At 40.2% G+C, this 72089-nt stretch overlaps 2 protein-coding genes and 1 non-coding gene across 3 annotated transcripts; 2 read left to right on the top strand and 1 right to left on the bottom strand.

Moving 5' to 3' along the window:
* Positions 1 to 12754: 12754 nt before the first annotated feature.
* Positions 12755 to 12860, bottom strand: LOC141637340 (small nucleolar RNA R71). The gene has a single exon (XR_012541725.1). It is a non-coding gene; the product is annotated as a small nucleolar RNA R71 (small nucleolar RNA).
* A 22460-nt stretch (positions 12861 to 35320) lies between these two features.
* Positions 35321 to 37327, top strand: LOC141637327 (uncharacterized). Its single transcript, XM_074446882.1, has 3 exons — positions 35321 to 35648; positions 36198 to 36532; positions 36728 to 37327. Exons 1-3 carry the CDS (start codon positions 35420 to 35422, stop codon positions 37190 to 37192), a joined length of 1029 nt encoding a protein of 342 aa, XP_074302983.1. The 5' UTR covers positions 35321 to 35419; the 3' UTR covers positions 37193 to 37327.
* Positions 37328 to 38103: 776 nt separating this feature from the next.
* Positions 38104 to 40983, top strand: LOC141637279 (uncharacterized). The gene is made up of 3 exons (XM_074446839.1): positions 38104 to 38452; positions 38684 to 39045; positions 40408 to 40983. The coding sequence occupies exons 1-3, from the start codon at positions 38224 to 38226 to the stop codon at positions 40873 to 40875; spliced, it is 1059 nt and encodes a 352-aa protein (XP_074302940.1). The 5' UTR covers positions 38104 to 38223; the 3' UTR covers positions 40876 to 40983.
* Positions 40984 to 72089: the final 31106 nt, after the last annotated feature.

The raw sequence follows: 72089 nt of genomic DNA, 5'->3' as shown, positions 1-72089 counted from the left end.
AACAACGACTTCATCGCAGGTAGTAAGGTTCTTTGGGTCGAGGGAATAGTAACATTGGCGAGGGATCGGTTCCTGGGATGATGGAAAGATCCGGGTGAAGAGCTCCTGTTTGACCCCCTTTATGGCCATGTAGTCCTTGAAGGCTCGAATGTGATTGAGCGGGTCCTCCACTCCCCTGAATTTGGGTACATCAGTCATGGTAAAGTTGTCGGGTAGTTGATCCCCAACGGGTTCGAATCTCCGATTGTTTTCGAGGTGGATGTTGTTACCACGAGCTAGGAGTTGTTCCTCCAAAAGTTTGAGCCTTTTCTCAGTCTCAGTCAAAGGTGGAGTGTTGTGTTCTCCAGATTCCTTGTTTTCCAGGGTGTCGATACGGGTCTCGACACGGTCCAGGGTGACCTTATAAGCGGTGAGCAGGCTGGCTAGCTGAGCAGTTGTGAGATCTCCGTTGTCATTGTTGTTGGACGAAGTTAAAGATGCGGCCATGGTTCTGAGGCAGAAAAACGACTCACATTACATCTCAATCCGACACAGTTTAACGACTAAACGCAGACAACACAAGGGACGGAAAAACAGATCGGACTCAACGAGACGAGGACGATCATGTGTGGTCCCTCGGTGCTGACTCGATTTATGATGTGACGATGTTGACCGAACTTTGACTCGCGTCGAACGTAGTGGCGTGATGCCGTTGGACGAGTCTCGTGGTGAGACGACTCACAAGTAAAGACCCATAAGTACGCTTGCTTTGACCCGACATACACGAGGCGGAATTGGAATGGTGGAATGAAGTTTTCGAAAATGGAGATTTTCAAAAAGATTTGTTTGTCGCTTTATGGATGGCTTCTGAAGAACAGGGATCTCCGAAAGTCGGTCAGTTGAAGAGTTGTCTTAAGTTCGTTTTCAAAAGACGGTTTGAGTTTAAGTCGGCTCGGAAAACAATGTACTGTTTCTAAGACGGTTTTTGAAATTCAAAATTATATGTTTTGAAAATCGAGTTTTAAAATGTTTGAGAAGGTCTCGGGGATTGTGTATGGTCCTCGGGATTTGAAAATGTCTCGAAAAAGGGGTGGGTGCCTTTCTCGGGATTTGAAAGAGCCATTGTGTCGGCACGAGACAGGTTAAAATCCGTGTCTTGACGCGGCGATTATAACGGCGTAAAAAGGTGTTTTGAAATGGGTGAAAAGAACCGGGTTTGAAAATCGTCATTACGACGGCCTAGAAAGGCGTGTTTGAAATGATTATAGAAAATCGGGTTTCAAAATCGTTATTACGACGGCCTAGAAAGGCATGTTTGAAATGGTTGTAAAAAACCGGGTTTGAAAATCGTGATTACGACGGCCTAGAAAGGCGGGTATGAAATGGTTGTAGAAAACTGGGTTTGAAAATCGTTATTACTACGGCCTAGAAAGGCGTGTTGGTTTGAAATGGTTGTAGAAAACCAGGTTTGAAAATTGTCATTACGACGGCCTAGAAAGGCGTGATGGTTTGAAATGCAACGGTCGGCGGAAGACCGAGGTTTGAAATGGCCATTATAACGGCGAAAAAGGGTGTTTTTGAAATCACACGTGGACTTATGATCTCATAACACATAAGCACTCGCAGTTTCATTATATTATGCATAATGCTGACACGGGTTTTGGTTTAAAAGGGTGGGTTACACACCAAGCAATCATTCCTCGATTTTCGAGAGGGATACCAATCCAAACAAAATGTATAAGGAGGGTGCTCTAGCCTCGTGATCGAAGGTGATGAAAGCTCTTTGACGAAACAGAAATGTGTAACGTCAACGGCGTGCTTGACTCAATCGGGATTTGAAATACGGGGATGAAAAAACTCACGCCGATGAGACGAGCCAATTGAACGAATAGGGTTAAGTTGTGGGCCCGGACAAGGAACCCAACCATGACCGTAATATCAATTGGTGCATTTCAACCAAGACCTCGTTCGAGTCTCGCCATCTAGGGATCACAAAACACAAGTGTCCTAGTTATCCCCAGCGGAATCGCCAATCTGTGGACATGGCTCACCTGCGACGCCGGGCCGATCTGCGGGACGCGGCAGCGGTCTATTTGAAAGCGACGCTCGGTGGCGTAAAAATGCTTTCGACCGGATCGTTTTAGATTGGTCGGTTTCGTCTCGGCAAGGGTCTCGAAACGATGCAAGAGATGTTCGGAGTCGCCGCCAAGCATTTGTGGGATGCTTGGAATCCGTTCGAATCCACTTTATACCTAGGTCAACCAAGGCAAAAGCGGTGTTTGACGTAGGTACTAAAGATAAGGAATCGTCCCTCTTTAGCTTCCTATCTCTAGAATGACTCTCGTACGCCCTGTGATACGGTCGTTTTGTACCAAAAATAAATACCTAAGTTACTACTAACAGAAGTCAGCGGTAAGTAGGGTCGATCTCCACAGGGAGGCTAAATTGCTATCTATCTGTTTAATTAGGTCTGTCAGGGTGTCACAGAAATGGGAGTTTTGATTTTTTTACTAAAACTATTAAGACATTAAAAGAGAGGAATTAAGAAGGAAGTAAGTTCTAAACAATAAAGAAGGAGACTAGGGTGTCAGGTCATCAATGTAAGCCAGATAAAGATAGCTAAGGTCACAGATAGGTCAATATACTGGTCTAAGGGGCTACGAATATCTCTTTTCGGTCTCAATTCACCCTAAAACACTATTAGCTTGACTTTCGCCCTCACTAAAGTATCATATTATTCACTACAGGTCTCACCCCTTCCAACCTTTCGGTCCAGGTCAAGGTTTACCGGATTAACTAGTTAAATTGCGTCGACTCAATCAACTAATGAAAGTTATATGTAGTGATTGCAACATAAACATGATAATATGACGGATCTGCGATCTAATTAATCTAAATCATCGTTTCATGACTCCCCTAACCCTAGCAAAAGGATTAGCTACGCATAATGATGAAACAAATAACAAGAATAAACAAGCAATTAATTAAAAGAGGCATAATAGAGAAGGTATAACAAGAATTGAATTTGCATAAATTAAATACGAGAGTAAGTGAGATTAAGAACAAACTAATTATGAATAAGAATAAGGGAAGAGAAATACAATTGATCCGAGAAATAGAGAAAAAATGAAGAAGCGTCGTTCCTCTGCCTCCACCAAGTCCAGGGAATGAATTATATGCTATTAGGTCTAAACTACTCTTCTTTATACTAAGTAGTATCATTATTATTAACTAAATATAAGATAAGCATCAGATATAATCTAATTGTACTCGACAATATCCTTCTTGCTGTAGCTAGTACTCGATCGAGTGATTTATCTACTCGATCGAGTAATTCTGTTTATTTCCCTGCTTTGCGCACTGAACTTCAAACGGCTGCCATTTCTTCGTTTCTTGGTCAAACAGGGCGATTCCGGTGGCATTGGAAAGCTAAGAGGACAAACTTTCATCTCCAATTGGAATCACCTGAATATCTGTTGTAAAACTAGAGATATAGCTCTCCAAAGTAGGCACTAGCAATTTAAAGTTCTTCCTTTGCTCGCCTAGCTATCTTTCTTCTTTGCGCATCTCCAAATAGCTACATTCCCGCTCCAAATTCACTCTTCCTCCAAATGCATGCTAAACGGACGGTAAATGGCTTGATTTCACTACTTTCTGGTCCATTCCTGCAACTAAGACAAAATAAACCAAAGTAGCATATTCGGGGCATTTCGTAGCAATAAACTACGATATTAGCATAGAAATACGTGCATAAATAGGCCAAAAAGACTATATAAAATGCACGTATCAAATATCCCCAAACCAAACCTTTACTCGTCCTCGAGTGAACTAAATGCAAACTAATGGAACGGAGAAGATAACTCAGAGCTAGCTACAAATGCCCACTTAAGCCAGTTTAATGCAAGCAAACTAACACTTATAGCTAAACAGTCAAATGCAAACGAGTTATAGGATGTTTATAATAAAGCTGAACCGTCGACCTTGCAAGACCTTTAATAATGGACTCTCACGGGTCACTCTTCTCTCATGAAGCAAAGGGTGAACATATATGTGTAAGAGAGGAAGAAAAATAGTCGCTCACCTAAACTACGACCCACATAAACATGCATGCAACTAATATGATAGACAACTCTAGCTACCGTAGATACATTCCAACCGAACAAGGTCCTGTCACAGCCGAGGGCTTACAAAACAAATATGGTAAAGTGAGGCAATGGGTAGGAAAATGCAAAACAATTATGGGAATGTGGAGGTATAGGTGATCAAGCTAGTACCTAAACAGAACCATATGAGACATATCCGTTTCCAACTCAATTATGAACTAAATACAATGCCCTTCATTTGGCATAAAATCTCACCAACCAAACTGAACTAACTCCTCAAAAGATATAGATAAAGCATAGGAGTGAAACCGACTAACAAACAACATCTTTTTTTTTTCTTTTTCTTTCTTTTTCTATTTCTATTTTTTCGGTTTCTCTTTCTTCTTTTTTTTTCGAAAACTTTTTTCATTTTTCACGTTTTTTTTTCTTCTTTTCACATCTTTTTTCATCAACCTTTCCTCAATTCATCCTCTTTTTTCTTTTCTACCAACTCCAAATCAACAGAATACGCGCCAAAATGTGATACAATAAACAGTATACCGCAGAACAATCTAAACTAGCTTGACAAGGCAGACTAAATTTGGGATGTAGTTAAGGGTCAACAGGCAAATTTGGCTAATGTGGAGTTTATGGGTAAAAATGAAAGAAAGGGAAAATGTAAGCACCTCCCTACATGTGACACCAACCACTAACCCGAATGTATGCAGGCAAAAAGCAATTGAATTTCATATACGTGCAAATTGATGATACATGATATGCAAGGAGTATACTACTCACAATCCTACATGAAACTGGTCATAAATGACACCAGTTTATAAGGCGCTAAATCTTAGAAATTATAAGTAGGTTGCCAAAATTTCAGGTCAAGTCTGTTCGTTCAGCTAAATTAAACATTAACTCGTAGATATGCAAAAAGACAAAGCTAAAAGATAACAGTTCAAAGCAAGGCTTAAGCAAAAAGACAATTGCAGTGCAATTTCATCATTGAAATCTACCGTTCCGACTCGACCTATATGCTAAAAATAAACGTGAATTTTTTTGAATTTTTGAAATTTCCTAATTTTTTTTTGAGATTTTTAATAAGAATGAACAACAATGCAAACTGAAAATTAAACGTGAAACAAAAATGCAAAAAAAACAACAAAATGCAGACACAGATATGGATGCATAACCTTCCCAAACCAAACCGTACAATGCCCTCATTGTACCAAAACATGGAAAGGAAACGCAAACTAAAAGAGAAAGAGAGTAAATGCGGAAAACTTACAAGATACGCGAATAAAGGGACCTCCCCAAACCAGCCAGCAACGTGGGAGGTCACTAATAGCTCCGAAACATCGTCACAAGAAGCTAAGTCAAGCAATGGGCGTCCAAAACAGCTCCATCGAGAGGAATAGTGGTCGATCGAGTAGCATTTTTTTTTTTTTACTCGATCGAGTAGAAAGTTACTCGATCGAGTAACTCGTCTTGCTGCAGCTTAAAGGTCGAGTAGAATTCCTACAAAGACGCAATAAAAACACGCATACTGATAAAGTCTATGGTGTAAAAACCATTTATTACAACTAAAATTAAATAAAAAGCAAAATAAAATCGCCGGGTTGCCTCCCGGGTAGCGCTAGCTTCAGACAGGTCCCAGCTCGACCTTCTTTTTCTCATCCAACACCACAAATCATTGGCCCACTACTAAGCCTCTGACTGGATGCGGTAGCTTCAGCAATCGTCAAGCAGACATCCGGCCTCCATAGCTTGGCAATGTAAGAACAACAGCTTCTCATGGCGTCCGGGTCCCAAACTATTGTCTCATCACGCAGCTTCTTCCTAGACAGTGTAGCTTTATCAACACCTCCTCCTGGGTCGTCTATCCAGGCAATTCCGGATTCCAGACTCGGAGCACCCATCTCGCCTCTCGGGTCTGTGAACTTGTCAAGACCTGTAATAAGAGAAACAAAACAATGTCCCTCCAATTCGCTCCCAGAATGGGGCGGAGGTGTCATAACAGCAGCAACAATATGTGACACAGAAGGACTATCAGACGGTATATCAAAGGACTCTTCATGAGGGACATCATCACATGGCGTGATGTGCATGGGTTCCCTAGGGTCATCAGACTTAGTAAAAACCAAGTCCTCCCCTCCGACCTGAAAGGTAAGTGTCCCAACCCCGACATCGATAATTGCGCCAGCAGTGCACAAAAATGGTCTTCCCAAAATAACGGGAATGTTACGGTCCTCGGGTATATTTAAGACAATAAAATCTACGGGAATAAAGAAATTACCGATCCTAACAGGTACATCATGTAAAGCTCCATTGACCCGAACATAAGAATGGTCAGCTAGCTGAACAGTCGTTCTAGCCCGTGTAAACTTAGTCAAACCCAAATTCAAGGCAAGAGATAAAGGTAAAACGCTAATACTAGCTCCTAGGTCACATAAAGCATTATCAATCGAATGGGTCCCTATTGAACATGGTATAGAAAAACGACTGGGTCGACAATTTGGGCGGGGTCCCATTTCAAGAAGTGCGCTGCACTCTTGATCATAGAAACATTCATTACCGTCTTAACATTACTAACATCCCTCTTAGACCAATCAATTTGATCAAGAAATTCAGAATAAGAGGGTACCTGAGCAATCATTGCATTGTAATGATCAGCGACATTAAGATCTCGGATACGGTCCAGGAAATTACAGTCACGATATGGTAGCGACGATTTTGAAAAAGGAACTCGAACAGAATAGGATTTAACCGTATGTTCCTTTGTATCGTTTCTCGGAATAAGCGTTGGTGACAATTTCACGCTTCCCGAGGCTTCAGGGATCGATCGAGGCGTGTCACTACTCGATCGAGTAGTTTCCTCATGATAAGTAGTCAATCGAATGTCAATGGGAACTCGATCGACTACTGTTTGATTGTTGTTACTCGATCGAACAGGTTCAGGTAGTCGATCGAGATGATCCTCTTCAAATGTGTTCGATCGACTCAACGAAGTAGGTCGAACGAATGAAAAATCCTCCAAATAATTCGATCGAACAGTGGTAGGCACTCGATCGAATTTATCGCTTCAGTCGGCGTGCACATCGATCTTGTGAGCTGCGTGAATGGTACCAAAGTGAGGCTCGAGTTATCAACAGTAGCGGTAATAGGCGACTCGGGCACTATATGAGAGGGAATGATATCGGTATTCATAGCACACACCGTCTCATATTCCTCTTGGATTTGCTCATATTGATCTTGGGCTTGCTCAACAGCTAGTTGATGCACCCAAGCCTGTAGCTTCTGTATACGGATGGCAAATTCCTCACCGAAATTATGATCTTTGTTGATCTTTGTAGTGCAAGTTCCCTTATCATTGACTTAACTTCTTCAGCCTTATCATTCCTAGCAAGTAGGGGAATTGGCTGCTGTGAGGAAGAATAACAAGGCAGTGGGTAGCCTTGTTGCAGCAACAGTTGTGGTCTAGGCCTCGGTGGAGGAGCAGCATCATAGTAATTACCACAACCCCAAGATTCTTTCCTCTCCCAATTAGTAGATCTTTCAGTTTGAGCTTCAAACTGAGCAATAAGTCGGGAGACGGACGTCATCTTGGCAAAAGAATCGAAGGTACTCAAGCCTTCCCTTCGACAATCTCTTCCTAAAATCTGTCTAATAGACCTGTAAGGCCTATCAAAACAGCGCTGAAGAAAAAGATTAGAACGGCCTCAAGGTACTCAGTCTTCCCTTGAGGCGAAAAACAGACTAAATTAAAACAGATAAAAAAACGTCGCCTCCCCGGCAACGGCGCCAAAATTTGATACGGTCGTTTTGTACCAAAAATAAATACCTAAGTTACTACTAACAGAAGTCAGCGGTAAGTAGGGTCGATCTCCACAGGGAGGCTAAATTGCTATCTATCTGTTTAATTCGGTCTGTCAGGGTGTCACAGAAATGGGGGTTTTGATTGTTTTACTAAAACTATTAAGAGATTAAAAAAGAGGGATTAAGAAGGAAGTAAGTTCTAAACAATAAAGAAGGAGACTAGGGTGTCAGGTCATCAATGTAAGCCAGATAAAGATAGCTAAGGTCACAGATAGGTCAATATACTGGTCTAAGGGGCTATGAATATCTCCTTTCGGTCTCAATTCGCCCTAAAACACTATTAGCTTGACTTTCGCCCTCACTAAAGTATCCTATTGTTCACTAAAGGTCTCACCCCTTTCAACCTTTCGGTCCAGGTCAAGGTTTACCGGATTAACTAGTTAAATTGCGTCGACTCAATCAACTAATTAAAGTTATATGTAGTGATTGCAACATAAACATGATAATATGACGGATCTGCGATCTAATTAATCTAAATCATCGTTTCATGACTCCCCTAACCCTAGCAAAAGGATTAGCAACGCATATTGATGAAACAAATAACAAGAATAAACAAGCAATTAATTAAAAGAGGCATAATAGAGAAGGTATAACAAGAATTGAATTTGCATAAATTAAATACGAGAGTAAGTGAGATTAAGAACAAACTAATTATGAATAAGAATAAGGGAAGAGAAATACAATTGATCCGAGAAATGGAGAAAAAATGAAGAAGCGTCGTTCCTCTGCCTCCACCAAGTCCAGGGAATGAATTATATGCTATTAGGTCTAAACTACTCTTCTTTATACTAAGTAGTATCATTATTATTAACTAAATATAAGATAAGCATAATATATAATCTAATTGTACTCGACAATATCCTTCTCGATGTAGCTAGTACTCGATCGAGTGATTTATCTACTCGATCGAGTACTTCTGTTTATTTCCCTGCTTTGCGCACTGAACTTCAAACGGCTGCCATTTCTTCGTTACTTGGTCAAACAGGGCGATTCCGGTGGCATTGGAAAGCTAAGAGGACAAACTTTCATATCCAATGGGAATCACCTGAATATCTATTGTAGAACTCGAGATATGGCTCTCCAAAGTAGGCACTAGCAATTTAAAGTTCTTCCTTTGCTCGCCTAGCTATCTTTCTTCTTTGCGCATCTCCAATAGCTACATTCCCGCTCCAAATTCACTCTTCCTCCAAATGCATGCTAAACGGACGGTAAATGGCTTTATTTCACAACTTTCTGGTCCATTCCTGCAATTAATACAAAATAAACCAATGTAGCATATTCAGGGCATTTCGTAGCAATAAACTACGATATTAGCATAGAAATACGTACATAAATAGGCCAAAAAGACTATATAAAATGCACGTATCACCCTGGGTAAGGTCGTACACTATCCAAAGTTTCAGAGTAAGAGGTGAAGGTACGTATTGGGAAGCCCTTTAATCGGACACCCAATCCCGCCCGCGGTAGCGGCCTCTACTGATCGATCTTGGTTGGTTAAATGCAAAAGTTGATAAAATGGGTAAATGCATGAATGCGCATCCACGAGTTTGAACCTAACATGTGAGCTTTCTATGCCAGTTGTTTAATCCAAGTATCAAGTATTTGATGTCGAGTTGGATTTAATGTTGATTTGCATGCAAGACGGAAATTAAACATCCATTTACCGAGTTAGATTTATGTTGCATAACGTGATATGTTTGTCTTAGTAAGGCGTTTTTCAAATATGATGTAAAATGGGCAGATTTATCATCTGAGCCGTCCTGTTTTCGGGTTAACCGAAGTCGGGATCGTCCTAGATGCTGGAAGGAAACAGACCCTACATCAGGCAGCCTATATAGGCGCGAGCCATCAGGCGATGCAAGCAGGTCTGCCCTTGTTTGAGAATGGAAAAAGGAGTGGCCTGTTTAGGCGCGGGTCAACAGACGATTGAAGGACATCTTCTGACCATTGAAAAAGTTCGTAAAGTGTATTGAAAAGAGGGTGTTTGAACCCGTCTTGAGGTCGTTTTAGACCGCTTTTGTATTGATGTGAAGAACGAGACATGAATAATCATCATTGTTTTGACAATATTCGACGTCGGGTTCGGTTTTGCAAGCTTGACATGAATAGTTTTGAAAATGATTATGAACTAATTGTTTTAAGTTCATTTGATTGTAATTAGTCAATATTTATCATCGTACTCTAGTTGAAATCCGAAATGGTATGTAGAACCAAGGATGATTTTGTATTTATGACTAATACATTTGTTTTGAAAATGTAATGAAATAAAATAAAAGGCTTTAAAATACCTTTTAAAATGTAATTAACCAAATATTATCACCGAAACACGGATTAAAACGTCATGGTATTAGGAACCAAGGGTGAAAAATGTTTCATGGTTAAAAGTTTTCTATAAAAGAAAGGATTTGAAATATTTGAAATGGTAAAAACCGATTACAAATAGGAAATGAAAACAAAAGGGGAAGAAGAGACCAAACACGTTTGGATTTAGGCTAAGAGGGGCTTTAGGCGCGAGCCTGGTTCCTATACAAGCAGCCCCTGCCTCAACCAAAAATCACGTTTTGGCTCATTTATCCCTTGTTTGGACCATGTTATGCATGTTTTAGCATGTTATAGTCATGAAACATGATACGTGCATTTTGTAGAGTCTTTTAGCCTATTTTAGCACGTATTTCTATGTACTTTCGTACTGTTTATATTGCATTTTGCCCCCGAATTGGCTACTTTGGTTCGTTTTGTCCATTTTGTAGAAATGAACGCGAAAGTAGTGGAATCGTACCATTTTCGTCCTTTTTGCATGCATTTTGAGGAGACGGGATTTTCCAGAGTGAGATCTTGCATTGGGATGCGTGAAGGAACGGTCTACCAGGCAGTCGGTCACGGGTTTGAGCTGATTTGAAGGAAGAATACTCGATCGAGCTGTTTTATCACTCGATCGAGTGGTTTCTATAGCTGATAATGGTCGATCGAGTAATATTTTACTCGATCAAGAAGTGCTGGAAATTGAGGTTGCTCGATCGAGTAACAATTCTACTCGATCGAGTAGATTATCTGGAGAAATGCTCCATCGAGTGGTTTCAGACTACTCGATCGACTGATTTTGGCTGTCGTGGGTTATAATTAGACCGTGAACTTGTTTTAGTTTTTGGACTTAGTAGTTTTTCTATTTAAACACACGTTAACTAGGTCATTAGCTATCTAATCTATTCTATCTAAGTTTTTATCTATTATTCATCTTTCACACTCAAGACTGCGTTACTTTTCCTCTTCCACTGTAACTTTTGCTTTCGAATTTTCTCGCTCGGATTTGTTTGTTCTTTACGCCGGATTCTTGCGATTGTAATCTCTTTCTCCCTTTTAATATTAATCTTTCTTTTATTCATCTTAATTACTTGTTCTGCTTCCTTTTAATTTCTGCCCTAATTACTTTTTATGCAATTTAATTATTGTTTTATCATGTTGAATGTTGGTTTATTCTTTGTTATTAGTATTGACAGTATTAATAGCATGAGTAGTTAATCTGTTTCATGTTAGGATTAGGGGATCTACGGTAGAAATGTGACGATGTAGTAAATAGGTTAGGTGGATTATTTATGAGACTCTGTCACTTTAGTAATATAACTGTATTTACCGATTTAGTTGAGTGCACGCTTCTGATTCACCTTTTTAATCTGGTTAAATTTAATCCTGGATCGGGAGATTGGACTAAATAGACCTGCTATGAACAGTAGACTACCCTGACGAGGACGGAAGTTAAGTTAGTGGGAGTCTAGGGTACAAAGTGGACCGGAAGGACCTCTCCATATCTGTCTCGCAGTAATTTATCTAAGTTGTTTACAGTTGAGTCACTGGACTACCGTAGTGAGCCGAAATCCTGACATGTCCCTTCTCTATTGATAGTTTATTTCTATTTTCTGCCTTAATTGCTCTTTCTTTATTTCTCTTCCTTTAAAACCTTAATTAGTTTAGAAATAAAATAACCAACCCCCCCCCCCCCAATTTGTGACCAAATAGACGGACCTTTACAGATATCTTGCCTCCCTGACGAGATCGACCTGACTTCCCTAGCTATATAGTTAGTTTAGTTAGTTATTTTTGATTGGTATACGACAGCCCTGTCAAATTTTGGCGCCGTTGCCGGGAAGGCAATTGCCCTATCTGTCTTTGTTTCATTTATTTTATCCGTCTCAGGGAATTTTTATTCCTTGAGGCAGTTCTTATTTATTTTCTTTCAGTGTTGTGTATGCCCAAGTCAGACAGGTTTGAGTTAGTTTCAGCTGATTCTGAGCCAGAGAGACTGTTCAAGCATAGACTCCGTCTGCAAAGAGAATCACGAAAGGAAGACTTGAGTACTTTCAAACCAAAACTTCAGCATTCCCTTTTTACAGAAAATCCATCTTTTCAAGAAGACACTTTCAGTTCTGTAAATCAACCAGTAAAGATGTCGAATATTGCTAGTCATTCGGAGCCTAAAGCATCATCAATTCCAAAGGGTTTCAATCTCCAGACTGAGGATGGGAATACATTTGACATCCGTCAGTCTTATATCAATCTGGTGGAGAGAAATCTCTTTAGAGGTGTGGCAGGTGAAGACCCGAGGAAGCATATGGAGGTCTTTACGGACTATTGTTCTACTATCCCCGCCACAAAGGGGGTAACTCAAGACAAGATTAAGGAGGTTCTATTTCCTTTTTCTTTGACTGACTCAGCCAGGGAGTGGCTGACTGACTTGGACCGTACGGCCGTGGGGGTCACAGACTGGGAGACCCTTGCTCTTGCTTTTTATAAGAGAGATTTCCCTCCGCAGCGCACTAATCAGCTGAGGGCCAAGATTACCAGTTTCAAGCAAGCACCTGATGAAACTTTCTATGAAGCTTGGTCCCGTTTCAAGAGGTTGGTGAGGTCTATTCCTCACCATGGTTTTGATCCGTGGTTCCTGTCCAATCAGTTCTACAATGGGTTATACGATGATCACAGAGCCATACTTGATGCATCATCCAACGGAAGATTTCAAAAGAACACCGACGATGATAGGGGATGGCTCTTATTGAAGAGATGGCGACCCACTGTGCTGAGTATGGAAACCCAAGGGATGGTATTAGAACAGTTCATGCAGTCGATAAGCAAGTTGTGGCTCAGCTAAAAGCCATGAATGCCAGGTTTGATAACTTGGAGTTGCATTCTGCTAGGGAGCCTCAGACGGTCCATTTGCTTACTAGAGGGGAGACCGTCACATGTGAGAGGTGTGGGAGCAACGACGGTCACACTGTTGTTGGCTGTGTTACGGAGAAAGAACAGGTCCTTGCTTTTCAACAATACAGGCAAGGAGGGGGTTCCTATTATAACAACCAAGGGGCTGTCCATCCCAATTTGAGGTGGAAAAGTCAAAATGTGCTCAATCCTACCCCTCCTCTGCAGCAGCAGCCATATGTCCCTCCTCATAAGGCTCAAAAAGGCTTTCAGAAGCCTCCTTCCTTTCCTACACCTAATCAAGGTGCATCATCTTCTGGTGGGGTAAGTGAGCTAGGTGAGTTGAAGACGATGTTGCAGTCTTTGACAAAGCGATGGCGGTGAGTGATCAACAAAAAGATGCATCTATCAACGCACTTGAAACTCAAGTTGCCCAGTTAGCCGCGAACCAGTCCACAAGGAAACCGGGACATTTACCGTCACAAGCCGATAAGAATCCACATGAGTCGGTGAATTTAATCAATTTGAGGAGCAGTTATTCATATGAAGGATCGAAATCAAACCCGGGGAAGGTAATCACTGCTGATGAACAGTGTTCTGTCGAAGAAAAAGAGCTGACGACAAAGAAAGTACTCGATCGACTAATTTCTGGGGGTCGATCGAGTGAAAGTGCTGAAGAAAGCACTCGATCGAGTAAAATTTCTACTCGATCGAGTGAACAGGAAAAAGATTTTACTCGATCGAATAAAATTTTTGGTCGATCGAGTGATTTAGTTGAAGAACCTGCTCGATCGAATGGTATTTTTGGTCGATCGAGTAGTGCTGATAAAGAACAACTCGATCGAGAGCCTGCTAGTGCTCGATCGAGTGAAACATCGCCTGAAAGACCTCGTTCGAGAGGAAAGAAGCGTTTGAAGGATTTAGAGCTTGATCCGGCTGATTCATTGGAAGAGAGGATTAGAGGGCTCGATATACCCATCATGGTGCCCTTCCCGAGGCGTCTGCAGAGTACTAAGGCTAATCAACAATTCGGCAAATTTGCCGAACTTCTGAAAAGCTTGCAAGTCACTGTGCCATTCGCCGAATCTGGCGACATGACGGTACCCTCTTACCTTAAATTTATGAAAGAAATTTTGTCACGTAAGAGGCACATTAATGACCATGAGACGGTAGCTTTGACCGAGGTAGGGACGGTCGTAGTTCAAAATAAGTTACCTCCCAAACAGTCAGACCCGGGTAGTTTTTCGATTCCGTGTCATATTGGTACCCACTTAATTGATAACGCGTTATGCGATCTTGGCGCTAGCGTGAGTGTCTTACCGCTGTCTCTGGCTAAGATACTTGGTTTGACAAAGTATAATTGCACAAATACGACTATTCGGATGGTAGACGTAGCATATCACGGCCACTAGGTGTCATAGAAGACATACTTGTTAAGATCGGGAGATTCTTTATTCCCGTTGACTTCGTTGTACTTGACATCCCCGAAGATGCCCACACCCCTATTATTTTAGGGAGACCATTTTTATTTACTGCCCGTGCAGTGATAGACGTCGGGGGAAAGACTTTGACTTTCCATGTTGGGGACGAGGAATTGATATTCCATCAGTCTAAGTTCCGAAGGGCTCCCATGCAAGCTCAGCCTTGCAATGCCCTCTCTTTTATTGACCCTCCTATTGACACTCCAAACGAGAATTTGGAATATTGTGCTGCTATTGTGACCTCTCCGCCTCAGGTTGAGAGCAAAAAGGAGGAAAGTTCGTCTGTTTTCCTTGCTGCAGGTACAGATGAAAATAATGTAGGAGCTGCAAAAGGGTATTGTGCAATTAATGTCAGTCAAAGTGGGAGTGACGATATTAAAGCCGGTGAGAAAGGAGTAAGGATGAGAAAATTTCGCGCGTATGTGGACGTCAACTATTCTCCTTCTAACGATTCAAGTTCAAGCTCGTGGAAATTGAAGAGGACGATTAATGTTGCTGAGATAACGTGCTCCAGTCAGAAGCCCTCCGAAGGGCTGCTGATTTGCTTCGAGAAGTGAGCGGGGAAATGCCCCGTGTAACAAATTGTACAAACAATTTTTAAATTTTTCCGTTGAATTTTATTTATTGCTTTTAATTAGGACAATTAGAATTTAGACATTTTTAGTGTAGATTAGAGACTATAGACTGTTACTTTCTGTTTTTGGTATTTTGGAATATTTTTGCGAGTATTTTTATGCAGGTTTGGGGAATTATACGAAAATTCAAAGGAATAATAGCAAATTCAAGAGCCTACACGAGGAAAAGAGCTCAATCGAGTACTTTTTGTACTCGATCGAGTGGATTCTGTTCGATCGAATGATCCCATTTTACTCGATCGACTAAAGCTGAAAAGGGGAGTTCTCGATCGAGTAACGTTTTACTCGATCGAGTAGATGAAAACATGAAGTTCTCGATCGAGCAGTTCTAAACCACTCGATCGAGTAAAATATGAATTTATACGCATGGAGTTTCTTTAACTTCCTTCTTTTTCTTGTTCATTCATTACTCCTTCATATTTTTCGTCTCCCTTCCTTATTTACGATCAAAAAAACACCCAAAACCTCCATTTTTCTTGCCCATTTGCCAAATCCACCACCTACATTTTGTTTATTGCAAATTAATCATCATTAGCCCTCTCTTTTCCCTTTGATTTACACTATTTTACACGGTCTATTAAGGGTATTAGGGTTTGCGATTTTTTTTCGATCAAAAAATCGCCTTTGTTGCTTGTTGATTGTCAAGTAATTGCTATTTGTAGTCCTAATCATCAAGTAAGTAATTCCTACACTTATTTGCATTTTAATTTCATTAATTTGGCTTTTTAGGAAGTCAATTAGGAATTAGGGCTTCGATTTCCCGTTTTGGGTCGAAATTTTCGACTATAATCTTGATTCAATGCTTCATTTGTCTTACTTGATGCTTAATTCCCATGCCTCGTTGATATTTACTTGTTTAATTCGAATTTTGCGAGAAATTTGCGATTAGGGCTAATTACAGTCGAAATTTTCATTTAAATGGTTTTGCTTTCTTTGCCATTTGCTTAATTTCCCTCAATTGTTGCTTAATTTGCTGCATTTATCCTCTGCTACCCTTCCCCTATCGTTGTTTACTTGTTACCATTCGAATTTTTGAGGTAATTTGGGAATTTTTGTGCCGTAGTCGATTTTTTTCGACTGTTTAGGGGAATTTTCATGCTGATTTCACGATTTTTTTCATGCTGTTAAACTGCTGTCTCTTATCAAATTCCCCTGCCCAATTTGTATAGGATGGATTCTAGCTCTATGCCTTCTACGAGCTCCGCTTCCAGTCCATCCTTGTCTCTGTCTAAGACGGTAGTCCATGCTGTTACTACCGTCTCCGCACCTGCCAGTACCTCTGTTTTTCTGGTTTGTCTTTGTGGTAATGTGTTTTCTTTGCTAGCCAGCCTGTTTTAGCCGCCACCTCGATCCAGCCACTACTACTACTAGCTAGCACTGCTGCTAGCCTTTCTTCCTCGGTGGCGGTCACAAAACCGCAACCACGGCCTCTATTTCGATCACGGTGAGCACACATGGCGGACTCACCCGCGATCGAATCGCTACGGGCGCTCTAGTTCCTCGTACTGTCAGTGGACGGTCTTATACTTCAGGTTCTAGAGGTCGTGGCCGGGGTCGCGGTCGTGCTCGTGCTACGCCAGCTCCTAGTACTCCTGCTACTCCTTCTGGCACGGTCATTGTTCGAGGGGATGACTCTCTTGACTCACACCCTCGGTTCCCTCAGGTAATTTTTGTAAATGGTATTCATCGTGAGCGATTTTATAACTTAGTTGAATGTGAGTTTCTCCCTACCCGATTCTTAGACCGTCCGGCACTTCAGAGGCTCGGCTTCTACGAGCCAGTTTGTGAGCTTTTACGGGGCACGGGGATGGCTGGACTCATCACTATGAGCGGCCACACTTTTAGGGAGCTGAGCCTTGAGTTCTTCAGCTCCTTCACTTTCTCCTCAGGGGCACACGACGCTATCCCTACTAGTCTTTCTGTGTCCTTCCGGTTGTATAACCGGACCTTTTCTATGACACTTGAGGAGTTTGGTACCCGACTCGGCCTTTCCTTTACGGGCACCACTGTTGCCCCTAGGAAGGTCATTAGTCTTCTTTGGCGGGCTTTGGCACAGACCCCTTTTCACGAGCGAAAGCTCGCTCGGGTCCACCTACCTCCCGCCCGTTACTTTCTTAGACTGATGGGGAGCACTATTTTTGGCCGCAAGGAGCCAAACAACATCAACAATAACGAGCTCTCCATCTTAGGCGGTTACCTGAACATCGACGGCGAGGGTCCCTTTACCCTCAACATCGCTTATTTGACCGCCAGGTACTTCCAGGCTCAGGGAGAGAAGCTCATGGGCGCTATTGTCTGCGGTGGCATAGCCACCTTTCTTGCCCGTTCTCTCCTCACCGTCTTGCCTCGTGACTTACCTTACATAGACGGTGATAGCTATTTAAGCCTAGCTGCCATGCACTCTCAGACTTGGCTGACCACAGACTACCGGACATGGAAGATAGATGGTTCCTTGTCCGTCGACCTTCCTTGTGACACCCTGCCTCGTCTAGCCCCTTTGCCCACCGTTGCACGGGGCGCCCGACCACCACCTCTACCTCAGTACCACCTCCAGGTCCGCCCACCTACTACTTTACCCGCCGCTAAGAAGCGGCGTAGACTTGAGACCGGAGAGGGATCCGCACCTTCCACGGGTGGCCAAACTTCCACGGCCACACCTACCTCGATCCCTACTCCTACTCCTACTCCCACGCCTGCTGACTGGACACAGACACAGCCGGTCCTACCGGCTAATTTTGTACCTCCTCCACCCTTTGAGGCGTCCTCGGTCATGGACCAAGGGCGCCGTGACGGTTTTTTAATTGAGATCGAAGAGATACAGGCTCGTATGGAGCGGGACATAGCTTTGACTTTGTTCCCTCTATACGAGTATCACATGCGGCGACACCGTCCGATCCCAGAGGGTTGGCCACACCCTTCCTTTTACCGGTACCCAGCTGAGGGGTACCCGGAGTCTGCTAGTGAGGAGGAGGAGGACGAGGACCCGGCGGCGGCGGCGGAGAGAGCTCGAGCTGAGCAGAGGAGGAGGAGAGAGCAGGAGGTAGATCCGGACTTCACGGTGACGGTGGAGGACGTGCGTGAGAGTGACGAGGAGGCTGACGAGTAGCTGCTGGTCTACTCACTTCCCCAGTTTTTTGGCTGGTTTGCGAAAGTTCGTGTTTTGTATGTTTATTCTCGCTCTTTTATTTATTTTGTCTCCTTTTTATTTTATTATTTTTCATCCTTTATTGGTTGTATATTCCCGTTCCCCTGTATATATCTGCTGGTGTATGCTGGAGGACAACGAGGGCGTTGTCCGTTTTTTGTTTTGCATTCATGTTTCTATTTTTCAGCTTGCATTTGTATTTATTTCATTAAAAATAAAAAAAATAAAAAAAATTAGAAAATTTTCAAAAATTCAAAAATATTCACGTTTATTTTTGCATATAGGTTGAGTCGGAAAGGTTGACTTCCGTGATGAAACTGCACGATAACTTGTCATTTTACTTGAGCCTTGCACTTCCGTTGATGGTTATTAGCTTTGTCATACGCATAATCTACGAGTTTATGTTCAAATATAGCTGACTGTTTAGACTTGACCTGATAAATTGGCAACCTACTTTACAATTTCTGAGGTTTAGAGCCCATAACTGGTGACATTCATGACCAGTTCATTAGGAATTGAGAGTAGTACTCCTTGCATAGCATGTTCATCATTTTTGCACTTTTATGACATTCGATTTCTTGTCAAATGCACACATTCGGGTTTGTGGTCGGTGTCACATGCAGGGAGGTGCTTGCAAATTTTCCCCTTTTCTTATATTTTTCACCCATTTAACTCCACTTAAGCCAAAACTTGCCTTTTTGACCCACTAGCTACATCCCAAACTGAGCCTGCCTAGTCAAGCTAGTTTAGTATGTCTTTTGTGGTATGGTTTTCCGTCTGCAGTTTGGCCCGTATCATTTGATTGGAGTTGGTGAAAATAAAGGAAGGAAAAAAAGAAAAGAAAAAAAAAAGAATTGAAAAAAAAAAGAGAAAAAACGTGAAAAGAAAAAAAAAAAGAAAAAGAAAAAACATGGAAAAAGTGTGTGATTCACGTGAAATAAAAAGAGAAAAGAAAAAAAAAGAGTTGAAAAAAAATATTTGATTTGTTTCAGTTGATTCGTTTAGACGGTATTAAAAAAGGGAAGTTTGTGACTGTCTAGCTCCTCCGTTCTTATTCCATATTTTTGAGGAGATTGTGTATGTGATTAGTGAGTTGTGTGCTAAATGAAGGGCACTTGTACTTTATTTTTCAGTCAGTTGAGATTCAGACGGTCTTATATGGTCCTGTTTAGGAACTAGCTTGACGCTTTTACCTCCACATTACCATAACTTGTTTTGCCTTTTCTCACCTGAACCTCACTATTCCCATGTCATTTGTAAGCCCTCGGTTGTGACGGACATTAATGGTTGGAGTGTGTGCATTAGTACTTGAATCGTCTTTCATTTTTGTTGCATGCATGCTATGTAGGTCGCAGTTAGGTGAGTGACTGTTCCTCTTTCTCTCTTTTACTTATAATATTCACCCTTTGCTTCATGAGAGAAGAGTGACCACGTGAAAGTCCGATTTTGTTGGTCTTGCAAGGTCGATAGGTTGGCTATATTTATGAACAGCTTATAACTCGTTTGCCTATTGACTGCTTAGCTATGACTGTTAATTTTTGTTGCATTAAATTGGTTCAAGTAGACAAATTAAGCTAGCTCTGAGTTTTCATTTCCGCTCCATTAGTTGCATTTTAGTTTACTCGATGACGAGTAAAGGTTCGGTTTGGGGAGATTTGATACGTGCATTTTGTATAGTCTTTTTAGCCTATCTTAGCACGTATTTCTATGTACTTTCGTACTGTTTATATTGCATTTTGCCCTCAAATTGGTTACTTTGGTTCATTTTGTCCGTTTTGTAAAAATGAACGCGAAAGTAGTGGAATCGTACCATTTTCGTCCTTTTTGCATGCATTTTGAGGAGACGGAATTTTCCAGAGTGAGATCTTGCATTGGGATGCGTGAAGGAACGATCTACGAGGCAGTCGGTCACGGGTTTGAGCTGATTTGAAGGAAGAATACTCGATCGAGCTGTTTTATCACTCGATCGAGTGGTTTCTATAGCTGAGAATGGTCGATCGAGTAATATTTTACTCGATCAAGAAGTGCTGGAAATTGAGGTTGCTCGATCGAGTAACAATTCTACTCGATCGAGTAGATTATCTGGAGAAATGCTCGATCGAGTGGTTTCAGACTACTCGATCGAGTGATTTTGGCTATCCTGGGCTTTAATTAGCCCCTGAACTTGTTTTAGTTTTTGGACTTAGTTGTTTTTCTATTTAAACACACGTTAACTAGGTCATTAGCTATCTAATCTATTCTATCTAAGTTTTTATCTATTATTCATCTTTCACTCTCAAGACTGCTTTACTTTTCCTCTTCCACTGTAACATTTGCTTTCGGATTTTCTCGATCGGATTTGTTTAGTCTTTACGCCAGATTCTTGCGATTGTAATCTCTTTCTCCCTTTTAATATTAATCTTTCTTTTATTCATCTTAATTACTTGTTTTGCTCCCTTTTAATTTCTTCCCTAATTACTTTTTATGCAATTTATTTATTGTTTTATCATGTTGAATGTTGGTTTATTCTTTGTTATTAGTATTGACAGTATTAATAGCATGAGTAGCTAATCTGTTTCATGTTAGGATTAGGGGATCTACGGAAGAAATGTGACGATGTAGTAAATATGTTAGGTGAATTATTTATGAGACTCTGTCACCATAGCAATATAACTGTATTTACCGACTTAGTTGAGTGCACGCTTCTGAGTCACCTTTTTAATCTGGTTAAATTTAATCCTGGATCGGAAGATTGGACTAAATAGACCTGCTATGAACAGTAGACTACCCTGACGAGGACGGAAGTTAAGTTAGTGGGAGTCTAGGGTAGAAAGTGGACCGGAAGGACCTTTCCATATCCGTCTCGCAGTAATTTATCTAAGTTGTTTACAGTTGAGTCACTGGACTACCGTAGTGAACCGAAATCCTGACATGTCCCTTCTCTATTGATAGTTTATTTCTATTTTCTGCCTTAATTGCTCTTTCTTTATTTCTCTTCCTTTAAAACCTTAGTTAGTTTAGAAATCAAATTACACCCCCCCCCCCCCCCCCATTTGTGACCAAATAGACGGACCTTTACAGATATCTTGCCTCCCTGAGGAGATCGACCTGACTTCCCTAGCTATATAGTTAGTTTAGTTAGTTATTTTTGATAAGTATACGACAGCCCTGTCAAAACAAATGAAAAACATGATGGAAGAGGATTTTTACACCCTCATATTTACATGCTAGGCTTGAGATGAGAAATCGACGAAAGTGTATCAACTTGTTTGGTCAGAAAACTCGGTTTGAAAACCGTTTTAGCAATGTAAAAGGGTGTTTTAAGTTTAGTGATGGTGGAGTTGGTCGAGATGGTCGGTCAAGTGATTTAATGCACGATGACGGTACGAAACAATGTGTAAAGCTTGTGTTTTCGATCGGTAGATCGGAAACACGTGTCGGTTTGTGACTTGAGAAGTCGAGTCTAGAATTTTAAGAGAGAGATGAGGGGGCGGACACTCGCGTAACTCTCAAATGGTGGAATTTGAAGGGTATTTATAGAAAAATGGGTGCTTTTGTGCGTTTTGAGCGACGTGGCCGCCAGGGCTGCTTGAAGAAGCGCGAGCCATTTCGCGGGTCTTCGAGGTGTCATGTCACTATTACGCAATTGAAATCATGATTTGTTCTATCCTGTGTTTTGGATGAACTTGATTTGTACTTGACCATTAAGGATTCCGGGAAACCTTAACATGGAAGTCTTTGAAAAGTTTATTTTTTGTGTTTGACTCGGTTTTACTCGCTGTTGGAGTCAGGATTTGAATTTTTGAGTCGATTTTTGGTCCGGTGTCGGTTTGGACTCTAATTAGTGTCATTGCGACCCCGTCGTCATGCATTAAACACTCCAGGTACTTTTGAAAAGTTTTGAAATGTTTTATTTTCGAAATCGTTTTAAGTTTTACGACGTTTAGTTGTACAAAACTGTCGATCAAACGCTGCGATTCCTAAGCATGTTGTAGCCCGATAATCATCGGGTGTTTGTGGGAGACTCGACAGATACTGGTTATCTACAATACCTTTCGAATTGAAAAGAGAAAAATGCATTGCTTATCAACCTTAACTTCAGAGCTCTTGTTTAACCACTTTAACCTGTATGGATTAAGGTGCTCTTGGGTGGGTAAACTCAGCTTGCTGACCATAGTGGTGGAAGCTACATTGGTACAACTACCTCCATCAATGATGAGATTACACACCCTTCCTTGGACAGTGCATCTACTCCTGAAGATTAGGGATCTTTGATCAGCTTCTAGGGGAGCTGGTTGAGAGTGCATGACCGTCCATAGGTCCAAACGGTGGCCTATGTCAGGGTGGGCTAAAATCTGTCCTTCGTCTATCCACTCCAAAGTCTCTACTTCCTCTAGGACCAATGTCTCATATTCCTCATAATCAACTAACCCATTCCTTTCCCACTCTTCAATTTCCATAGTTGTGAGAGCCTTGTTAAAAGGACAGTCCTTCTTGAAATGGCCAAAACCTTGGCAATAAAAACATTTAATCTTGTCATTGGATAGAGGTGGGTTAGCCTTAGGTTACATGGGTGCCTTGTTGGAATAAGTGTCCTCCGACAAAAATGCGATAACAACTGTCGATCATGATGATCACATGTTTAAATCTCGTTTTAAGAATACATGTGGGATGTAATATTTTACAGTCAAATGGTCCACACATATCGGTAATGATTGGCTGACTAGAGTTTGACATTATTGTAAATGCGGCGGTGGTGATCAGTTGATCCCCTTAGGTCATACCTAAAGGGTGACACTCTTAATTGATTATTAAATTAATCGTATGTCGATACGGGTTAATTAAATTGCTTAAAATTGACGGACGATTTTGTGAGTATTATTGACGTGTCTTATTGTAATTCGATTAAATAAGATACGGTCTAAGTAATCAAATTATTTTATTACTTAGATAAAATTATTGTTTACGAAACAATTGAAACTGAATGAATAATTTATTATAAAGACAAGACGTTGTGATTTATAATTGATAAACCATTTTGGTACAAGTAATTATGAATTACTAAGTCGATTTTGTACATGATATATTTTTTATTAATACGTTGATTTTTAATATGTTAAAAATACATTACAATTACACATGACTATTAACATGTGACAATTGACAAATGACAAATATAAAATGGACCTCCCATTTTATATAAGTACCGAAAATGGAGGGAGTATTAGGTTTAAATTGTGTTAGTTATTTTTAAGTGGAAAACATGATGATTGCAACCTAATGTATCCATGCATCCTATTCTTTCTTGGGTAGAATAACAAGCTCATGCATTGGCTCTACTCTCTCTATGCCAACCGGTTTTGGAGGTGTAAAAGGCAAATGGTTTTTCTCTTAATCATTCACTACTTCACAATATAATTTCTAGTGTAAGAAATTATCAATATTCTCTCTACATCTTATGAAAAATTAGAGAAATAAAATCTCCAAAATCTTCCTCTCTTGGCCGAAATTACAAGAGACCAAAACAAATATTTTGGGTCATTTTAGTAAGATTAATATTGTTCTAGATCTAATAATATTAGTCTTTTAAGAGGTTACCTTGGGTATAAACTTTTGGGAGGGATTCTTCTTTGGATCCTTTGTTCATCCATATAAGGAAGCTCAAGAACAAGTGAAAAGGAGAACTCATTTGTGCCCTAATATCCGAAATCCCATAGTAAGAAAGACGATTTCTTCTCTATTCTTATTCAAGTTTGCAAGCATAAGATCTAGTTTTAATTTTATGACTAAATTAAAATGTCACATACATGAATATGTTAAATAATGAGATTAATTTTTCTAACAAGCGGTATCAGAGCCTTAGGTTATTTGCATGCAAATCGGTTTATAGTTTTTCCGAGTTATATGATTAACATACAAAACTAATTAATTTGGTTTTATGAAGATAAAACTATAAATAACCTTGTATGTTAAAAGTTTCTGGTCCTAAGTGATTTTTAGGACATTTTGGTTTATTTATGGATTTTATTGTTCATTTTATACAATATTGGCATTAAAATGTGATTTTTATGATAAAAATGTCATTTTTGGACGAAAATTAGCTAAACTTCGATTTTTTTAGTGGTTTTTGGATATGTTTTCACATATATTATCTACTAATGGCCTGTAAATGTTCATGATAAAATGAGTTGTTTTGCTCGAAATATGGATTTTTCAAGTTAAAATCGTATTTAAATGGGTAAATAGGTTAATATGAGTTATATTTCGAATATGATCATGAAAATTTAGTATGTTGTCACATGCAATTTTAAAAGATGTGTTTAAAATATTTGGCTATAATGAAGTTTTTCTGCATGATTTATGAATTTTTGATGAAAAATCACATAAATAGTGACTATAATTAGCAATAATGCTAAAACATACTTCATGACTAAAGAAAAAATGTCACATGTCGCATTTTATCATATATTTCAGATCTAAAAGTGAAAAGTTGATAAAAATAATTTTTCTCATATTTTTATGGTCATAATTGTTAAAACCGAAAAACCGCAACATTGTTTTTCTCGATAAATTTTTCGAAATTTTTAACCTAAGTTTTGAACATTATGAGTGTCATGATATTTTTCCAGAATGTTCATGAGTTTAAATTTCAAATTTTGAAATTATTTATGAACAATATTAAGAAATCTAGGTTAATTATTGTCAAAATGTTAGTGGAGACTAATTTTGAGTCCTAAGATGTTTAGGGTAATTAACTTGTACATAAATATGAATTTATGTCATTATTGTGATTTTAAAAGGTTAAATCACGCAAATCCGTAAAAACCGATTAATATACGATATTGGCTCTTTAATGGCGATTTAGCATAAAATTTAGCATGTTCATACATATTATAATGCTGCATTTTATTTATGATTGTCATATTTTAATTTTATGTAATTTTTGAATTATGTAATTTTACTTAGTATGGCCTTAGTTTTAATTAATATTACCCGAAATGTATGGGAATATCGATTCGGTTGTAATTATTGTGATCTCGTATCACCGTTTTGTAATTTAATAGATTTATTTTATTTTAATTACAAATGTATAATAGGAAATTATGTAGTTCATTTTGTAATTTATTTATTCCGGAGTTCCTTGAAGACGGTGCCATTCGAGAAGGAGATCCATCAAAGAAAGTGTTGCCTTGAAATGCGTGCCAAGACCGAAGCTCTAGGGACCAAAGGAGTTGGTTTCCGAATTTGTAATAGTTTATTAGATTTACTATTTTAGGAAGGCCATACTAGGATTTTATTTTTATGCTTTGCATTTTATTTATATGTTGCATGCATCGCTAAATCGACATAACTAAACATGCATTTTAATCGAGTTTATCGACCATGTCAATTACAATTATCGTAGTTCACCGCTTTAGTTCACTTAAAACGTGATAGATAATAAATTGACATGACCTCTCGCTAAAATAAATAATTGAGACTTAGCCTTACCAAAAAGTAGGAACCATGAAAACCTATTTCGTGAGGGAGTGCACTCGGCCCTACCGGGGTACAAACCTTGCTACGTAGGGGAAGTGGGTGATAAATGTCTACCCACCGAATTTATAAAGATAAGGGTTGTATTCGGCTTTACCGATGCCCAAGTTGATGTAAATTTGGATCATGGACACATTTATTCGAAATTTGGGTTGAACTCAACGAAAGTATTCTCGACGGTTGTCGGATGTGTTTCGGGCTAAAGATAAATATTAATGTAAATTTATCGACCAAGAGTTCTAAGAGTAGAATCGATTAAAAAGTTAATCCACCGAGTTATATTGATGAGGGTTGTATTCGGCTTTACCGATGCCTGAGTTAATATGAATTTGGGTCTTGGAATCATTTATCAAGTTGGGTAGATGTCACTAGATAAATGCAATAAAACTTGTTTAAATTAAAATTTACGAGTTTTATTATTATTATTTTGAAAACGACAAGTGTTTTATTCCTTCTATTTTTGTTTTGTAGACCACTTTTATTTCTCATAACAAATGGCCGCACCAAACACCAACGCCGCACCTCTCACTAATGTTTCATGGCTCCGGTCCTTCATGGATCGTTGTAAACTTGAAAAGAATGGGTCAAATTTTTCCGATTGGGATGCCCAACTCAAATTAGCCGCCCAAGGTGACGACAAGCTTCGTTACCTCACCGAGGCCTCTCCACCCGAACCTAATGCTAGGTCGAGTGCCACCACTAGGGAAGCATATGAGGCTTACCACAAAGAGTCTGCCGCTATGAAAAATGTGTTGATTTTTGCTATGGAGGCGGATCTCCAAAGGAGAGCCTTCAAAATGGGCACCGCTTATGAAATCTATTCCAAACTTGTGACAATGTTTTCGCAAGCACTGAGGATCGTCCAATATGAGGCGGCCTCGGCATTCTTTGATCTCGATTTTAAGGAGGGCCAAAAGGTTAGCCCTCACGTGCTCAAATTGTTGGAGCTAGTCGAGACATTGAAACTTCAAAAGGTTGAAATCCCCAAAGAGCTCATTGTAGATAGGATTCTACACTCCTTATCCAAAGTCAAAGCGTATGTTCAATTCCGGGTGAATTTTAATATGCAAGACAAGGACGTGTCTCTTGAAGAGTTGCACAAGTTACTTGTGCAAGCCGAAAGAGACATGGGGCTAAATGTTAACCCACCTAAGGATGTGCTTAATATAAGCACTAAGAGCAAGGGGAAGTTCAAAAAGAATGGGAAAAAGCGTAAGAGGCAAGCTCCCATGTCCACCAAGGCTAAGACTTTTGAAGCTAGCACTTCCAAAACCAAGAAGGGTCCTCTTGATAAATGCCATTATTGTAATGGTGTTGGGCATTGGAAGAGGAATTGTTCCAAGTATCTTGGTGACATCAAAGCTGAAAAGATCACTCCAGTAGGTAAATGACTATCCTTTCTTTTATGTTTCTAATTCAACTATGGTATTTTGATACAAAGTTGTGATAATGTATCCCCTTTTTATTGTAAATAGGGCCTCCTCCAAGCAAAGACAAGGGAAAAGAGAAGCAAACTTGAGAAATCATGAAGGAGCTAGGAGTAGCTACCGATGAAGCTTAGCTTTTATTTTCTTTATTTTAATGTTATGAATTTTTAGAACTATTTTGATTTCCGTGTTCGACATGGAAATGGTTGATACTTTCTAAACAATGGTTGTATTTTGGATTATGGTGGCTTGGCTTGCAACCCAAGTCACCCATTTCATCGTATTTATTTGTTCTAATAATTCGTCTTTATATGCTTGCACATAGAAACATATGATCATCTACTTAAAGTGATCCAATAGAAAATTATAATGATGGGATTCATTATATGTCCACAAGCTTAAGGCTTGTGTATGATCAATTATAAAGTGATGTTGAGTTGATGAACTCTTCTAAAGGGATGTCAACTACCAAATACACTCATCAAATCTAAAATCTATTAGTCAATCTATGAGATAGTCCTCCTTCTACTTCAAAATTATTATTTGTGTCTCATAAGCTATCTTTGAATATCTAGTGTATTTATTCTAAAGATAGAGTGGAAGAAAAATGAAGACACAAAGAATACAAAGAATAATTTGTATGCTTGAGTAAATGAGATCTACGAAAGAAAGAATGCTTTGTATACCTAAATAGATAGTATACATGAATAGATGAGATCTATGGTCTCGAATAGATGATATCTACATAACAAAATAGACCAAGTGAAGTAATCAAAAGAACATGTTCTTAAGATAACTACACGAGGAGACCAAAAGAAAGTTTTGATAGAAAGTGACTAAAGAAGATAGAAAATGAGTAAAGAAAAGTCTCAACGAGAGATTTTGCTAGTTTATGACCTAGATATAAATAGAGTTTCAATATTGATATTTACTTAAGAGCCTAAATGAAACAAAGTTGCATCCTTGAAAATAAATGAGATTTATGACTAAAAGTTGCAAAGAAAGATATGCCGATGTCTACAAGATCTAAGTTAATTGTTAACCACGCTAGTGTCATTACTTAACCTCATTATGAAAATGAAATGGTTAAACCTTCTTCCGAAAAGGGTATTTTGAGAAGGACGTGTATTAAATGGGATTTCACTTTTAAATAATGACATTGCTACGCATCATTATAAAAATGAATGAGTTAGAGATTAAAATCTCTTTCCATATGTTCAAGATTGAAATCTTTTCAAAATAGGTATTTTGAAAGGATATGTTGGGAATATATATGGTTTTATCTTAATAACTTGGTAAAGTAAAATATATTTCAATTCATGAAATGTTTCGATTGAGTAGTCAATTACGTAACATGTGGAATTGAGTGGGGGTTTGAAATTATCATGTGAAGACATGAAATTTAGTGGGAGAAATCATCTTGTAAAATTTATAACTCATTACTCATTGAGAATGACGAGCTAGTACTATCTTCCACAAAGAAGTATTTGAGTTTTCAATTCTAGATGAAAATGGACTATGATGAATCTAATCACATCATGGGATGTTGGATAGGTATTGAGATATACACATCAAATCAATGAGAAACGTAGGTTATTCATATCGATGAAAATGGAATTACCATAAGCAGTCATGGTCATTCATTGAACCTAAGAATGGTTGATCACATGATTAAAAAATCACAAATGTTTCCGCCATTAGAATAATCATGCACATGTCCAATAATGAATCATATGCTTAAGAGCATGATGAGTCATTGTTAAGCCATAGAAGAATCGTCATGAATTCTCGAGAAGAACTAATGAGCTATTCTAGTGTTTGACGGAACACTCTGTTATGTGACAAGAAGTTGCACATATTGAAGTTCGAAAACGCATAAGGATTTACGAAAATCCTAAGCTATTCAAGCTAAAAAGAGAAATAAGAAGTTTGAAAAGATACTTGTTATAGTAAGAAGTTACTCAAAACTAGTATTTTCAAAATTTGCTAGGACTTATGAGAAGTACTAGGCTAATCATCTTGACAATTGTTGCAAGATCCTACAAAACATATACCTGGTACATTATGAGTTGGAAGAACACTTGACTAGTGTGAGTTATATCGACCACCATAATTCGTTTGTTATGTGATAAACAACAAGAAAGTTCTCTCAAGTAAAGAACCTATACCTAGTTTGGGAAACTAGATATGTACTTGGTAAGATTCATGCTATGTGAGACAAACATGAAAATAAAGGAAAAAGCAATTCAAGAGTTTGAACACATGGACACATGGTATGTTAAACTCATGTTGCAAACGACTAGTGTTTACACACTTACGATATACATCACAAGGTTGTAATATGATATTGACTACCCGAATGTGATGTCGACATTTGTCGTTTGAGTTATTATTAACTCAACTTGTACTTTGTTACATCCAAACGGGTTGTAGAGACAATTGAACCCCGTTAAAGTGAACATGGATTAGCATTGTATTCGCCCATAGTCACTTACATGAGGTGACGTCTCGAAGTGACTAGAGTGTGATGCGATTGATGGCAAGTTCAAGTGCCATGGAGTCATGTGAGATGACTAGTCGATCACATAGGCAGACTGTTGGGAACACTTTGTCGGGCTAATGACCGCTTATAGAGTTCTGGCAAATTTATATAGCTTGGTCGTGGCGAGAGCTACTATAGTATTCTAATGAGTCGATTATTTTGACTAAAGAGTGTTCGCCTAAGGTGGCACAGTTTCAGATTAACTTTGATTTATGTAACTACGACCTTCGTAAATGGGGTCAAATGGGCATATTTTGGGTTATGATGGCTGCGGCTAGTCGAAGGGAATAAGTGCGATAGAAATTGTCCACCCCTTGTCAGGGTTATAACAATATATCACGGCCATCGAGGAGTAATGAACTGGAAATGCGTGGCCACGCTCGGAAGGTATCTATGGTAGATAATTTCGGTCAATCAGTTATTCTCCAGGTCGAGGAAACCACTCTCGATATGATCACTTGCAAGTACGACCTGAAAGACACCTTGCATTGAGTGGGAGATAGTAATAGGACAAGAGAATTGGTGACGCACACTTGTCGAGGACAAGTGGGAGATTGTTGGAATAAGTGTCCTCCGACAATAATGCGATCACAACTGTCGATCATGATGATCACATGTTTAAATCTCGTTTTAAGAAAACATGTGGGATGTAATATTTTACAGTCAACTGGTCCACACATATCGGTAATGATTGGCTGACTAGAGTTTGACATTACTGTCGTGCGACGGTGGTGATCAGTTGATCCCCTTAGGTCATACCTAAAGGGTGACACTCTTAATTGATTATTTAATTAATCGTATGTCGATACGGGTTAATTAAATTGCTTAAAATTGACGGACGATTTTGTGAGTATTATTGACGTGTCTTATTGTAATTCGATTAAATAAGATACGGTCTAAGTAATCAAATTATTTTATTACTTAGATAAAATTATTGTTTACGAAACAATTGAAACTGAATGAATAATTTATTATAAATACAAGACGTTGTGATTTATAATTGATAAACCGTTTTGGTACAAGTAATTATGAATTACTAAGTCGATTTTGTACATGATATATTTTTTATTAATACGTTGATTTTTAATATGTTAAAAATACATTACAATTACACATGACTAGTAACATGTGACAATTGACAAATGACAAATATAAAATGGACCTCCCATTTTATATAAGTGCCAAAAATGGAGGGAGTATTAGGTTTAAATTGTGTTAATTATTTTTAAGTGGAAAACATGATGATTGCAACCTAATATAGCCATGCATACCTATTCTTTCTTGGGTAGAATAACAAGCTCATGCATTGGCTCAACTCTCCCTATGCCAACCGGTTTTGGAGGTGTAAAAGGCAAATGGTTTTTCTCTTAATCATTCACTACTTCACAATATAATTTCTAGTGTAAGAAATTATCAATATTCTCTCTACATCTTATGAAAAATTAGAGAAATAAAATCTCCAAAATCTTCCTCTCTTGGCCGAAATTACAAGAGACTAAAACAAATATTTTGGGTCATTTTAGTAAGATTAATATTGTTCTAGATCTAATAATATTAGTCTTTTAAGGGGGTTACCTTGGGTATAAACTTTTGGGAGGGATTCTTCTTTGGATCCTTTGTTCATCCATATAAGGAAGCTTAAGAACAAGTGAGAAGGAGAACTCATTTGTGCCCTAATATCCGAAATCCCATAGTAAGAAAGACGATTTCTTCTCTATTATTATTCAAGTTTGCATGCATAAGATCTAGTTTTAATTTTATGACTAAATTAAAATGTCACATATATGAATATGTTAAATAATGAGATTAATTTTTCTAACATGCCTTTCCCTTGTCTCTTGTGGTTTGGGTTGCTGGTTTAGGTGTTTCAGTGATTTTAATACCAGTATAAGGTTTGAATGCTGGTTTGGTGGGAAATTTAGGTGTCACAGGTTTCAGTTTTCCCAATTTCTCAATCCTCAAAGCCAGATTGACAACTTCATCAAATGACCAAACTTGCTGCATCCTTACTCTGCTAGCAATCTTAGGATCTAGACCCTCAACAAACCTAGCAATCTTTTGCTTAGCCTTTTCAGTGACTTCACATTGCAGGGTTAGCTGTTCAAAGCTCCTAAGATAGGCTTCTACAGATAGTTGGTGTTGCCTCAACTGAGTCAGCTTAATAAAAATATACTGGGTGTAGTCTTTGGCTATAAATTTCTTTTTTAATTTACCCCAAGACTTTACAGGTTCCTTACCATCTCTAATCCTTCGGTGTTTCATGCTTTCATACCAAAGAGATGCATATCCTTTGAGTTTTAAAATGGAAATCTTAAAAGTTTTCCTTTCATTATACCCTTTAAACCCAAAGACTCTCTCAACAGACCTAGGTCAGTCTAATAAATCCTCAGGATTTAGACTACCATGGAAATCAGGGATCTCTACTTTAACATCTTTGTCTCTAGTTTAGTAGTTACCCTCTTGCATAATAGATTCTTCTGAATCTGGGTTGATCTCTTCTTCATTCTCATGTTGTGGTTGGCCTCTTCCTGCTCCAAGGAGCCCCCTGCCTCTACCTCTTCCTCTATTTTGGGGTGGTCTTCCTTTTTCTGTAGTGGGAATGTTTGCCTTGACTGCATTCACAGCTTCTAGAGCCACATTGACCAGGTTGGCCAACTGATCCACTTTTGTTTCAATCCCTACTAGCCTCTCCTCACTCATTGGGTTGTTTTTGCGTTTTTGAATGTAGTTAGGCAATGAATTTTCTCTCACTCAAGACTAACATAAGATGGGATTGTGTTATAACCTAGGCTCTGATTACCAGAATTTGCAGTGCAATATGCCTGGACTCACACAAATTTGCAAACCCTGACACACAACTTTCAGAGAATGCAATAACCTTCAGGAATTTTGTAAAAAAAGCAAATGACCTTAACAAATCATGAAACTTGGTGACAATTTAGTTAAGATAGTGAACTAAAACTGGACCAAAATTCAGAATTTTACAAGCACTCTAGGTAATTTTAATAAATTGAAAACCATACTGAAATTATTGAAATTTCAGACAATGCTATCAACAGGATTGTGTGACTATTTTTTTTTTTTTGGTTGATTTTTGTGAATAAAATTTGAGATATACTTATTAAATTCACCCTCAAGCAAACACAGAAGGTTCACTTAATAATTTGGAGAGTCTAAGAGTAAATTGTTCAAGTAAGCACGGAATAACTCAACCTCAGACAGACAATGCAACTTAAAACAGCTCAAGCAAGCATAGACCTGTTATAAGATACACCACAGATCCTTAATCACCTTCTAAGCAGGCACAAGAAGATATTAAGTCTGACTTACAACTAAGACTCAGCAAAGTTAATAAGATTTGCAATTTTGAGAGAAATCTCAAGGTTTATCATTCATAAAATCTGCCTTTCAAAAGCAGTCTCAAGGTCCTTATATAGGCCTTGAAAATTAGGTTACAATTCGAGGGGGAATCCATCCAAGGGCTAGGATTGCCTTTAGGATAAGTACAACTGGAAGATAATATTTTACAAACTGAAATTAAAAAGTAAACTAATAAAACAAGAGCCTGAGGGTAAAACAGACTGTGACAAGGGCAAAAACAGTCTGCTCTTGGCTTGTTGCGTGCAAGTTGATGTTGGTCTTGAAGGCTAGTTGCATTACTCCCAAAGTAAAGGCTATTTGTGTGGTTTCGTGCCTTGCATTTGAATGGAAAACTGAGCAAGGAAACTTTATAAGTAGCCTCACAATTGCCTCACCAAAAGAGGAAAGTATGCTTTTTGCTTTTGTTTGTTTCATTCAGCAACATGTGACTGGCTCCTGGGATTGTTTCTTGGACTGCATGTTGGCCCTGTCTTTGGTGTGTTCAAGTCTCAGTTCAAGGACCTCTCAGGTGGCCATGGTGGTAGTTGGTGGCTGACCTGGAATTGGTACCTATTGCTTGGAAAATTTTGACTGATTAGGACTGTGGCCGGCTTGTGTTTTGTTGAGTTCTCGTCAAGGCTACGCTGGTCTAAGCTCAGTCCAGAAATGTCATTGCCCTGGTCTGTGGCTCCTGCTGCATTATCGTTTATTTATACTTTATACAAATGACATTTAAATGTGAAATAAATTGGTTTCCCATGTTATAATCTTATGAAATGATGTATTATATTTCATATACGAGTTATAATTTATTCATTTTCATTTATTTATCGTATCTCAAGTATGAATGATCTATTTTAAATAATTACTTGAGTTGAGTCATATATTAATGAAAATGTCATAATGCTATACTTTCTTGCTTGACTTGTCTTTACGCCTTACTTGTGCCGTTCTGCCAAGTATTGGTTTAACTCATTCCACTTCCGCCTCTTTCGTGTCGTTCTGCCGAATTCAGAGTACTCGACTTCCGTTCTGTTGATCGAGTCTTGGTGGCGAAACGTTTATCGCATGTCGAATCGGGAAACGTTCATCCCGAGAGTCTGGCTAGGTTTAGACTAGGACCGTATTATATTATCGTCGTCCTACCGGGAGAATTTGAGTCTAAGTGTAGTAAACGTCTTGCATTATTTGGTTGGTTGCATATGTCGCATTTCATTGGAGTTCGTGCTCGTGATTAATTACCGCATCCATGTCTCTATTAATTGTCTCACATGATTGGATATGCTTATGACACGTTCTTTTACTATTCAATTTGCTTTCTCTTGTTACATTAACATGTATGATCCTACGTTATATTATTATACAAGTTAATTACATTTGTTGATTTACCATGTTTAATTGAGTTCTTTTTTATGTGCATTTTGATATAATGTGGCTGCTTGGAGAACCCTGAGTTACTCCTCACTGACTGTGGCATTCATGTTTCATGAATGACAGGTATTAATCGGTGCATTTATGGGGTGAAGACGTGTGATCTAGCGAACACTTTGACTCTCGGACTTTATTTATCATTTTGCTAGACTCACCTATATTTTGGACTTGTTATTCGTGGGATATCTTTTCCCCCATTTTGCTAGAGTTCGTTTGTAATAACCTAAGTTTACTTATCATCGCACTTGGTTTCGTTATGTTAGTGAACCTTCGCGTTTAAAATTACAAAGTTTTTGAAAACCCACATCTTTCCGGTACTTCTACTTGTTTTATTTTCCGCATTATCGCGGGAGTTTACAAAATCCCCATCACCGATTTACATAATAAGCGTATCCATTTTATCATTATTCGAGATTTGGATCTATTTTATTACCAGTAATACATATTTTAATTGTAATTTTTTTTTTATATTGAGAGACTGTCTCGCATAAGATTTACATCTAAAAAATTGGGGCAGAAATTACCGGATAGATTTAAAAAGAGACTGATGGTGCTCTAGGACTAACGAACAACGAATTTACCCACAAAAAACGTGCAAACAATGTACAAATAGTGCATCAGATTCAGGCTTTCGTCAGCCAAGTAGGGAATTAATAACTCAATATTAGGAAAGTAATCAAATGATGGGGGTTGACATGAAGATTGCTATTTCTTTGTTAAAAAGAAAGAAGCCCATCCAACTCTCAAATTATATTGATGGAGTACTTCATGAAAACAAAGTATGTGAGACTCAAGAGCCTCCGAAACCGGTACTTGGTTGCAGGAAAAGACGGGGAGTCTGTGAAACAGAGTCGCAATGGCAATGCAATTCGTGCGTGTTGGATTGTCGAAATGGTGGATGGAAAACCCAACTTGATCCGCCTTCGTAGCTGCCACGGCAAGTACCTTACCGCTTCTGACGATCGGTTTCTATTAGGTTGGACAGGTAACGGTTATCAACTTTTTACGTAATATGGTATATCCTTATTCTTATCCCCAGGTCAAACTAGTAGAAGTACTACATTTACAATAGAAGAATGAAATGTATTTTTAAGAGATGACCATCGTATCGTATTGATCATAAAAGTAGGTTACAATGTGAACAGTGCTTCACGGCTCATCTCTCATCCATGCTCTATTAGAATAATTAGTAGGTCAGAAATGGCTTCGCAATATACCGCCTAGTTGATGATTCTTTAAATGAAATTGTAGTCGACGACGAAAACAGAAGGACTAGAATTACTCAAGACGTCAATACAATACAATGAGAGGGGGATTTGGATCCACCACTTCCGATCCGCAAGGCTATTGGAGGGTGGCAGGATTTGAAGCACTCAAGTGATGGCCAGTTGAGACCCAACTATTATATGAATAGCCTATTAAATTGCACACATTTTTATTAATCTCGTCATTGTTTTGTTACAATATGACAGTCTTATTGTAAAATTTCTGTTATTTTTTTCTATGCATGTAAGACAGAGTTATTTTCTGACAGGTAACAAGGTTTTCCAAACGTCAGGAACTGGTGATGAACCGGCAGTTCAGTGGGAGCCTGTATCTGTAAGCGATCTTCCGTCATACATCAGACTGCGGAGTCCATGTTTTGGTAAGTTTTTAAGGGCTAACGGTGGGGCACCGCCTTGGAGGAAATCGGTGACAGTGGATGTGCAGGAGAGCGCTGTTACCCAAGTTTGGATCTTGTGGTGTGTTGACACTCTTACTGATCAAGGAATCGACAGTGATTTGTGTTCATCGGGACATGAAAGTGATCAATCAACTGGAGCATCTTCACCAACATCTTCTTCTTCTCCCCTCAACCTTCCATTTAAGGTGCGCTTAACAATAAATTGGTTCGATTGATACTTTCCTAACTATAGAATATTGAATTAATTAAGATGACTCCAAACTCTAAACTGATGCATGTTTAAGGGTCAAAAAAATGTCAAACCTTAAAACATAACCTGATAGATGTGTTTGTAGTGTTGCTACAATCAATTAATGGAGTTATATTTATTATATACTCAGAGTGGAATACTAGACCTTCATAATGCAAAGATAATCCGGCTACTAAGCCACCATAACAAGTACTTATGGGCCCATGAAGATGGCGACTTGGTGATCCAAGGCAAACATGGTAGCCAGAAGCAGGCCTATTGGGCCGTGGAACATATAAGTCCTGTAAAAGGAGGGAGTTTAGTGCGACTTAAGAGTAGCTACCAAAAGTACTTAACCGCCACAGAAGATAACTTCTTGTTAGGTGCCACCGGAAAGAAGGTTAAACAAACAGTGCCGGCAAAGTTGGATTACTCAATTGAGTGGGAGCTTATTAGGGATGGCAATAAGGTAAGGCTTAAGACATGGGATGGTAACTTTTTGAGGGCTAACGGAGGAGTTCCACCATGGCGGAACTCAGTCACCCATGATCTTCCTCATTTAAGTAAGGATAAGTTACTTTGGGGGATTGAAGTCTTTGATGTTTATGACGATTAAGTCCGGGGCTTCGTCACCCATGTACTTTTATTACTCATGCTTGTCTTCAACTGTCTCACATGTGTATTTTGTAAAACACAGACATATAATGATTTTTATCTAATGTGAAGTGTCCCAACGATTTTATGGAGTTAACAACCCTTGTGTCGGCTCAGAAGGCCATGCTAAATTGCTAATGCCATGCCCCAAGTTCTTTACAAAAGACCACACTATATGCAAAGAATATAGTGCTAGTCTTTAAAACTAATCAACAGCAATTTGCTTCACAAAATTTCATTGACGAAAGCTCTGACGTTCTAAATCAATGAATTTTTTTTTTTTTTTTTTTTTTTTTTTGAAAATTCTAAATCAATGAATTCATCAACCCTCCTGAATTAGATTATTTGACTAAATCAATATGACTTGGTCTCATCAATATGACCTCTTTTGACACAGACATTGATATACTATTTGCAGTCTCCTCAGCATCAGACGTTAATATTACGGGACACAACAATCGGTAACTCCAAGTTTCATTACATTAACGGTTTTTTCTGCACCATATTTAAAGTATACATATATGAAAATATGGAAAAAGTAAAAGTAAAACTCTAGCCTGGCACGAAACAGCAATGAATTTACTCTACGAAATGTGACAGCAATGTTAAATATTACTCCCTCCGTCCCGGTCATTTGTTGTCCTTTGGTTTTGTTTTGACAAGGAAAGAGGAAAGAAGGCGATAATAAATGACAAGTGGAATAAATTGAGTGTGAATGATCAAATTATTTATCAAGTTAAATTCTTAAAATAGAAAGAATGACAAAAATAATCGAGATAACAAAATGGAAAAGGGCAAAATAAAAATGGCCAGGACAGAGAGATCTTTCTACTATTACTTTATTAAGGCTTTGTTAGGGCCAATAAGACAGTCAATGACTCAATAGCTGACAAAGTAATAATGGTTATTAATAAGAAAACACAGATAATCAAATAGTTTATGAGCAGCAGCTTTTGATATTGAAAACCAAGGAAAACATCAAACCTCACATTGATGGAATACTTCATGGAAACAAAATATGTCAGGCTCAAGAGCCTACACAACAAGTACTTGGTAGCAACTGAAAATGGTGAATCTATCAAGCAGAGTCGCATTGGGAATACAATCCAAGCCTATTGGGCTGTCGAAACGGTTATCAGTAGACCCAATTTGATCCGCCTGCGTAGCTATCTAGGCAAGCTCCTTACCGCCTCCGACAAAGCCTTTCTATTAGGCTGGACAGGTAACCATCTATTTTTTTATCAGACGATCTTATTCATAAGGTTATGATCAATTCAGAAGTCAAAACCTCGCTTTTTTATTTTTATTTTTATTTATCAAGGAAACATGTCTCTGGATTTAAATTAGCATAGGGGTGAGAGACTCCGTAATTCGGGCTCCATACCCGCTTTACGTGCAAGTCGTAGAGGTCTAGGATAATGCTATTGTACGCACTAAGACTAATTTCCAACAGGTGATAAGGCTGTGCAATCTTCAGGAAGTGATAGTGACCCATCAGTCCTGTGGGAGCCTGTACGAGATCATTCATTCTATATTAGATTGCGAACCCCTGTTTACGACAAGTTTCTGAGGGCTAACGGTGGGGGGCCGCCATGGAGGAATTCGGTGACAGTAGATATGCCGGAGTGTGCTGTTACACATGAATGGATCTTGTGGAGTATTGAAACTCTTGATGATGAGGTTATTGACATTGACCTAAGGAACTCAGAGAGTAAAAAGATGTGCTCATCATCAAGTCTTGAAATTATTGATCAGTCTGTATATACAGAAGGTTCAACACCATCATCTTTTGTTTCTCGTGACCTTTCATACATGGTACGTTTGCCAATCTATATTAATTCGACACTTCAAATCTGGCACACAGTTTTTGCCATTTTCACTGAATACTAGGAAATTTTACGCCAACACGGTGAATTTTTTTCATTTTTAGTTGTGCAAGTACATTAAATTTTACGCCAAGTATTTGAGCTTCTCTTACCCATCATTCGCAGTAGCCTTTAACACTTGGCCCACTGAGAAAACGTTGTTGTTGTTGTTGTTGTTGTTGTTGTTGTTGTTGTTGTTGTTGTTGTTGTTGTTGTTGTTGTTGCTGTTGTTACTGCTGCTGCTGCTGTTGTATCGGATGCTATGACACACCCACCCATCCACTTACGGCTAAGGATAACATATCTTAGCTCTTCTTCCATAACTTATCATGGAATAATTCTAACTACTCCATAATTATTATGCAGTGAAAAACATTAGTCATTTTCATGTAAAGGATTAGTTATGTAGAAAGATCAAGCAAGTGAGACTAAAAAGCTATATAAAGAAGATCAATGTTTAATTAGCTTCAGTGAGTAAGATTTAAAATTATTCGATTCAATACAATGTAGATGCAGCTAGGAAATTCAGATTAGTAATACATCTAAGTTCTGGCTGACTTCATATATGCCTGAAAAATAAATCACAGAAAGTATTTGGAGTGTTATGTCACCATGTCCCCGGCTCTCGTTACTTTAACAAGAAAACTACCCCCTTTAGGGTCCGTGGATTGAAGGAATTGGAGAGAAGGGGAGGGGAGGGAAAGGGAGGGATTTAATTTCCTTTGTTTGGATAAAAAATATGGGAGAAAGGAAATGGAAGGGGAGAGAAATGAGAGGACTTATTTTCCCTCCTATAGAACAAACTATAATCTTTCCAAGGGTGACAAGATTTGGAAAGAAAACATTATTTGGACTCTAATTATACAACCAGCATCCTTCAATCCTCCATCCATTCTTCATCTCCCTCCTTCCTCCCCTTCCATTTCCCTTCATAATTTTTGTTATCCAAACACCACATCCCATTTGCCCTCCCCTTCTCTCCCCTCCCTTCACCTCCCCTCACCCCCCCTCCCCTCCCCTTCCCTCCTAAAATTGTATCCAAACGGACCCTTAGTTTATCCTTATGATAAGAAATGCAATCACACCCTATGTTGATGATATGGATAGGCTATTTCTGGAAGACCAAGGACAATGTTTGCTGAAAATTGCCTATACTGATTATTACGGAGTACTTGATAACACAAGAAGTGAAGCCAATTTAGTTGGTCATTTTGCTTTGTTATTCCGTCTTATCAAGTTGTCGCAAACTGATGGAGATAAAATGTCCTTGTAACTTTACTGTGGTCACTTAATTGTTTATCTGTATACGCAGACAGGCATAATAAACCTTCATAACGTAAAGACAATTCGGTTACTAATTTATAACAACAAGTACCTAACGGCCCATGAAGACGGCGAGTCAGTTATCCAAGGCAGAGGAGAAAGCCAAAAGCAAGCGTATTGGACCGTGGAACACTTGCCTTTAGCAGGAAAGAGTTTGGTACGCCTCAAGAGTAGCTACCAAAAGTATTTAACCGCCACAGATGATAACTTCTTGTTAGGTGCCACTGGAAAGAAGGTTAAACAAACACAGTTGAAATGGCTGGATTACTCGATTCAGTGGGAGCTCATAAGGGTTGACAACAAGCTGAAGCTAAAGACATGGAATGGTAACTTTTTGAAGGCTAATGGTGGATTTCCGCCATGGCGGAACTCACTCACCCATGATCTTCCTACTTTAATTCCTACTACCAGCTGTATACTTTGGGAGATTCAGGTCTTTGATGTTTATGGAAATTAAATGTGTGATTATCACAGTAAATTATATTTGTATCATTGGCGTTTGTTTGTTTGTACAAATACTGTGTATATGTTTCGAGTGTTGCTATCATCTACCTTTTTCATACAACCTTCTCTCCCACCTTTTGCCGTTACCCGCTCACTATCGGTTAAACAAATATATATCACGTGGGGACGGATGGGATGTGATGAGGCAAAATATACAATACTTTAACCGCTTATGAGAGAAGGAGGGCGAAGAGAAGGTGAATAGTACTCCTTATATATTTACATTGTACTCCGTCTCATCCTTGTTGGGTCACACATAAGTTTTCTCCGGTGAAATGTCCGAGTATGATGTGAGAATAATCCTACTGATTCTAGTCCAACAACCAAACAATCTCACGGCACAAATCAAGGAGCTCAATTATCCTCATGTACATAATTAGTCTACATTAGTTTATTTGTTACCATATGTATCTCCACATATCAAGGAGTCAAAGATTCATTCTTCCTTAGATTATGCCTCTAATGTATATATATACTTATCATTGTACTGTAACTTTCATCATCAATATATACAAAACCATTTCTATATCTTACATGGTATCAAGATCCTCGATCCTAACCTTCGTCATCCTCGTTGCATTTTACACGGCACTCATGGCAGGACACACCAACACCCTCATTCCCAATGCCGACGAACCAACCAAACCACTTCTCTCCGTCTCCTTTCCCAACTGCATCAAACTCACCCCCTCCACATACCGCTCATGGCAATTCCAAATTACCCGACTCCTTCGAGGATACGGTCTTTACTCGTTCCTTGACGGCACCAATCCATCTCCATCACCCACGATTACTCCCACTGCCACCGACACAAACCCAAAACCCGAACCCACCACCAACCCAGCATATATTACATGGTTCAAACAAGATAACCTCATCCTCGGAGCCCTCGCTGGTACGCTTCACGATTCCGTCTCACCCATCATACTTGATGCTAACACGTCTCGTGAAGCGTGGCAAACCCTAGCCCGTACCTATGCCAACCCCTCTCGGGGTCACATCCTTCAATTGAAGGATCGACTTCGAAACATAACCCTAGGCGATACCTCTATCATCGACTACATGCTCACCATCAAAACCCTCACGCCCAATTAGCCCATCTCGGCAAACCAATGGACGATGAGGACATCACCTCGCAAATCATCCAAGGTCTGCCCGAGAACCTTTACAAATCCGTCATCGATGCTATTCGAGCACGTGACACCCCCATCTCGTTCGATGATCTTCATGAGAAACTCATTCAACATGAACTCATTGTCAAACGAGACACTGCCAATACCACTACCTTTCCACCATCCGCTCACGCAGCCACGTCCCGTTCTTCTCACTCTCACTATAACAATCGCCACACCTATCACAATAACAATCAGCGCCACCACTCCAATAACCACTCGTCCCAACCCAACAACTACCAAAACCGTCAACAACCCCATTCGAACAACTCCAATTCCAACACTACCTCACCCAACCCTTTTCGCGGCCGTTGTCAATACTGCCGCACCACGGGACACGTTATCAGTGACTGCCCCGACTTTAAGAGGGACTATCCGAATGTAACCTTCCCTCCACCCCCTTCTCGACAAAACAGGCCTTATGCCCACACAGCCACCACTCCCACCACTTCAACAAATTCCTACCTAATTGATAGCGGCGCGTCTCACCACATTGCCAAGGACCTCGAAACCTTATCCCTCCATGCTCCCTATGACGGCCCCGATGACCTCGTCATTGGCGACGGGTCTGCTCTACCCATCACTCACCATGGTTCTTTCACTATCTCTTCTTCTTCACGATCACTTTTGTTTAATAATGTCTTAGTTGTACCCTCTATTTCACGTAACCTTCTATCCGTCTCTCAATTTTGTCATGATAATAATGCAATTGCAGTTTTCTCACCCTCTTTCTTTTGTTTTAAGGACCGCACCACGGGTGAGATCATACTCCAAGGACCGTTTCTCGATGGCAGCTACCAATGGCAACCCAATGTCTCTCGGCCTCAAGCTTTCCAGTCACAAACCTCGTCCAACAATAGCCTGTGGCACACAAGATTGGGTCATCCATCTACTGCCACTTTAAAACTTTTAAATTCCCTTTATAATTTCCGTATTTCTTCTTTTGATTACTGTAATTCATGTCTTATTAATAAAAGTCACAAACTTCCGTTCACTACATCGACTATTAAATCCACTGCCCCGTTAGACCTAATTTATTCCGATGTTTGGACCGCTCCTATTATATCAAACGAATCATACAAATACTATGTTTTATTTGTTGATCATTACACTCATTATTTTTGGCTTTATCCAATTAAAAACAAATCGGATACCTACACCACATTTCATCGATTCAAAGCAATTGTCGAAAAATATTTTCAAAAACCTATTCGTCAGTTTTACTCCGACAATGGTGGAGAATTTATCAAATTAACCCCGACCCTTCTTGATGACGGGATCACCCATCTTACCTCCCCACCTCATACACCCGAACACAATGGGTTTGCCGAGAGACGCCATCGCCATGTCGTAGAAACGGGCCTAGCACTTCTCACCCATGCGAAAATGCCAACTAGTTTCTGGCCTCATGCCTTTGCGACAGCTGCTTATCTTATAAACCGACTGCCAACAACCACCCTTCAAAATAAAACCCCGTATAGTCTTCTATTTGGCCAAGACCCAAATTACCACAAACTTCGTCCGTTTGGGTGCTTATGCTACCCTTGGCTCCGCCCTTATACTCGTCACAAACTTGAACCCAAATCAAGTCCTTGCGTTTTCATTGGCTACTCCAACACCCAAAGTGCATACCTTTGCTATGATCCATCAACCAAAAAGACATACACTTCACGCCATGTTCGGTTTATCGAACATGAATTTCCCTTCCTCACTCTCGCCAATCTCCCGTCTTCACCACCTCCCTCACCTGACCAATGGTGCAATCTCACCATTCCCATCCTCGACATCCATATACCCAGCTCCCAACCTACACCACCCCCTACCTCTCAACCTAACCCCACCACCACCCCTACCCCTGCTTCCTCCTCGCCACCCCCTACCACTCCCACTCCCTCCACCTCGACACCTACTCCCACTCCCACACCTGCTGCCTCCTCCACTCCTACCCCCACGCCTACTCCTTCCACCACCACGACTGCCTCATCACCACCCCCACCACCTCCACCCCCCCACCGTCATTTCGTGTTGTCACTCGCCTATCAAACAATATTGTTAAACCTAACCCCAAGTACGCTAAAACCGCTACTGCTCCATCACCTCACACGACACCAACCACCACCAAACAAGCCCTAATCGACCCACGATGGCGCGCTGCGATGCTTGATGAACACAATGCGCTCCTCCGTAACCAAACTTGGTCCCTTGTCCCGCGTACCCAAGCCCAAAATATAGTCGGCTGCAAGTGGGTTTACCGTGTTAAATACAACCCGGATGGCACTTTAAAACAACATAAAGCGAGACTCGTTGCCAAAGGCTTTCATCAACGCCCCGGCATCGACTACTCGGAAACCTTTAGTCCCGTTATTAAACCCGCCACCATTCGTCTTGTGCTCTCATTAGCCGTGGCCCAACAATGGCATCTCCACCAAATTGATGTCAACAACGCATTTTTACAAGGTCATCTTACTGATTCAGTTTTCATGGAACAACCTCCCGGGTTCGTGGAAACTGATAAACCCGATCATGTTTGTAAGCTTCACAAGGCTATTTATGGCCTCAAACAAGCACCACGAGCTTGGTATACCGAGCTCAAAACATACCTACTCTCCATTGGTTTTCGAAATTCGGTCTCCGACCCGTCTCTTTTCATACTACGGTCAACCACCACCATCTTATTTGTTCTAGTTTATGTTGATGACATTGTTGTCACCGGTCCCAACCCGTCCCATATCCGCCACTTCATTGACCAGGTTTCCCACAAATTTTCCCTAAAGGACCTCGGTCCCCTATCCTTTTTCCTCGGCATAGAGGTTACTCCCACCAAGCATGGTCTCCACCTCAACCAAACAAAGTACCTCTCCGACCTACTCCACAAATTTAATATGCACGAAAGCACACCAGCCACAACACCCATGATCACTCACCCGCCCTTGGTCAGGGAACACCATCAACCAATCGAAAACATCTCCGACTATCGAGCTATTGTTGGAAGTCTACAATATCTCTCCCTCACACGACCCGACATTGCTTTTTCCGTTAATAAACTAGCCCAATTTCTCACTCACCCCACCTCCTCTCATTGGATGGCTCTAAAACGGCTCCTTCGTTACCTAAAGGGCACCCTTCATCTCGGTGTGCATCTCAACAAATCTACACCCCTCACTCTTCACGCATACTGCGATGCGGATTGGGCTGGTGACCCGCACGACTATGTCTCCACTACAGGCTACCTCGTTTATCTCGGCACAAATCCCATTTCATGGTCTTCTAAAAAGCAACGCGCTCTATCTCAGTCCTCTACAGAAGCCGAATTCCGAGCTGTTGCCGCAACCACGTCCGAGGTTCTTTGGCTTGTCTCTATTCTTACTGAACTTGGTTACACGCACTCATCATCGCCTACCATCTACTGTGATAACCTCTCCGCCACTCACTACTCAGCCAACCTGGTGTTTCACTCCCGCATGAAACACCTCGCTCTCTCGTTCCACTTTGTCAAAGAACAGGTTCGAAATGGTGCAGTTCGTATCCAGCACATCAACGGCAATGATCAACTTGCGGATACACTAACGAAGCCACTACCCAAACCCCGGTTCCTAGAACTATCATCCAAGATTGGACTTCGTCTACGACCGTCCATCTTGCGCGGGAGTGTTAAGAATAATCCTACTGATTCTAGTCCAACAACCAAACAATCTCACGGCACAAATCAAGGAGCTCAATTATCCTCATGTACATAATTAGTCTACATTAGTTTATTTGTTACCATATGTATCTCCACATATCAAGGAGTCAAAGATTCATTCTTCCTTAGATTATGCCTCTAATGTATATATATACTTATCATTGTACTGTAACTTTCATCATCAATATATACAAAACCATTTCTATATCTTACACACAGTGCATGTAGCCTCACTAGATCTAAAGCTAGCCTCACTATTGATTGTTTTCGGCTACAAGCATGAGTGTCCTACTTTGTTGACTTCTCCATGTGGACATAGAAAATTGTTGGGAAGTAAAATATAATACTTCTCCCAATTTCATTTATTATTTCCCATTCTTTTTGGCATAAGAAATAAGGGAATTAAATTAGATCACACAATACACATAATTCTACACCAAATTGATTTTAGACCAAACAAAATTATCCAAAAAAAGAAAGAGGGAACAATAAGAAAAATAGATGTAAAGGGAAAGAGGAACAATAAATGAAATTGGAGGGAGTAACATTTATTATTATTATTTTTTCAAGAAAGGACTCCTTCCGTCCCGGTTAATTATTATCCTTTGGTTTGGCACAATGATCAAGGAAAGAGGAGGGGTCAATTGCAAAATGACAAGTGGACCAAATTGAATGTTAATGGTTAAATTGTTCAACAAATTCATTCTTCAAATAGAAATGACAATAATTGACTGAGACACTCCAAAATGAAATAAGATAACAAATAACCGGAATAGACCAAGTAAAATTCTTTATCATCTATAAAGGGCAAATACAGAAATTTTTTCCAAAAAGGTATAGCCAAGTACAAACTCTTATAAATTCAGGCTAAGACCATCCCTAAGCAAGGTCAATTGCTAGGTCATGACCTTGTTTGGGTCAAGTTAATTACACATTAAGAGGAAATTAGGATGACCCATGAGTGAAAAAGGTCAATTTGTGACCTAAGGTGGAGTAAAATGACCCAAGGATTGACCTCCCATGTGGCCAATTATTATTGGTTACAATATTTAAAATCCAATTAAAAAAAAAAACTAATATACAAACATTAAAAGTACAAATAGTACAAAAGACTAGAAAAATAGTCTGCCCAACTGCCAAAATGCTAAAAGCGTAAACCTTCTTGTGCTTTTCCTACCTCTTCAACATTCAATCAACTCCCTTTTCAATATTAACTCAACCACCACATGCATGCAAAACAATTAAATGAACATTCACACCAACTTCCCATTTTATTGGGTAATAAATTTTTTACTGTCTAAAAATTTACTATAAAATGGCCAAAATCAGATTATTTACATAAAATTTACTCCTTGTCTTCTGCGTAATTTTTTCATAATCTGAAAAATCTGAAAAATTATTGTCTTCTTTTACATAAGAAAAAAAACCAAACACTTATAATCTTTTCTGATTTTCAATACAATATGGATTTAAATCATTTTGATTTTTTAAGTTATGAAAATGACGATTATATATCACCTCTAAATACTCAAAATATCGATCTAAATCAAAGTACTCCAATTCCTACTTTTACGGAATTAGTTTCGGGTGCTCAAAATTATGAAAATTTTGATGGTTTTGGAAATCCGATTTTGTTGTCCCAACTCCGGACTCAAGATTTTGTTGAGGAAAGCCCTAATTTTTGTGCAAAAAAATCCAAAAAGAAAATCATTACCATAAAAAAAAAAAAAATCAATCCAAATCACTTGGTGAAGGTCGAAATTGGACCGAAAAGGAGGATGAAGCTCTTATGTCCGCTTGGTGTTTACAGAGAAAAAGGATTGTACATCAGATGTATTACCTCATACTTAATGAGTTTTTGTGTATTTTTTTTGAGTTCTATAGAGTTTATAAAGTCAAAAATCAAAATTTTCTGAGCTTAAATGCAATTTTTTTTGAGTTATAATATAATTTTTTGAGATTAATGTTTAAGTAAATGAACTCAAAAACTTTATAATAAAACTCAAAAAATTTAAATTAAAACTCAAATTTTTTTTCTTAATGCTAAAAAATTATATCATCTGATGTACTACATTAGATGTATAATCCACTTACTGGTGTTTACATACCGCCAACTCAATGTATGCGGCTTTTTTAATTATGTATGCGGTTTTTTTATTGTCAATGAAATCGTCTTTTCGATTATTAAATTTTAACATTGTTATTTAATATTTTTTTCTGTAGTGTATGTCATTAAATTAATGTTTAATATATTGGAGTAATTTTATTTTATTAAAATTACAAAAATAACTTGTGCATAATTAGTTAGTAAATAATAATTGAAAAAGTAAGAGAGAGGTTTTAGTAGGGTAGAGAATGTGGGAAATGATTGGAAATGTGATTATAAATGTTGAAAAATGATTGGGTTGGTGACCTAGGTTGTGACCTTTTGCTTGGAAGGGTAAAAGTGAGTCAAGTTAAATAAGGTGTAATTAAGAGTAAAAATGGATCGTGACCTAACTAGACCGACCTTTGCTTGGGAATGGTCTAAAAAGCTCCCCAATACTATCATGTATCCCCCATTCATGAGTTCTGCTCTAGTTAGAAACTTGGGTCTATTCACCAACCAGTCAGTAGTGCCAGTTGGACCTTTACAGATCCTATCATTTCTTTTATCTCATATAAAGTAGATAACAGTCTAATACAACATGAATGTCAGTAATATTTCAAATACTTGATTTTACCATGATCATCACATTTTTTTCAGTTCACAAGTCAAACTCCTTGGCCTTTGAGTAATCACAAATTCTTGTTTGTGACGGCACATATCCGTCACTCTTGAGTGACGGATACCATTTTACCTCACAAAGTACCCACTTTTTCTCTCTCTACAACACTATTCATGTGGTCCCCTTTCTCCACTAACCCATTTTGTTACCATTTTAACTCACAAAATATCCGCCACAAATGGTAACCCGTCACAAGGGAGACCAATTGTTGAGTAATACCCAACTAGCGCAATAGTTCTTCCATAACCTGAAGTCCTGAACAGATGACGGACATGAGAAAAATAAATGGTAATGGTCTTCTTTAGCTGCATAACAGCAGGGCCGGCTGGATGGGTGTACAACCCGTGCGGTCGAACAGGGCCCCCAATTTAGGGGAGCCCAATCTATGCTGCGATCTGTTATTATATATAATAGCGAGTATTTGTTCCATGAAGCGCTTGCTGTCTCAGTGGTAAATGGATGTTACTTTGGTAGTGGGGACGCGAGTTTGACTCGCAGTACTCCCTTTCTAATTAAATTTTGCATATTTAAAATCAAGAAAAAGAACAGCAACCACAAATCGAACTTGGGTCGTATGTTTGTGACAATGGTAATATTGACCACTATGGCATTTCCAAGTATACGTTATAAAGAAACATTAATATCTATATCTATTCGTGGAAAGTATAGAAATTACTCCATATTAACTTATTAAGATGCACCCTTGATTAAGGGCCTATGTTGAAGATGTCGCACAGGGCTCCCAAATTGTCAAGGACGGCCCTGCATAATAGACAATACACCTGTTGGGGAGATAAAAACCTCTATTCTTCAACTTATCTACCGTGAGAAGGCATTCTTGAATGGCAAGAGAGATAATAAACTGTACTTAGAAGTGCACACCAGATTCCAAATGACTTTATATCCAGCAATTTTCCTGAACTTATCCCTATAGAAATGTTAGGCTTTTAATGTAACACCCCCATTTAATCAAGAGCATTTAACTAGACCTTCCCAGATAAATATGAGCCTTCAACTAGGACTTATCAATCAAGTAACTAAGAATGTAGACAGGGTATTACCACTTGAAGTGTAAAAATGATTTCCATTAGATCACAATGTTAGGAGAGTACCTGCAGCAACCTTATTACCAAATGATGTTCAGATGTGATCCTTAACAACAATAATACTATTCCAGCATTTTGCATTATTAGAGCTAGAAATAGCCTCAAAGATATCAACCTCCCTAAAGTTTATAAGCTCTGACCCATTCTCCCGATGTAGAAGACTAACCTCTAAACAACCTATAAAATAGCTTGCCAATTAAGCATTTGTTACAAGAGGATTTCTTTTATATTGAAGCCCCCTCCCTTTTTGGTGAACAAGAGCTATACCAGTTTATAAAGGTAAACCTAAAATGTCCATCAAAGATTTGCCACAAGAAGTCATTACATATTTTTTTAAACTTCTTTTTAATGGCTTTAGAGAGAAGCATTATGGCTAACCAGAAATTTCCAAGGCCAAACACAACTGAGTTAAGAAATTGCACTTCCCCAGTGTGAACCCCTGCGATAAATAAATGAGTAAACAGCAGCGGAAATCATTAATTTTTAAAACTTTTTAAGTTTAAACATGTAACACCCCCTCATACCAAGGTACCTTACCAGGACTACCCCAGCATGAAAGGTTGTTACCATCTCGGTTGCCCGAGGTTAGTATATATCAAAAGCAACAGTCCAAACACATATATTAATGTACGGTAATTATAAAGGTTACATAGTCTCCAAGATCTAATAAACGAATTATCCAAATGGCAACAACTACCAAAACAATAACTAAAGCTCGTGATGGTGTCATCTAATCCAGCGTGGTGACTCTCCCATGATCGCCCCCAAGCTCAATAAATGTATCACTGTCACACAATCGCTCACCATCCCCCCGAATGGATCACCGCAGGTTTTACAAAACAACAACACGGGGTCAGTACTACTCAATCAATATAAGACAACAACATTACCGCTAGCTGATCATCGATCTCACGCACAGTAACCGACTACACACCGAAGTGTGTAGCCCTGCCAGATTACCCATCGCAACAGGTAATCCTCGCCGCCGATGGGTGACCGCACCCATCCCCACCTAGTCCAGCTCATCAACGAGCGACTAACAATCCCTGTCCCTTAATGTGCACATCCCCTCCCATGGCGGGTTCCACGGAGGGCGAACTAGGGTGTGAAGCCACTCCCGCAAGTGACTCCACCACAATCACACAAACCACAGCATCACAGCTGTCACAACACAATCACCTCACCACCGTCACCACAACACCCATACTCCGATGATCAGCAGATAACAACAATTATAAAACATATGCAATCTCAATCAATTAACAGTACTGAGTAGGAGAAACCCTACCTTTTCGCAACCCGCTATGCTGCAATCGACCATACAAATGCATAACAAATATCACGTCGTCACCTACAACAATAATCACATACTACAATTACACATTGCACAAACCCATTTTCCCCAATTCCATATATACAAAAGAACCCCAAAAGAATACAAGTGACAAGGGAATGAAACTTACCAACAGTAGAATAAGAGACTACACGCAAGGATCACGACGATTTGCACACACAACGAGATATGAGGATGATTAGGGAGTGATTAGGGAGAGATCATAGAATGATAAAGCTTTCAAATGATATTAGAAACGACGACGGAAATATAAAATACCCTAAACATTCCCTAATCAAACCGTCGAAATAACACTCCGCCAAACCGGACACTCGGTCGAGTAAGTGTGTACTCGGCCGAGTGTCCCATACTCGGTCGAGTGTTAACTATACTCGGCCGAGTGTTCCTCGGCGAACCAAACAACAACACACACCTCGGCACTACTCGGCCGAGTAGGCTCTACTCGGTCGAGTAGTCACCAAGGAAAATCCGTAGTGTTACAATCTTCCCCCCTTAAAAAGAACTTCGTCCCGAAGTTCACACTCTACTATAAAACAAAGCACAACACTACGCCACAAGACTATACCAACCACATATAACAACACCAAGGAACTACACAAGTCACCACAAAATCATTACCCCGACTCAAAGCAAAACAACAAACAAAACAAAACACGACCGCGAAGTTCCAATCCAACCTATAAAACATGGACACTTAACACCAACTCCACAAACTACTCTTCCTTCCACAACATGGCTCACGATATCGTCTCAACTATAGCATAGGCTCTCAACACTGACTCCATAACATTACCCAATAACCACAATATAATGTTGCCAACCTTGTATCACTTCCATAACACTCAATAGCACTCAACCACAAAAGAAGATCAATCATCAAAACGGAATGTTACATTCTATCATCCTTAAAACGAACTTCGTCCTCGAAGTTTACTCAAACACATAAACGTCATCTTCCAACTGTCAAAACTATTGGACTCATAATCATTGTCATTCAACTATCAACACTGTTGAAATATTCTCTCATTGCTAAACATCGAACTACTACAAGCACGGTCATGACCTTTAATCAAAACAAATATCCGACCTTTATGCTACACCAACACTCTACTTCCAATTATACTACCATATGTACAATCATCAAAATCTCTTTTATCCTTTATCGCATCCTACTCCTCTTAAGATAAATGTTACGTCCTCGTAACTCGCTAATACTAAATCCTAGCTGTATTTTCTCATTATCCCCATCACCACCGCGTGTCAAAGATAACCACTTATAATCTGAACCGTCGCCATGCATATATCTTAGGCTCTCTTACTTAAACAACTCTCATCCTTCAATTTCAAAATCTTTAACTTAACCCAAAACTTCAAATCTTCCACATTACCGCAACATGACACACCTCTCTATATAAACTATATAAAACTCATATCACCAAAAGCATAACTCACATTCCACACTTGTTACGTACACTCATACTAGATCCTCAAGTTCTTTTCTTTCATTACCGCAAAACTCATACATAACTTAACATGACACCAATTCCCAATATCCTGCACTCACTATCTCAACAAAAGATTATGAACCGCCTGCCGTTTTCAGATCATTATAACACATATTCCACGAATCACTTGTCATGACTATGACTACCGATATCTCATCCTGAAACAAGGTCAAAATTATCAGAACAACTTCTCACAATCGTATCCTATCAACAAAATATCACTATACCATGACAACAACAAAAACATATACAACTCTCTTTCATATCATACTCTACCCTCATTCTCAAACTGAAACCGTAAGAAACATCAACAAACAAAACAACGGTCTGCATGTTCAACCAAAACTCACCAGAACAATGAAAAACAAACAACAATATATGTTTAATTGGTAAGCACTTTCGAAAACTCGTAACGTAAACATCTCACCTACTCCACCACAACCGGTGACGGCATCGCAAAACCGCCACCACAGCCGTCCGCAGCGCGAAAATACCCGCATCACAACACTAAGTACCGTGCCCGGATCACCACCCGAGGCACCACAACCACATCGATAACCATCCCAATCACATATAATTCCCATAAACACTGACTCAGTATGACATTTCGAACAAGAAACTCATTCAAAACCGTTTTACTAGATTATAACACAACATATTATACGGAATGAACTGACAAAATCTCATGAACATCATCCTTACCATTTCACGGAATAAACATGTATCATCAATACACATACAATTTTAACTATCCATGCCGGATCAATCAAATTATTACCTTTTGAACCTCATTCCATTAGTATACCGTACCCAACATAAATTACAAAACATTCATATATCAACTTTATAATTATCACACCATACCACTTCTTGTGAGGTTAGAACCTCACACAAACATTTACACATATCATAGACCCGTAATCACATCCAACTAGTCAATCTTGATCACGTAAGTTACCACTTGACAATGAATATCTCTTATCCAGACTTAACTCAGGTGCCCTTCATAACATATCTTCTTTTACACACAATTATCACCACCGTGACGTAGCCATATCATCTGTACCTAACTACCAACGAATACCTCATATATCCATACCTTAAAATCCCTCATAACCAAACATTAATCACCTTCACAAAATCAACCTCATTAGAACAACTAACTTCCCCAAAATAACATCATCCTCAACCACTAATGACAATACTATGACACCAACATTTTTCATGTGACTACTCTCTTACTATCACTTCTTAATATAACAATCCTTTTCCTCCCTTTGGTTCTCATCCCAAACAACAAACATCAAATATATCAACAAAAATCACCTCAACACTATTTCCAATTTCATCCGTAATTGTATCGTCACCCGACTCACCACCAAATCTCATATCGTGCAAATTCTTTACCCAACTTTTGCTTTCTTTAATTCCTCGAAACTCATGATTATCATGTTGTCCTGGAACTTCTACATAACTGTAACTCAAATCCTCATGATAGTATCATACATCTCTACGATTCCTTACTCTTATATCACATATCCTCAGTGAACATGTTCCTAGTTTTACTCCCCTTATTCTTTTCTTTTACCCTCGACAACTCCCTTAATGATCCAACTCTTCATTATTTCTATCTAACTCTCTAGTGCTCCGGTTACCTTCACATTGCTCCAAACTCAATTCCCATTATTTTATGTCGATATCATCTCACTCTTTCTTACCATGGGTCTTCTCTCATTATACTATAACTCCCAATTGTCACTAATCTATCCATAGAATCAACATTTAAAGTTCAAACAATTGCATCTCCCTTTTTACATCACTAGGAAACCAAAATTCATCTCATACCGTTAGCTGCCCAAAGAATTACTCACTAGGCTCACATCGTGAAAATTCCAAATTCCCAAACTTGGTCACCATCTTCAATTCCACGTCGCGACATATCTCTATCTAAGTTCACTATATACCCCTCTTCTCCATCCATCTAAAGCAACCTTTCATTACATATATCCTTAAGCAACACAATGCTAACCGTCTCCCTCTATAAGTCCTTACACATCCCGAAATGTCACTATTCGTATCTCTCATCTCAATCTTTCATTCTCATGCTTCTTTACACTTATATCACCCTTGCCCATATACACTTACTTTTATACTACTCAATACACGACTATTTCACTCATCATATCTCACAAAACATGCTCTTTACCTCGATTAGCTCATCATTCTTCCCTTTTCTTTTTCCACTATCCTTCACAACCACATTAACACATGTCTTCCTTACCTAACACATGTCCCTCATAAGCCGTCATTCTCCATGTCATAACTTCCGGTAACTTACGTATCAAGACCGTCTCACATATAAAAGAATGCGTTAAGACTCAAAACATACATGTGTATTTACCCTACGACTCAAAACAATGCAAAAACATAGCCACCGGCTCAAAACAAAAGTAAGAACATAGCCACCGACTCAAAGTGACCGCCCAATGAGGTACTCGACTCGGGTACATAACATACTAGGTCGAGTACAAGGTACTCGGTCGAGTAACTATATTACTCGGTCGAGTTTTCAATCCGAATAACTCAATTGCCGCAGAAGGATTACTCGGTCGAGTATTGGGAATACTCGGCCGAGTAGACCTTACTCGGTCGAGTATGAGACTACTCGGTCGAGTTCACGACTTCGGGCGCTAAACAAGATTATCACGGAGAGAGATTACTCGGCCGAATATGGAATACTCGGTCGAGTATAAAAGACACTCGGCCGAGTAGGGACTACTCGGTCGAGTATAGGTGCGATTCTCAAAGACCGTCCGGTTTTTAAATAAAAAACAGTCATATCTCACTCGTTACTTGGTCATTCTGAGCGTGTGACCTATCGTTAGAATCGTACGAGGACAAGCTATCACCTCAACTTGGAATCACAGCAATATCATTTCTCGAACTTGACTTATAACAGTTTTAAGACAACCCTTCCGTAATCGGTATTCAGATAAATCAAGCTTTCTAATGCCAAAACAACTTGAACATGCATAAGGTAACAAAAACAACTTAATACTTCTAAATACCAGTACATGGATGAACTTTTATCATTCTCACATGAAGATTAAACACGACATTCATATGCATAGACACATGAGCTTAATCACATGCTACTACTAACAACCAAACATTAACATCATCCTGATCATATAAATACATCCTACCTCACATTACATATACTCCAATTATTTCACCTTTCGTTTACACAATTAAACAAGATTTTCCATCTATATATGACACTCCACACCCCGTTTCAAAAGCCAAGCAAGAACCACATAACATGCTCCGGTTACATCACGCAACTACGCACTTCCTTTATCATATACCACCATGGTCAGATCCTTTCATTTCATCCAACAACAATACAAGGCTCAAGTTACAAGTATTACACACACACGACTCAACATACAAAATTTTCCCCCATGTGACCGGCTTGAGATTGTAAGGGCCTTAATGCGACTTCGGACGTCTCCCAAGTCTTTGCGGTAGCTCCAAACAACTCTCCCCGGGTTCATTTTATTTAGACTCCCTAAGTTCATTGGGTTCATTTGTTTTAGGTGCCGGAATCGTCGGCTCTGATACCACTTTGTAACACCCCCTCATACCAAGGTACCTTACCAGGACTACCCCAGCATGAAAGGTTGTTACCATCTCGGTTGCCCGAGGTTAGTATATATCAAAAGCAACAGTCCAAACACATATATTAATGTACGGTAATTATAAAGGTTACATAGTCTCCAAGATCTAATAAACGAATTATCCAAATGGCAACAACTACCAAAACAATAACTAAAGCTCGTGATGGTGTCATCTAATCCAGCGTGGTGACTCTCCCATGACTGCCCCCAAGCTCAATAAATGTATCACTGTCACAATCTGCTCACCATCCCGAATGGATCACCGCAGTTTTACAAAACAACAACACGGGGTCGATACTACTCAATCAATATAAGACAACAACATTACCGCTAGCTGATCATCGATCTCACGCACGATGAATCCGACTACACACCGAAGTGTGTAGCCCCGCCAGATTACCCATCGCAACAGGTAATCCTCGCCGCCGATGGGTGACCGCGACCCATCCCCACCTAGTCCAGCTCATCAACGAGCGACTAACAATCCCCGTCCCTTAATGTGCACATCCCCTCCCATGGCGGGTTCCACGGAGGGCGAACTAGGGTGTGAAGCCACTCCCGCAAGTGACTCCACCACAATCACACAAACCACAAAGATCACACCGGTGTCACAACACAATCACCTCACCACCGTCACCACAACACCCATACTCCGATGATCGCAGAGATAACAACAATTATAAAACATATGCAATCTCAATCAATTAACGATCTTGAGTAGGAGAAACCCTACCTTTTCGCAACCCGCTATGCTGCAATCGACCATACAAATGCATAACAAATATCACGTCGTCACCTACAACAATAATCACATACTACAATTACACATTGCACAAACCCATTTTCCCCAATTCCATATATACAGTAACCCCAAAAGAATACAAATGACAAGGGAATGAAACTTACCAACAGTAGAATAAGAGACTACACGCAAGGATCACGACGATTTGCACACACAACGAGATATGAGGATGATTAGGGAGTGATTAGGGAGAGATCATAGAATGATAAAGCTTTCAAATGATATTAGAAACTGACGCGGAAATATAAAATACCCTAAACATTCCCTAATCAAACCGTCGAAATAACACTCCGCCAAACCGGACACTCGGTCGAGTAAGTGTGTACTCGGCCGAGTGTCCCATACTCGGTCGAGTGTTAACTATACTCGGCCGAGTGTTCCTCGGCAGAACCAAAACAACACACAACCTCAGCACTACTCGGCCGAGTAGGCGCTACTCGGTCGAGTAGTCACCAAGGAAAATCCGTAGTGTTACAAAACATGCGGGTTCACTAACATAAGTAAGCAAGTAAGAAACAGAAGATAAACTTTAGTTATTACAAATCAAGTCTAACTAAGAGGGGAAATGTCGTTCCCAAAACTACAATGTTCCAGGTGTAATTCCAGAGCAGTTATTTGTTAGCACCCGTGCTTGTAGAATGACGTCTTTGATTGAATCCTCCTTTCGGTCTCCTGAAACAATGAACAAACTGAGGGCTCGACTTTGTACCGAGCGAACTCACTCCGACGCTCAAGTCAGTAAACTTACAAGGATTAAGTTATGTGTTACTTGGCGAAGTATATATTGTAGAGAGATAAGGAAGATATTACCAGATTATGAGGTGTTTAGGTTATTTTTTCGGATCCTTTCCTCAATGAGGGTTGAGGAGTATTTATAGACTTTCACCTTTTGTCACGTAGTGGCCAAGTGGCCAAGTGGCTAGCAGGTGGAAAGACTGATCTACCCTCGGCCGAGGGACCCATGGCAGGCCGGCGGGCCTTGTTGACTCGCCGCCGAGGGGTCTTGGATATGAGTTCGCGGATATGTGCCCCGGCTGGCTAGTTGTCCCAGCCGAGACCCAAGAGACAGGCCGACGGGCTGCGTCGGTTAGGCTGTCTAAGTCGTTGACTTGCTTGTGGATATCTTTGACCTTGCTCAATATGTTGACTTGGTCAGCGGGTGCAGAATATGCCCCATCAATTTGCCCCCGCGTAGTCTATCTTTGTGGTATGGACCTTCGATGAGTGTTGAGCGTATTCTCGCGCAAGTTTTGTAAAAATTTCTGCCCCGCTTCTTCTACCTCGGCTTGGTTCTCGCTTAGGCCGTACCGTATCATATCCCCCCTCCACATGGATGTGTAATGGACATCATATGTGGAAAAGAAAGTGGCGCTGGCCGAGACCGAGGTTGTGAGTGCCGTGTGCTTTTGATTGCCCCGGCCCGGTCTTTGCGCCAAGCTCGGTTTCGTCAGCGGGCCGTTGGGCAAGTAGATGCCAAGGAGCGTTTTTGAAAAAGATACGTCGATTGGCATTCTGTCAAGGAGCGTGTTGAAGAAGCTTTGTAACTGTTTGTCGATTGACATTCCATGGTTGCATGCTTGACATGTGTCCCGTTGCTGATTGGTTGACGCTTCATGGGCTTTGTCCTGATTGGTCGGATTGAGTGGGCTTTGCCCTATAAATAGGAGAGTTAGCCCTTGAATTTGGCCTTCCAAATTCATTTTCTCAAAAAATTTCTTCTTTCTAGCCCTCTTTGACGAAAACTTCTCTCTAGTTATCAGAATTGTTACTTCGGCGTAGCACTTTTCTTCAAGGTAAACAAACAAATTTTTCAACTTTTAACTTTTAAGTTTTTGTTGTGAACATGTCTTCTGCTGATGCCGGTCCTAGTAACCCTGCGCCAGGGGGATCCCCGTCGCGTTTTGATGAAGAGGAGGCACTAGCCGCCATCCCGCTGAGGTCCAGGGGCCCTAGGTCTCCTTCTCCTGAGGTAGATCCAAGAGTTTTGGAGGAATGGGAGGAGGAGGACGATGATGTTGATGATGACGGTGATGATGTTAGAAGGACTCGTCCTAATGAGGGGAGGCAGTACATCATGGATCACGGCGACGCCTGTAAGGTCTGCCCTGACCGTGCTTGGACCCATAAGTTCGCCAGTTGTTCCGGCGAAACACTTTTCGAGGGCCATTTCTACTTCGGCAGGGGATACAAAATTGTTATCCCTGAGGAGGGTCAGGCCGTCTGTTGCCCTGAGCAGTTATTTGTTACCACCCGTGCTTGTAGAATGACGTCTTTGATTGAATCCTCCTTTCGGTCTCCTGAAACAATGAACAAACTGAGGGCTCGGCTTTGTATCGAGCGAACTCACTCCGACGCTCAAGTCAGTAAACTTACAAGGATTAAGTTATGTGTTACTTGGCGAAGTATATATTGTAGAGAGATAAGGAAGATATTACCAGATTATGAGGTGTTTAGGTTATTTTTTCGGATCCTTTCCTCAATGAGGGTTGAGGAGTATTTATAGACTTTCACCTTTTGTCACGTAGTGGCCAAGTGGCTAGCAGGTGGAAAGACTGATCTACCCTCGGCCGAGGGACCCATGGCAGGCCGGCGGGCCCTGTTGACTCGCCGCCGAGGGGTCTTGGATATGAGTTCACGGATATGTGCCCCGGCTGGCTAGTTGTCCCAGCCGAGACCCAAGAGACAGGCCGACGGGCTGCGTCGGTTAGGCTGTCTAAGTCGTTGACTTGCTTGCGGATATCCTTGACCTTGCTCAATATGTTGACTCGGTCAGCGGGTGCAGAATATGCCCCATCAATTTGCCCCCAGCGTAGTCTATGCTGTGGTATGGACCTTCGATGAGTGTTGAGCGTATTCTGCGCAAGTTTTGTAAAAATTTCTGCCCCGGCTTCTTCTACCTCGGCTTGGTTCTGCTTAGGCCGTACCGTATCATATCCCCCCTCGACATGGATGTGTAATGGACATCATATGTGGAAAAGAAAGTGGCGCTGGCCGAGACCGAGGTTGTGAGTGCCGTGTGCTTTTGATTGCCCCCAGCCGGTGCTGCCAAGCTCGGTTTCGTCAGCGGGCCGTTGGGCAAGTAGATACCAAGGAGCGTTTTTGAAAAAGATACGTCGATTGGCATTCTGTCAAGGAGCGTGTTGAAGAAGCTTTGTAACTGTTTGTCGATTGACATTCCATGGTTGCATGCTTGACATGTGTCCCGTTGCTGATTGGTTGACGCTTCATGGGCTTTGTCCTGATTGGTCGGATTGAGTGGGCTTTGCCCTATAAATAGGAGAGTTAGCCCTTGAATTTGGCCTTCCAAATTCATTTTCTCAAAAAATTTCTTCTTTCTAGCCCTCTTTGACGAAAACTTCTCTCTAGTTATCAGAATTGTTACTTCGGCGTAGCACTTTTCTTCAAGGTAAACAAACAAATTTTTCAACTTTTAACTTTTAAGTTTTTGTTGTGAACATGTCTTCTGCTGATGCCGGTCCTAGTAACCCTGCGCCAGGGGGATCCCCGTCGCGTTTTGATGAAGAGGAGGCACTAGCCGCCATCCCGCTGAGGTCCAGGGGCCCTAGGTCTCCTTCTCCTGAGGTAGATCCAAGAGTTTTGGAGGAATGGGAGGAGGAGGACGATGATGTTGATGATGACGGTGATGATGTTGGAAGGACTCGTCCTAATGAGGGGAGGCAGTACATCATGGATCACGGCGACGCTTGTAAGGTCTGCCCTGACCGTGCTTGGACCCATAAGTTCGCCAGTTGTTCCGGCGAAACACTTTTCTAGGGCCATTTCTACTTCGGCAGGGGATACAAAATTGTTATCCCTGAGGAGGGTCAGGCCGTCTGTTGCCCTGAGCAGTTATTTGTTACCACCCGTGCTTGTAGAATGACGTCTTTGATTGAATCCTCCTTTCGGTCTCCTGAAGCAATGAACAAACTGAGGGCTCGGCTTTGTATCGAGCGAACTCACTCCGACGCTCAAGTCAGTAAACTTACAAGGATTAAGTTATGTGTTACTTGGCGAAGTATATATTGTAGAGAGATAAGGAAGATATTACCAGATTATGAGGTGTTTAGGTTATTTTTTCGGATCCTTTCCTCAATGAGGGTTGAGGAGTATTTATAGACTTTCACCTTTTGTCACGTAGTGGCCAAGTGGCCAAGTGGCTAGCAGGTGGAAAGACTGATCTACCCTCGGCCGAGGGACCCATGGCAGGCCGGCGGGCCCTGTTGACTCGCCGCCGAGGGGTCTTGGATATGAGTTCGCGGATATGTGCCCCGGCTGGCTAGTTGTCCTAGCCGAGACCCAAGAGACAGGCCGACGGGCTGCGTCGGTTAGGCTGTCTAAGTCGTTGACTTGCTTGCGGATATCCTTGACCTTGCTCAATATGTTGACTCGGTCAGCGGGTGCAGAATATGCCCCATCATACAAGTTTAAAGGTGAGTTTAAACACGAAAGGTATGTGCACTGTAAAGCCTAGGGACAGGCAATATTGCAGTTTGGGTTGCAGGATACTTTAAAAATATCAAACGACCTTATAAAATTCTGAATTTTTGTAACAAGCAATTTTACATATGGATCTAAAACTGTGCCAAATTTCATGAATTTAGAGGAATCCTAAGTATTTTTAATAATGACTGAGCAGCCTGAAATCCAGAGATTGCAGACAACAGACCCAGCTGAAGTGTAGGACTTGTTTTTGTGATGAAAAGATATAGTTATGACCTTAAATTCCCACAAAAGATTCACAGGAAATTCAAGGTTATAACTTATCAAATTTCAGACTCAAATCCACAGTTGAACACGGGATTAAAGCTTGAACTTTGTTCAACACAATTAAACTTAACCACATATAGGCACATGTTCAACTTAATGATGCCAAACTAACTTTGATCAATTAACCACAGAGATCACAGGTTAATTACCAGGCCATGGATTCAAACTACAGTTTAACACAAGTTTGAAACAAATGAGAGAAGTCTCAAGGCTAAATTTTTATTCCAAAATAATCTGCTTTCTTCAGTTGGGACACAGGTCCTTATATAGGCCTTGTCCTTGGCTTACAGCTTGAAACCTAACAATCCAAGGGCCAAGATTCAGTCTAAGATGAGTACAAACTATCTTAAATATATTACAAGCTGGAAATAAAGTTACTAGGTAAAAATTAAAACAGCAATGGGTAAAAACAGACTAAAATAAAGCAAGGGTGTAGTCTGGCATTATGTCATTTGTGCACAGGTTTCTGTTGATCTTGTTGGCTAGCTGAGTACTTTATAAAGTCAAGGCTTCTTGTAGTTTTCTTGCAGTTGATTTCGTGGCAGGATGGTGCAGTGGTCCTCCTGCATTGGCCTCACAATTGCCTCACCCAAAATAGAAAGTCTGCTTTATGCTTTATCAACTCTTTATTTCTTCGCTGATATTGGATGTTTGAGACTCTTTGAAGGGCTTAGTTTAGGCCTCCTCCAGCTGGCCATATATGTAACACCCCCATATCCAGAGGAGCCTTAACTAGGTCTTCCTTAGCATATAAAGGCATTACCATCTCGGTTACCCGAGGGCAGCAATAATCAAACGTCGATAAAAGAACTATTATGTTATATTACAAGTGTTTTAAACCAACAACGATATAAAAGATACAACTCAAAGACTACTCTCTAAGCTATCGGATCTCGTGAAGACTCATCCCTGCCCGGACTCCAGCTATCAACAACATCAATACCTGCTAAGACCGACTGCTCACCATAAGGGATCACGGCAGACACATAACAAACAAAAAAACCACACAAGGTCGATCGAGATAAGATACGACAACAACAACATAGCTATCAACACGACACAACGCTAACAATCTCACACACAATCACAATAATCCAATCAACCTCTCATCACCGATCGTCCACCGGACCACCACGCCCGATGGGGACCGCAGCCGTACCCACCAAATCCCCGCTCATCATAACGAGCGATAACCCTGTCCATTAATGTGCACGTCCCCTTCCGTGGCGGGTTCCACGAAGGTCGAAACTAGGGCGTGAAGCCACTCCCGCAAGTGACCCCACTCAGCCGAGGACGCGCCTCGCGAACCAGAGACAAACAATACACAGACAGATGCGACGCAACAACCAACAAACTGTATGTATTAACCAACTACAACATATACGCTGCCACACAACGCCACCACAACACAACAATAATGATACGATAATCGACACACTAGACTATCCACAGAAACTGAGTAGGCGAACCTGCCTTTAAGCAACTGCAACCAATCCATGCCAACACATGACATATCCAGCAATCAAGCAACGCCTATAACCACAACACAACATCTATTACTACCAAGCAAACCCTAACTACAAAGATGAGGATACGGATGATGATTATGACATACCTATAAGGAGAAACCTGGCAAAAGACCGCTACCCGACTCAAGCTACGCTATTCTACGGCACAAGGACCTTCAAAGGGCTTCCATGGAGGTTTTTTGGTGAAGAGAAGGGAAAGAGGCGACCAAAGGATAGGAGGAAAGTGGCGGAAATGAATTGCGGATTTAAAAAAACGCGATTAAAAACCCTCGCTGAAAACTCGATACTCGATCGAGTACCCAACATACTCGATCGAGTGCCCCCCTACTCGATCAAGTAACCTAGCTACTCGATCGAGTAGCCTCTACTCTATCGAGTACCACTCTTAACACGTAACCCAAGATAGTTTTGGCACGCACTTCCAAGACTATTCCCGCTCCCAAGGTCAGTCAACGCTGGTCAAAGGGTCTCTAAAAGGGCGGGTATTACAATCTTCCTCCCTTAAAAGGAACTTCGTCCCCGAAGTTCAACTCACCTAACTCAACGCCCAAGACACGGAAAAACACGCCATCAACATTCTTCCTACTCAAGTCATTACTCCCTGGAAATACCATCCCCCATACCATCATCATCACCGTCTAACGCTCTATTCAAATCGACTCTTACAACTATCATGCAAACATTGTCATCATCAACTGTCACTCTATATGTATACATCAATTCTTACAAACTATCCTATATAAAACATCAACCTCGCAATACGAACCATCACAAACAACGATCACCCCTCATATGATAACAACTATCAACCCGAAACATATCTCATATCAACTTCATGCTGCACCACTAATACCACCATGTTATTCAACAACGCGATTCTATTACGACACATTGCACCACAACTATCTCTTTATGACCGTCCTTTAAAACATACTATCACATTCACTTAAATGAACTAAAGTAACCACTTACACTTCATATAAGCAATGTGATCAAAGTACTAGAAAATTTTGTAATTAAGCAACAAAACATTATAAACGAATAACAACATAGCTTCAAAAGCAGCCTTTTTACTTTGCGACATTACTCTTCCCCTCTAAAAGGAACTTCGTCCCCGAAGTTCACCACCAAAATTACCACACATATTACCTATTACTTGTATCATAACATAAATTAGAACCATAATATTTATTACGGACATTACTCACTAAGCCTATACTCGTTAAATTAGAAATCATACACAAACCACCGGAATAACGAGCATGATCGATAAAGCATGTTAATATCGTATGCCCAACATATGAAAAGATGTAACTTCAATGGATAGATAGTAATATGGCATATGTAATATTAAAACAACAAGAAATCGTCACCACTCCACTACTTGTTACAAATATGCATACAAAATCGAAGCGCGGCTTCCAACATATGTAATTAACGGTTCAAAGGTGTTACTACGCACTAATAATCATGTTAAACATCAAACTTGCAATTATAAAACAATTGAACACTTTTAATTTTCGAAACGTTCCTGTAACAGTGCTACTCGATCGAGTATGTAAGGGTACTCGATCGAGTGCCATGCTACTCGATCGAGTGTCTTGGCTACTCGATCGAGTGTCTTGGCTACTCGATCGAGTAGCCCCGAGATCAGAATGCATCAATTCTGTCATACCTGTAGCTACTCGATCGAGTATAGGGGTACTCTGTCGAGTACCTACAGGTCAAATGCCTTATAAAACCCGTCATAAACAAACACATATATACATAACCGTCTCGTAACTTGAGTCGGGATGACTCCCCGACTCTCAACATCCTGCAACAAGATCAACTATCAAATCCGGCCTTATGGCCAACAATACAAGTCCATGATCAAAGTTTCAACGAAAACACTACCAATATCTAACAACACTACCATTATCTAATACCAACAACCACAACCAGAGATAGAAACGAGAAGTATCACTCCTCCTGTTGCTGCTCAACCATCACCTCATCATCACCACCACCACCTCCAGACGTATCCGCTCCCAATCTCCCAATGCCCGCATCAACCCCCGCTCCAACTTCCGGGCCGACATGCCATGGGGTCAAACCACCGTAGGGAAAGGACTGAGGTGTCCCCCACGTCGACTGATCCACCCCGTAGGAGTGGAAAACCCCACCATAATCCCCAACACCACTCCACCAAACCGGATGCGGTCCCTCGGTCCCAATCCCCTTAGTGTATGCCATCTCGTTCATATTCCTGAGTGTCAAAGTAGATGACACTCTCTCTGCCAAGTAGCTGGATCGCGTCTCCAGGGTGTCGAGGTAAGGGTAGCACGGAAAAGGATGCTACTGCTGCTGTGGTGCTACCGGCCGTGGCCTAGTCTCCGAGGTCCTCTCCCTCACTCTGCGGGGTCCTCTCTCCAATCTTGGTCTCTCCTCCCTGACCGCCAAATTCTCGGACTTCTTCGGCTCGGGCATCACCTCGAGAATCGTATCATCGATGAGGTAGGTCTGCAACTGGCGGGGCACGTCATCATCCTCCTCCTCCTCGTCGGAGTCAACAAATTTGTCTGCCACCACTCTAACGGCTCTAACGGCTCGGTCGGTGGAAGGTGCTCAGGAGCCGGAATCCCCATCCAACTCACGCCCCATACCCTCCAAGCTAGGCTACCGTCAGCCAAAGTTCTCAACCACTTCAGATCGAGATAGTAATCACGGTCCACAGTAGGCACTGGGGTAGCCAGAGGCACATACTCCGGAGAAGCCTCAAAGGAGGTTAGCTTTTATGCTAACCGAGTGACTATAGCGCCACAACTCAAGTACCAGGAAGAGGCGGTGGCCATCAAGTCAAGGGCAGCACAGATGATAGAAGGAGCATCAAAGACCACTATCCTGGCCCGCTCCGGGTTCAAGTAAGACATCAGAAGTAACACCTCTGGTTGTTCAACTTACTGATACCCGGTCGATCATAAAGGAGGTTCGAGAGGGAACGAAGAAAGATCCTCAATGTGACATGCTGAACATCATTAATCAGCATGTTACTTGAGGTGGGAGCTGGTTTCCCGGTCAGACAAGGCATTAGGCGGCAGACACCGCACTCAGCAGGGATATCAGTGATGAAGTCCTTGGGAGGCTTGGCCAACCCAAGGTGAGAAGCAAATTGGTCCATAGAAAGCAAGAAACTAGTGTTCATCAGCCGAAACTCAACGGTCTGGGCAGCTGGGTCATAGATAAAGGAGCTCATAAACTCCAAGGTGAGAAAAGGGTAGGAGTGTTTCCTCAGCCTATACAACCCCGTAAAACCCAAAGTCTCGAACATATGACGGACATCCGTCTCTATTCCCAACTCCTCCAAAAGTGTAGTATCTATACAACTCGTCGGCCTCATCATGCGTTTTTTGCAAAACTACAAAACGCTCTCTCTGTTTGAAGTCTACAAACACAACAGAAGGGTACTCCGGAACTGCGGGTACCACGGGTCCACTCCCTTCCCCCATCTCAGGTTGGGTAACCCTCCCCCGTTTACTCTGACGGGTCCCTACGTTCGGTCTCGGCATCTGTTCCAGCATATAGTTTTAAACAAACTTGCATAAATATGTAAAGCATATACTTCATGTAATTTGGATTTTATATACTTAGCTAAGTACACCAACTCATCAACAAGTTCAACATGTGAAGCACCTAATTCATGCCATTAACTTTGAATACTCAGCTAGATACACACATTCACCAACAGTTTCTCCAATGTGTTATATATATATAAACTCAGTTTGAAGCTACTCATAAACCATAGTTGTAAAGAAGAAATTATCATAGTGAATCCACATGCTCAACATCTTCTAACATCCTAGCATGATTCTAAGGTTACTCCATACACACTCCTAATAACATGTGAGGCATTCGTACTAACTCATGGAAAAGCATCTTAGGACATATTATCATCATCTTCAATATTAGAAACAAATAACTCAGTTAAACTTGTCAGACGGTCTCTACAACTGAAATTATTTTGACATATTCTTCATGAATTAACACTACTACTATCATATTGAAGTTCAACCTTTAGTTGAACAGTCATATACAACACCAAATTCCAAATACAAATCACGAATTTCCATTTGAGGCACTTTTAAGACGGAGTTTTAAGGCAACTTTCTAAGGTGAAAATCATCAAAATCCATCCTTCAACATGATATAAACAATGTATAATACTCAATTCCATCATCTAATCATTGTAAAACAATCAGAAATCAATTTCAATTTTTGTAACCCTAGAAATTTCGGCTTCAATATTGGCAATTTATAGCCTATTTTACAGCAATTAATCACCAACATTCATACAAGGGAAGCATGTGAATCATATTACAACAATTAAAAGCAATAATCTATCCATATGAATCGAAAATTTCAGATTGTATCACTATTCTAACACATTCAAATCAATAAATCATGTAAATTAGGAAGAAAAGCATACCTTGATTAAGTAGCAAAGGAAATAAATGAAATCAAACAAGGAAATCAACCCCAAGAATCACCACCAACACAAGATTAGGAAAGCTTTTGAGAGGGAATTAGGTTTAGGGTGCGAAATATAGAAGAAGGATGAGAAGAAATAGGAAGAATAGGGGTTTTAAGAAACCCGTAAGATTCACTGTACAGTAACCTACTCGATCGAGTGTCTTGGGTACTCGATCGAGTACCACCCTACTCGATCGAGTAGGTGCTATTTCGTCGAGTATCTGCAGATTTTTTTTTTTTCCTACATCCCTACGTCATAGCTTCCTAACTAGATCGAGTGAGGTCTACTCGGTCTAGTAAACACTTGCACTCGGTCAGGTATGGTTAAGTACTCGGTCAGAAGTACGAAGTATAAATCACGAATTTCCATTTGAGGCACTTTTAAGACGGAGTTTTAAGGCAACTTTCTAAGGTGAAAATCATCAAAATCCATCCTTCAACATGATATAAACAATGTATAATACTCAATTCCATCATCTAATCATTGTAAAACAATCAGAAATCAATTTCAATTTTTGTAACCCTAGAAATTTCGGCTTCAATATTGGCAATTTATAGCCTATTTTACAGCAATTAATCACCAACATTCATACAAGGGAAGCATGTGAATCATATTACAACAATTAAAAGCAATAATCTATCCATATGAATCGAAAATTTCAGATTGTATCACTATTCTAACACATTCAAATCAATAAATCATGTAAATTAGGAAGAAAAGCATACCTTGATTAAGTAGCAAAGTAAATAAACGAAATCAAACAAGGAAATCAACCCCAAGAATCACCACCAACACAAGATTAGGAAAGCTTTTGAGAGGGAATTAGGTTTAGGGTTCGAAATATAGAAGAAGGATGAGAAGAAATAGGAAGAATAGAGGTTTTAAGAAACCCGTAAGATTCACTGTACAGTAACCTACTCGATCGAGTGTCTTGGGTACTCGATCGAGTACCACCCTACTCGATCGAGTAGGTGCTATTTCGTCGAGTATCTGCAGATTTTTTTTTTTTTTTCTACATCCCTACGTCATAGCTTCCTAACTAGATCGAGTGAAGTCTACTCGGTCTAGTAAACACTCGCACTCGGTCAAGTATGGTTAAGTACTCGGTCAGAAGTACGAAGTAAATCGAAGATTCCTGCAAAAACAACATCGCGTGTCGATTCCAAACTAAGTTCGGAATTCGGCACTAATTATCAAGCTCATTCCCGCATTACTATTATTACTAAAGCATACCATATCGTCAAACAAGTAAGGTTTATTCCACTTTACGCTACACAAATTTCCCAACTCGGTTTACCTTCTACCGAATCCTTCATAAACATAATCACGTCATCATATTACACTTAAGCTTACTTTACACATTACTACCGAACTCGTGTTCACTTCAACTTGAAGCATATAATTAACATTAATTCATTCTTTCATATATTATATAAATGCATACTTTTCATAACAAACTAATCTATCATGTTTTCAAATTCAATCATAAGCAAATCATCTTACACAAATCGATTATCACGCAGCGGAAAAGTTTCAACCAATAAACAAGGCATAAACGCATTACTATATGCTATGTTTCATATTATAACTCAACAATTCTATAACTATCATTATCGTAATTACGGTAGGGTTTATAAACTGTATATGACTACCGTCATCATCAACTTATAACAAACACCAACATGTTCACTCTTCTATTATAGCATTCACTTTCACATTTCCACGCATTAACACCACCTTTACTCACTAATTCCACCAACGATTATCAAGCACGGCCCAAATACAACTATCACATCCTTCTTAACTCTAACAAAGACTCAACTACAAGTAGCTCTAACACAATTGGCATACACATCACACACATATACACACGGACTCCACATTCCCGTACCATGTGACTGGCTTAAGTATCATGGGGCCAAGATTTTGAAATGAGGGCGCCTACTCACCCAAAACCTAGCATCAGCTGGGGCTCCCATTACACATACACCAGGTTCATTTTATTAGACTCACTACGTTCATTAAGTTCATTTGTTACAGGTTCCAAAATCGTCGCTCTGATACCACTTTGTAACACCCCTATATCCAGAGGAACCTTAACTAGGTCTTCCTTAGCATATAAGGGCATTACCATCTCGATTACCCGAGGACAGCAATAATCAAACGTCGATAAAAGAACTATTATGTTATATTACAAGTGTTTTAAACCAACAAAGATATAAAAGATACAACTCAAAGACTACTCTCTAAGCTATCGGATCTCGTGAAGACTCATCCCTGCCCGGGCTCCAGCTATCAACAACATCAACACCTACTAAGACCGACTGCTCACCATAAGGGATCACGGCAGACACATAACAAACAAAACAACCACACACGGTCAGTACTGAGATAAGATACGACAACAACGACATAGCTATCAACACGACACAACGCTAACAATCTCACAAACAATCACAATAATCCAATCAACCTCTGTCACCGACTGTCCACTGGACCAGCCCTGCCAGTGGGGGACCGCAGCCGTACCCACCAAATCCCCGCTCATCATACCGAGCGATAACCCTGTCCATTAATGTGCACATCCCCTTCCGTGGCGGGTTCCACGAAGGGCAAATCTAGGGCGTGAAGCCACTCCCGCAAGTAACCCCACTCAGCCGAGGACGCGCCTCGCGAACCAGAGACAAACAATACACAGACAGCTGCGACACAACTACCAACAAACTGTATGTATTAACCAACTACATCATATACGCTGCCACACAACGCCACCACAACACAACAATAATGATACGATAATCGACACACTAGACTATCCACAGAAACTCAGTAGGCGAACCTACCTATAGGCAACTGCAACCAATCCATGCCAACACATGACATATCCAGCAATCAAGCAACGCCTATAACCACAACACAACATCTATTACTACCAAGCAAACCCGAACTACAAAGATGAGGATACGAATGATGATTATGACATACCTATAACGAGAAACCCGGCAAAACACCGCTACCGACTCAAGCTACGCTCTTCTACGGTACAAGGACCTTCAAAGGGCTTCCATGGAGGTTTTGTGGTGAAGGGAAGGGAAAGAGGCGACCAAAGGATAAGAGGAAAGTGGCGGAAATGAATTGCGGATTTAACAAAACGCGATTAAAAACCCTCGCTGAAAACTCGATACTCGATCGAGTACCCAACATACTCGATCGAGTGGCCCCCTACTCGATCGTGTAACCTAGCTACTCGATCGAGTAGCCTCTACTCTATCGAGTACCACTCTTAACAAGTAACCCAAGATAGTTTTGGCACGCACTTCCAAGACTATTCCCGCTCCCAAGGTCAGTCAACGCTGGTCAAAGGGTCTCTAAAAGGGCGGGTATTACAGTCTTCCCCCCTTAAAAAGAACTTCGTCCCCGAAGTTCAACTCACCTAACTCAACGACCAATACACGGAAAAACACGCCATCAACATTCTTCCTACTCAAGTCATTACTCCCCGGAAATACCATCCCCCATGCCATCATCATCACCGTCTAACGCTCTATTCAAATCGACTCTTACAACTATCATGTAAACATTGTCATCATCAACTGTCACTCTATATGTATACATCAACTCTTACAAACTATCCTATATAAAACATCAACCTCGCAATACGAACCATCACAAACAACGATCACCCCTCATATGATAACAACTATCAAGCCGAAACATATCTCATATCAACTTCATGCTGCACCACTAATACCACCATGTTATTCAACAACGCGATTCTATTACGACACATTGCACCACAACTATCTCTTTATGACCGTCCTTTAAAACATACTATCACATTCGCTTCAATGAACTAAAGTAACCACTTACACTTCATATAAGCAATGTGATCAAAGTACTAGAAAATTTTGTAATTAAGCAACAAAACATTATAAACGAATAACAACATAGCTTCAAAAGCAGCCTTTTTACTTTGCGACATTACTCTTCCCCTCTAAAAGGAACTTCGTCCCCGAAGTTCACCACCAAAATTACCACACATATTACCTATTACTTGTATCATAACATAAAATAGAACCATAATATTTATTACGGACATTACTCACTAAGCCTATACTAGTTAAATTAGAAATCATACACAAACCACCGGAATAACGAGCCGCCGTCGATAAAGCATGTTAATATCGTATGCCCAACGTATGAAAAGATGTAACTTCAATGGATAGATAGTAATATGGCATATGTAATATTAAAACAACAAGAAATCGTCACCACTCCACTACTTGTTACAA

Source organism: Silene latifolia, unplaced genomic scaffold (assembly GCF_048544455.1).
Source record: "Silene latifolia isolate original U9 population unplaced genomic scaffold, ASM4854445v1 chrun_scaffold_16, whole genome shotgun sequence".
NCBI lineage: Eukaryota > Viridiplantae > Streptophyta > Magnoliopsida > Caryophyllales > Caryophyllaceae > Silene > Silene latifolia.
The sequence above is the reverse complement of the archived record's forward strand: the minus strand, read 5'-3'. Positions and strand labels throughout refer to the sequence as shown.

What these genes read in the sequence shown, in the direction of transcription:
- LOC141637327 (XM_074446882.1), top strand. Translation starts at nt 35,420, where the DNA reads ATGGAGTACTTCATGAAAACAAAGTATGTGAGACTCAAGAGCCTCCGA. An exon ending in GTTTCTATTAGGTTGGACAG is followed by an intron (nt 35,649 to 36,197) that starts GTAACGGTTATC and finishes ATTTTCTGACAG; the next exon opens with GTAACAAGGTTTTCCAAACG. An exon ending in CCCTCAACCTTCCATTTAAG is followed by an intron (nt 36,533 to 36,727) that starts GTGCGCTTAACA and finishes TTATATACTCAG; the next exon opens with AGTGGAATACTAGACCTTCA.
- LOC141637279 (XM_074446839.1), top strand. Translation starts at nt 38,224, where the DNA reads ATGGAATACTTCATGGAAACAAAATATGTCAGGCTCAAGAGCCTACAC. An exon ending in CTTTCTATTAGGCTGGACAG is followed by an intron (nt 38,453 to 38,683) that starts GTAACCATCTAT and finishes AATTTCCAACAG; the next exon opens with GTGATAAGGCTGTGCAATCT. An exon ending in CTCGTGACCTTTCATACATG is followed by an intron (nt 39,046 to 40,407) that starts GTACGTTTGCCA and finishes CTGTATACGCAG; the next exon opens with ACAGGCATAATAAACCTTCA.